The sequence below is a fragment of the Mustela lutreola genome, chromosome 15 (assembly GCF_030435805.1).
Source record: "Mustela lutreola isolate mMusLut2 chromosome 15, mMusLut2.pri, whole genome shotgun sequence".
In the NCBI taxonomy this organism is placed as follows: Eukaryota; Metazoa; Chordata; class Mammalia; order Carnivora; family Mustelidae; genus Mustela; species Mustela lutreola.
The window spans coordinates 20,920,153-20,981,100 of NC_081304.1; the positions used below are offsets into that span (position 1 = coordinate 20,920,153).

At 48.4% G+C, this 60,948-nt stretch overlaps 5 protein-coding genes across 7 annotated transcripts; all 5 read left to right on the forward strand.

Moving 5' to 3' along the window:
• Positions 1 to 9,488: 9,488 nt before the first annotated feature.
• Positions 9,489 to 10,022, forward strand: LOC131816493 (keratin-associated protein 9-8-like). The gene has a single exon (XM_059149299.1). The coding sequence runs from the start codon at positions 9,489 to 9,491 to the stop codon at positions 10,020 to 10,022; it is 534 nt and encodes a 177-aa protein (XP_059005282.1).
• A 17,949-nt stretch (positions 10,023 to 27,971) lies between these two features.
• Positions 27,972 to 28,652, forward strand: LOC131816181 (keratin-associated protein 4-12-like). Its single transcript, XM_059148641.1, has one exon. The coding sequence runs from the start codon at positions 27,972 to 27,974 to the stop codon at positions 28,650 to 28,652; it is 681 nt and encodes a 226-aa protein (XP_059004624.1).
• Positions 28,653 to 35,439: 6,787 nt separating this feature from the next.
• LOC131816138 (keratin-associated protein 4-9-like) lies at positions 35,440 to 36,345 on the forward strand. The gene has a single exon (XM_059148567.1). The coding sequence runs from the start codon at positions 35,440 to 35,442 to the stop codon at positions 36,343 to 36,345; it is 906 nt and encodes a 301-aa protein (XP_059004550.1).
• Positions 36,346 to 43,073: 6,728 nt separating this feature from the next.
• Positions 43,074 to 43,724, forward strand: LOC131816184 (keratin-associated protein 4-2-like). 3 transcript variants are annotated; one of them, XM_059148645.1, is made up of 2 exons: positions 43,074 to 43,333; positions 43,469 to 43,724. In XM_059148645.1, exons 1-2 carry the CDS (start codon positions 43,074 to 43,076, stop codon positions 43,722 to 43,724), a joined length of 516 nt encoding a protein of 171 aa, XP_059004628.1. The 3 variants fall into 3 exon arrangements, with proteins under 3 accessions (XP_059004628.1, XP_059004627.1, XP_059004626.1); XM_059148644.1 differs by having other exon boundaries at positions 43,074 to 43,198; positions 43,250 to 43,724; XM_059148643.1 differs by having other exon boundaries at positions 43,074 to 43,724.
• Positions 43,725 to 50,468: 6,744 nt separating this feature from the next.
• Positions 50,469 to 51,149, forward strand: LOC131816713 (keratin-associated protein 4-2-like). The gene is made up of 2 exons (XM_059149652.1): positions 50,469 to 50,521; positions 50,630 to 51,149. The coding sequence occupies exons 1-2, from the start codon at positions 50,469 to 50,471 to the stop codon at positions 51,147 to 51,149; spliced, it is 573 nt and encodes a 190-aa protein (XP_059005635.1).
• The last annotated feature ends 9,799 nt before the right edge of the window (positions 51,150 to 60,948 follow it).

Genomic DNA, 60,948 nt, shown 5'->3' on the forward strand with positions numbered 1-60,948 from the left:
GATGTGAGGCCGGATCCAGGCTCTGATGGGAAGGGCAGATGAAGGCCCTGGGTCACTTCCCGCGGGCAGTGGACGGACCTCTGAGGGGCTAGGACGGCTTCTGTACCGGGCACCCACCAGCCCTAGAGACCAGCTATCCAGGAGGCTCTCAACAGACTGTCAGCGCCGCACTTGCCTCTTGCTGGTTCTTAGGACTTGGGGGATTGTGAACTGTGCTGAGAAATGAGAAACGGACAGGACCTGGGCTGCTCCCTACTTGCTAAGTACCGGCCTGATGCTTCATGTACATTTTCTTGAATTCCTGAAGTAATTTTCAACTTAGGGCTCAAATTCCCGCTGCAGGGTTCAGGAACTCAAGACCGAGATGGCTGAAAGTCACGTCAGCGCCTGGTACCTCCCAGAAGAGACACTGAAGATCAGCGTCCAGGCACGTAGCTTCGCTGGGGAGGGCAGATGCCAGTGGCCGGAGGGCGGGAAAGCGACGCAGGCAAGACGCACTGTCAGTCCAGGGTCCCAGCTTGCACGGGAAGCTTATACCCGAGAGCGAGATCAGAAAGGACGTAATACACTCATTGGGATTCTCCTAATTCAGCGACAAGGGAGCTGGCATCTCTACAAACCGGCTCTCCAGAAGCACTGGTTGAGCATTTCTCTCGGTGTGGCATGCACTGGCAGCGTGCCATCCTGCTGCGCCATGAAAACGGCCACGAGGCCCAGAGATGCGGATCTGCTGGGTAGAAGTTGTCCCGAGCGCAGGAAGATGCGAGATACACGGCTGGCATATTGAAGGCGCCATCCCCAGTCTACGGGCTTCTGCTCTCAGACCCAGTATTTCCTTCTTCACCACGGTGGACAGGCACACATTTGTATAAGAAGAAGACACAGGAGGAAGAGGAAGGAAGAGCGGAGGAGGAGGGAGGCAGGGAGACAGGGAGGTAGACGGACGCAGGCAAGAAGGGAGGAAGAGAAAACGAGAACTGTATACCCACTGACGCTGGGGAACAGGCTTGGCGGGTTAACAAGGAGAGGACGAGAGTCTCCAACTCTTCCCGTTATCCCCCGAACTGCCCCACTTGTGTCTCGGCCGGTCCCACGCCGTGGAAGAGCCCTCTGCTTTGCTGCGTGACGCGGGACTGCTGTCTCTCAGGAAGTTCGGTGACTGCTGCTTGCTTCGTCTGGGTGTCCTGAGGCTGTTTCTATCGCCCTGCTTGATTCTGCCTTCACAGACGGAGGAGATGAACTCGCATATCCTGCAGCCCAGAGTCTTTGATCGCACTGGGATATGCAGCTGGGGGGTGGGGGCTCCAAGAGACAGATGCCTGTGGGAGTCTGGAATCAGGCTTGGTGGGGAAACCGACTTGGGCTCAGGCATGACTTCGGCTCATCGCTAGGCATGTTGCCACTTCGTCACGAGGCATGCCGCCAGTCTACATGCAAGCCAGGGACCAGCGCCGGGGAAGGACCGCCAAGCCGACTCGCCAACCTCTTCCCAGGCCAGTGGGACTTGTAACACACGATGAAATTCATAGAGCACGAACGCAGATGCTGATGTGGCCACCTTGTTTTCATCTGAAATGTTTCCACGAGTTATCCCCAATTAAGAAACACGTTAAGCACTTATTTGCTAAAGATTCCTAACATTAGGGGGAAAAAAACTTCCTCTTCTTCCATTCCCGCATCATCAGGAAAACGATGTCAACAATGGGCAAGGAAGTCATGCCCATTGGTCCAAATGTGGGGACCCGGTGCATAAAATCCCCACAGGAGGACGAGACAAATGAATCTGAGAAACTCACCTCGGAACAGAAGCTCCCCCTCCACCTGTGACACCATGACCGAATCGTGCTGCTCCCCTTGCTGCCAGCCAACGTGCTGCAGGACCACCTGCTGCAGGACCACCTGCTGCCAGCCCAGCTGCTGCGGGTGCGGCGGTGGCTGTGGACAAGGCGGCTGCGGGTCCAGCTGCTGTGGGTCCTGCTGCTGCCAGCCTTGCTGCTGCCGCCCAACTTGCTGCCAGACCACCTGCTGCAGGACCACCTGCTGCCGGCCCAGCTGCTGTGTGTCCAGCTGCTGTCAGCCCAGCTGCTGTGGGTCCAGCGGCTGCGGACAAACTTGCTGTGGCTCCAGCTGCTGTCAGCCAGCCTGCTGTACCCCTGTGTACTGCACGAGGACCTGCTACCACCCCACCTGTTGCTGCTTGCCTGGATGCCTCGCCCAGGGCTGTGGATCCAGCTGCTGCTAGCCTGCTTGCCAGCCAAAGCGCCGCCATAACGCCTGCTGGAGGACCACCTCAGACCCACGGCGGCCGCGGCCACCCCTGCTGCGTGTCCGGCGGCTGCCACACTTCCTCCTGACAACGGCCTCACCAACAACCCACAACGGCACACAGCACCGATTGGCCAGCGGGGAAACGGACACTGACAAACGTTGCCCAAACCCAGCATGCAGTCGCCAACATTTCCGCTACTCACCTGCCTGTTCAAAGCCTTGGGAATCGGCTGGAGGAAGTGTGGACCACTTCTCCTGATTCTCTTCTTCCTCAGGTCTTGGGAGTCCCCTGCCAGCGTCATGCATGCGGACATGGAGTCAACATCTCTGCCTTGACTCCACAGTCAAGATGGTCATCCTGCCTGACGACCTTGGAGAAATAAAGCCCCTCACACCTGGTAGAAATGCATTCTTTTGCAACTCTTGGTGTCTGCGCAAGGAGGGTTTCCTTCTCGGTGCATTCATGGTCCTTGGATGCTGATTTCTTCCTGTCGGGACCCTTCTGCATGTCTCCCTAGACACAGGGACTCTCACATGAGTGTCTTAATAAACCCAGTACCGATCTGCATACCATAACGCTGTCCGTGTCCCCGTACGGCTCGCACGACCAAACGGTTTCTGTACAGGTCAAAGCCCACATGCACTAATTACCCGTTTGGAGACTCCTAGCCTGCCCCCACAAATTCCTATCTCCATGTGAGGTGAGGGAATGTAGGGACGTTCTGTCCCAGAGCCGAGTTGACAGGGAAGCACTCAGGCGCCAGGCTACGTCTCCGGCCCTTGCTCAAGGGCGCTCACATACCCACGAGCAGGCGAGTTAGGCAACAGCCTGGGCCAGAGCACCAGCAAGATGCTGGTCCGAAGGTCTTTGAGGCCCGCGGAAGTCATCTTGTCCTGTAGATGCGGGTGATATCAGGGACAAAGTGGTAGACAGCCGAGTGCACCACGCAGGGACCTCCAGCCCAGTGTCAGGGCAGCGGCCTTGCCCTTTAGAGCTCCTGGGAACACGGGGGCACTTTCGCGGTGGTCGGGACCAGCCTGCGCAACGTGCACTCCTCCCGCTCAGAGACAGGAGAGCCTGCGGAGGGCCTCCTGGTCCTCAGGACCTCGGCGGGAGGCGGGATCGGGGGGCGGGGGTGGCAGGGCTGTGCAGAGGCCTCGGGCAGTTTTGGGACAAACACGTCATGCTCCGCAACTGGCACGCGATATGGCATCAGGATCTACAGGGCATCGAGAAAAGGAAGGACGGGCGGCGTCACGGACCGAGAGCCCCTGCGCTGGGCGTGTGGGTTGCCTTGGAGTAATCCGTGAGCTCGGAAGCGCTGAAGGGAAGCAAACAACCTCCGGCCTCTGGGGAAGGAACCGTGAAGCGCTGGAGGGAAACCAAAGGGCCTCTTCTGGGGATGGGTGGGGGTGAGACCCACGTGAGGAGGAAGAAAGAGAAAAGAGCCTGGGCCTTCACCGGAGTCCCGACAGATCCAAGGCAGGCGCCTCTGGGCCCGCACTCATGCACGACGCTGCCTCGGCGCTCAGCGATGTGAGGCCGGATCCAGGCTCTGATGGGAAGGGCAGATGAAGGCCCTGGGTCACTTCCCGCGGGCAGTGGACGGACCTCTGAGGGGCTAGGACGGCTTCTGTCCCGGGCACCCACCAGCCCTGGAGACCAGCTATCCAGGAGGCTCTCAACAGACTGCCAACGCCGCACTTGCCTCTTGATGGTCCTTAGGACTTGGGGGATTGTGAGCTGTGCTGAGAAACGGACAGGACCTGGGCTGCTCCCTACTTGCTAAGTACCGGCCTGATGCTTCATGTACATTTTCTTGAATTCCTGAAGTAATTTTCAACTTAGGGCTCAAATTCCCGCTGCAGGGTTCAGGAACTCAAGACCGAGATGGCTGAAAGTCACGTCAGCGCCTGGTACCTCCCAGAAGAGACACTGAAGATCAGCGTCCAGGCACGTAGCTTCGCTGGGGAGGGCAGATGCCAGTGGCCGGAGGGCGGGAAAGCGACGCAGGCAAGACGCACTGTCAGTCCAGGGTCCCAGCTTGCACGGGAAGCTTATACCCGAGAGCGAGATCAGAAAGGACGTAATACACTCATTGGGATTCTCCTAATTCAGCGACAAGGGAGCTGGCATCTCTACAAACCGGCTCTCCAGAAGCACTGGTTGAGCATTTCTCTCGGTGTGGCATGCACTGGCAGCGTGCCATCCTGCTGCGCCATGAAAACGGCCACGAGGCCCAGAGATGCGGATCTGCTGGGTAGAAGTTGTCCCGAGCGCAGGAAGATGCGAGATACACGGCTGGCATATTGAAGGCGCCATCCCCAGTCTACGGGCTTCTGCTCTCAGACCCAGTATTTCCTTCTTCACCACGGTGGACAGGCACACATTTGTATAAGAGGAAGACACAGGAGGAAGAGGAAGGAAGAGCGGAGGAGGAGGGAGGCAGGGAGACAGGGAGGTAGACGGACGCAGGCAAGAAGGGAGGAAGAGAAAACGAGAACTGTATACCCACTGACGCTGGGGAACAGGCTTGGCGGGTTAACAAGGAGAGGACGAGAGTCTCCAACTCTTCCCGTTATCCCCCGAACTGCCCCACTTGTGTCTCGGCCGGTCCCACGCCGTGGAAGAGCCCTCTGCTTTGCTGCGTGACGCGGGACTGCTGTCTCTCAGGAAGTTCGGTGACTGCTGCTTTCTTCGTCTGGGTGTCCTGAGGCTGTTTCTATCGCCCTGCTTGATTCTGCCTTCACAGACGGAGGAGATGAACTCGCATATCCTGCAGCCCAGAGTCTTTGATCGCACTGGGATATGCAGCTGGGGGGTGGGGGCTCCAAGAGACAGATGCCTGTGGGAGTCTGGAATCAGGCTTGGTGGGGAAACCGACTTGGGCTCAGGCATGACTTCGGCTCATCGCTAGGCATGTTGCCACTTCCTCACGAGGCATGCTGCCAGTCTACATGCAAGCCAGGGACCAGCGCCGGGGAAGGACCGCCAAGCCGACTCGCCAACCTCTTCCCAGGCCAGTGGGACTTGTAACACACGATGAAATTCATAGAGCACGAACGCAGATGCTGATGTGGCCACCTTGTTTTCATCTGAAATGTTTCCACGAGTTATCCCCAATTAAGAAACACGTTAAGCACTTATTTGCTAAAGATTCCTAACATTAGGGGGAAAAAAACTTCCTCTTCTTCCATTCCCGCATCATCAGGAAAACGATGTCAACAATGGGCAAGGAAGTCATGCCCATTGGTCCAAATGTGGGGACCCGGTGCATAAAATCCCCACAGGAGGACGAGACAAATGAATCTGAGAAACTCACCTCGGAACAGAAGCTCCCCCTCCACCTGTGACACCATGACCGAATCGTGCTGCTCCCCTTGCTGCCAGCCAACGTGCTGCAGGACCACCTGCTGCAGGACCACCTGCTGCCAGCCCAGCTGCTGCGGGTGCGGCGGTGGCTGTGGACAAGGCGGCTGCGGGTCCAGCTGCTGTGGGTCCTGCTGCTGCCAGCCTTGCTGCTGCCGCCCAACTTGCTGCCAGACCACCTGCTGCAGGACCACCTGCTGCCGGCCCAGCTGCTGTGTGTCCAGCTGCTGTCAGCCCAGCTGCTGTGGGTCCAGCGGCTGCGGACAAACTTGCTGTGGCTCCAGGTGCTGTCAGCCAGCCTGCTGTACCCCTGTGTACTGCACGAGGACCTGCTACCACCCCACCTGTTGCTGCTTGCCTGGATGCCTCGCCCAGGGCTGTGGATCCAGCTGCTGCTAGCCTGCTTGCCAGCCAAAGCGCCGCCATAACGCCTGCTGGAGGACCACCTCAGACCCACGGCGGCCGCGGCCACCCCTGCTGCGTGTCCGGCGGCTGCCACACTTCCTCCTGACAACGGCCTCACCAACAACCCACAACGGCACACAGCACCGATTGGCCAGCGGGGAAACGGACACTGACAAACGTTGCCCAAACCCAGCATGCAGTCGCCAACATTTCCGCTACTCACCTGCCTGTTCAAAGCCTTGGGAATCGGCTGGAGGAAGTGTGGACCACTTCTCCTGATTCTCTTCTTCCTCAGGTCTTGGGAGTCCCCTGCCAGCGTCATGCATGCGGACATGGAGTCAACATCTCTGCCTTGACTCCACAGTCAAGATGGTCATCCTGCCTGACGACCTTGGAGAAATAAAGCCCCTCACACCTGGTAGAAATGCATTCTTTTGCAACTCTTGGTGTCTGCGCAAGAGGGTTTCCTTCTCGGTGCATTCATGGTCCTTGGATGCTGATTTCTTCCTGTCGGGACCCTTCTGCATGTCTCCCTAGACACAGGGACTCTCACATGAGTGTCTTAATAAACCCAGTACCGATCTGCATACCATAACGCTGTCCGTGTCCCCGTACGGCACGCGCGACCAAACGGTTTCTGTACAGGTCAAAGCCCACATGCACTAATTACACGTTTGGAGACTCCTAGCCTGCCCCCACAAATTCCTATCTCCATGTGAGGTGAGGGAATCTAGGGACGTTCTGTCCCAGAGCCGAGCTGACAGGGAAGCACTCAGGCGCCAGGCTACGTCTCCGGCAATTGCTCAAGTGTGCTCACATACCCACGAGCAGGCGAGTTAGGCAACAGCCTGGGCCAGAGCACCAGCAAGTTGCTGGTCCGAGTGTCTTCGATGCCCGCGGAGGTCCTCTTGTCCTGTAGATGCGGGTGAAATCTGGGACAATGTGGTAGACAGCCGAGTGGCACCACGCAGGGACCTCCAGCCCAGTGTCAGGGCAGCGGCCTTACCCTTTAGAGCTCCTGGGAACACGGGGGCCCTTTCGCGGTGGTCGGCACCAGCCTGCGCAATGTGCACTTCTCCTGCTCAGAGACAGGGGAGCCTGCGGAGGACTCGCGCCCGTGGGCCGCGTCTGCAAATGCACATCTCCCGGGGTCATGGAAGGTCCATTCTGCTTGTGCCTTCTGGTCCTCACGACCTCGGCGGGAGGCGGGATCGGGAGGCGGGGGTGGCAGGGGTGTGCAGCGACTCGGGCAGTTTTGGGATAAACACGTCATGCTCCGCAACTGGCACGCGATATGGCCTCAGGATCTACAGGGCACCGAGAAAAGGAAGGAAGGGGGACGTCACCGACCGAGAGCCCCTGCGCTGGGCGTGTGGGTTGCCTTGGAGTAATCCGTGAGCTCGGAAGCGCTGAAGGGAAGCAAACAACCTCCGGCCTCTGGGGAAGGAACCGTGAAGCGCTGGAGGGAAACCAAAGGGCCTCTTCTGGGGATGGGTGGGGGTGAGACCCACGTGAGGAGGAAGAAAGAGAAAAGAGCCTGGGCCTTCAATGGAATCCCGACAGATCCAAGGCAGGCACCTCTGGGCCGGCACTCATGCACGACGCTGACTCGGCGCTCAGCGATGTGAGGCCGGATCCAGGCTCTGACGGGAAGGGCAGATGAAGGCCCTGGGTCACTTCCCGCGGGCAGTGGACGGACCTCTGAGGGGCTAGGACGGCTTCTGTCCCGGGCACCCACCAGCCCTGGAGACCAGCTATCCAGGAGGCTCTCAACAGACTGCCAACGCCGCACTTGCCTCTTGATGGTCCTTAGGACTTGGGGGATTGTGAGCTGTGCTGAGAAACGGACAGGACCTGGGCTGCTCCCTACTTGCTAAGTACCGGCCTGATGCTTCATGTACATTTTCTTGAATTCCTGAAGTAATTTTCAACTTAGGGCTCAAATTCCCGCTGCAGGGTTCAGGAACTCAAGACCGAGATGGCTGAAAGTCAAGTCAGCGCCTGGTACCTCCCAGAAGAGACACTGAAGATCAGCGTCCAGGCACGTAGCTTCGCTGGGGAGGGCAGATGCCAGTGGCCGGAGGGCGGGAAAGCGACGCAGGCAAGACGCACTGTCATTCCAGGGTCCCAGCTTGCACGGGAAGCTTATACCCTAGAGCGAGATCAGAAAGGACGTAATACACTCATTGGGATTCTCCTAATTCAGCGACAAGGGAGCTGGCATCTCTACAAACCGGCTCTCCAGAAGCACTGGTTGAGCATTTCTCTCGGTGTGGCATGCACTGGCAGCGTGCCATCCTGCTGCGCCATGAAAACGGCCACGAGGCCCAGAGATGCGGATCTGCTGGGTAGAAGTTGTCCCGAGCGCAGGAAGATGCGAGATACACGGCTGGCATATTGAAGGCGCCATCCCCAGTCTACGGTCTTCTGGTCTCAGACCCAGTATTTCCTTCTTCATCACGGTGGACAGGCACACATTTATATAAGAGGAAGACACAGGAGGAAGAGGAAGGAAGAGCGGAGGAGGAGGGAGGCAGGGAGACAGGGAGGTAGACGGACGCAGGCAAGAAGGGAGGAAGAGAAAACGAGAACTGTATACCCACTGACGCTGGGGAACAGGCTTGGCGGGTTAACAAGGAGAGGACGAGAGTCTCCAACTCTTCCCGTTATCCCCCGAACTGCCCCACTTGTGTCTCGGCCGGTCCCACGCCATGGAAAAGCCCTCTGCTTTGCTGCGTGACGCGGGACTGCTGTCTCTCAGGAAGTTCGGTGACTGCTGCTTGCTTCGTCTGGGTGTCCTGAGGCTGTTTCTATCGCCCCGCTTGATTCTGCCTTCACAGACGGAGGAGATGAACTCGCATATCCTGCAGCCCAGAGTCTTTGATCGCACTGGGATATGCAGCTGGGGGGTGGGGGCTCCAAGAGACAGATGCCTGTGGGAGTCTGGAATCAGGCTTGGTGGGGAAACCGACTTGGGCTCAGGCATGACTTCGGCTCATCGCTAGGCATGTTGCCACTTCCTCACGAGGCATGCCGCCAGTCTACATGCAAGCCAGGGACCAGCGCCGGGGAAGGACCGCCAAGCCGACTCGCCAACCTCTTCCCAGGCCAGTGGGACTTGTAACACACGATGAAATTCATAGAGCACGAACGCAGATGCTGATGTGGCCACCTTGTTTTCATCTGAAATGTTTCCACGAGTTATCCCCAATTAAGAAACACGTTAAGCACTTATTTGCTAAAGATTCCTAACATTACGGGGAAAAAAACTTCCTCTTCTTCCATTCCCGCATCATCAGGAAAACGATGTCAACAATGGGCAAGGAAGTCATGCCCATTGGTCCAAATGTGGGGACCCGGTGCATAAAATCCCCACAGGAGGACGAGACAAATGAATCTGAGAAACTCACCTGGGAACAGAAGCTCCCCCTCCACCTGTGACACCATGACCGAATCGTGCTGCTCCCCTTGCTGCCAGCCAACGTGCTGCAGGACCACCTGCTGCAGGACCACCTGCTGCCAGCCCAGCTGCTGCGGGTGCGGTGGTGGCTGTGGACAAGGCGGCTGCGGGTCCAGCTGCTGTGGGTCCTGCTGCTGCCAGCCTTGCTGCTGCCGCCCAACTTGCTGCCAGACCACCTGCTGCAGGACCACCTGCTGCCGGCCCAGCTGCTGCGGGTGCGGCGGCGGCTGCGGGTCCAGCTGCTGTGGGTCCTTCTGCTGCCAGCCTTGCTGCTGCCGCCCAACTTGCTGCCAGACCACCTGCTGCAGGACCACCTGCTGCCGGCCCAGCTGCTGTGTGTCCAGCTGCTGTCAGCCCAGCTGCTGTGGGTCCAGCGGCTGCGGACAAACTTGCTGTGGCTCCAGTTGCTGTCAGCCAGCCTGCTGTACTTCTGTGTACTGCACGAGGACCTGCTACCACCCCACCTGTTGCTGCTTGCCTGGATGCCTCGCCCAGGGCTGTGGATCCAGCTGCTGCTAGCCTGCTTGCCAGCCAAAGCGCCGCCATAACGCCTGCTGGAGGACCACCACAGACCCACGGTGGCTGCGGCCACCCCTGCTGCGTGTCCGGCGGCTACCACACTTCCTCCTGACAACGGCCTCACCAACAACCCACAATGGCACACAGCACCGATTGGCCAGCGGGGAAACGGACACTGACAAACGTTGCCCAAACCCAGCATGCAGTCGCCAACATTTCCGCTACTCACCTGCCTGTTCAAAGCCTTGGGAATCGGCTGGAGGAAGTGTGGACCACTTCTCCTGATTCTCTTCTTCCTCAGGTCTTGGGAGTCCCCTGCCAGCGTCATGCATGCGGACATGGAGTCAACATCTCTGCCTTGACTCCACAGTCAAGATGGTCATCCTGCCTGACGACCTTGGAGAAATAAAGCCCCTCACACCTGGTAGAAATGCATTCTTTTGCAACTCTTGGTGTCTGCGCAAGAGGGTTTCCTTCTCGGTGCATTCATGGTCCTTGGATGCTGATTTCTTCCTGTCGGGACCCTTCTGCATGTCTCCCTAGACACAGGGACTCTCACATGAGTGTCTTAATAAACCCAGTACCGATCTGCATACCATAACGCTGTCCGTGTCCCCGTACGGCATGCGCGACCTAATGGTTTCTGTACAGGTCACAGCCCACATGCTCTAATTACCCGTTTGGAGACTCCTAGCCTGCCGCCACAAATTCCTATCTCCATGTGAGGATGAGGGAATCTAGGGACGTTCTGTCCCAGAGCTGAGCTGACAGGGAAGCACTCAGGCGCCCGGCTACGTCTCCGGCCCTTGCTCAAGGGCGCTCACATACCCACGAGCAGGCGAGTTAGGCAACAGCCTAGGCCAGAGCACCAGCAAGATGCTGGTCCGAAGGTCTTTGAGGCCCGCGGAAGTCCTCTTGTCCTGTAGATGCGGGTGATATCTGGGACAAAGTGGTAGACAGCCGAGTGGCACCACGCAGGGACCTCCAGCCCAGTATCAGGGCAGCGGCCTTGCCCTTTAGAGCTCCTGGGAACACGGGGGCACTTTCGCGGTGGTCGGCACCAGCCTGCCCAACGTGCACTCCTCCCGCTCAGAGACAGGAGAGCCTGCGGAGGGCCTCCTGGTCCTCAGGACCTCGGCGGGAGGCGGGATCGGGGGGCGGGGGTGGCAGGGCTGTGCAGAGGCCTCGGGCAGTTTTGGGACAAACACGTCATGCTCCGCAACTGGCACGCGATATGGCGTCAGGATCTACAGGGCACCGAGAAAAGGAAGGACGGGCGGCGTCACGGACCGAGAGCCCCTGCGCTGGGCGTGTGGGTTGCCTTGGAGTAATCCGTGAGCTCGGAAGCGCTGAAGGGAAGCAAACAACCTCCGGCCTCTGGGGAAGGAACCGTGAAGCGCTGGAGGGAAACCAAAGGGCCTCTTCTGGGGATGGGTGGGGGTGAGACCCACGTGAGGAGGAAGAAAGAGAAAAGAGCCTGGGCCTTCACCGGAGTCCCGACAGATCCAAGGCAGGCACCTCTGGGCCGGCACTCATGCACGACGCTGACTCGGCGCTCAGCGATGTGAGGCCGGATCCAGGCTCTGACGGGAAGGGCAGATGAAGGCCCTGGGTCACTTCCCGCGGGCAGTGGACGGACCTCTGAGGGGCTAGGACGGCTTCTGTCCCGGGCACCCACCAGCCCTGGAGACCAGCTATCCAGGAGGCTCTCAACAGACTGCCAACGCCGCACTTGCCTCTTGCTGGTTCTTAGGACTTGGGGGATTGTGAGCTGTGCTGAGAAACGAGAAACGGACAGGACCTGGGCTGCTCCCTACTTGCTAAGTACCGGCCTGATGCTTCATGTACATTTTCTTGAATTCCTGAAGTAATTTTCAACTTAGGGCTCAAATTCCCGCTGCAGGGTTCAGGAACTCAAGACCGAGATGGCTGAAAGTCACGTCAGCGCCTGGTACCTCCCAGAAGAGACACTGAAGATCAGCGTCCAGGCACGTAGCTTCGCTGGGGAGGGCAGATGCCAGTGGCCGGAGGGCGGGAAAGCGACGCAGGCAAGACGCACTGTCAGTCCAGGGTCCCAGCTTGCACGGGAAGCTTATACCCGAGAGCGAGATCAGAAAGGACGTAATACACTCATTGGGATTCCCCTAATTCAGCGACAAGGGAGCTGGCATCTCTACAAACCGGCTCTCCAGAAGCACTGGTTGAGCATTTCTCTCGGTGTGGCATGCACTGGCAGCGTGCCATCCTGCTGCGCCATGAAAACGGCCACGAGGCCCAGAGATGCGGATCTGCTGGGTAGAAGTTGTCCCGAGCGCAGGAAGATGCGAGATACACGGCTGGCATATTGAAGGCGCCATCCCCAGTCTACGGGCTTCTGCTCTCAGACCCAGTATTTCCTTCTTCACCACGGTGGACAGGCACACATTTGTATAAGAGGAAGACACAGGAGGAAGAGGAAGGAAGAGCGGAGGAGGAGGGAGGAAGGGAGACAGGGAGGTAGACGGACGCAGGCAAGAAGGGAGGAAGAGAAAACGAGAACTGTATACCCACTGACGCTGGGGAACAGGCTTGGCGGGTTAACAAGGAGAGGACGAGAGTCTCCAACTCTTCCCGTTATCCCCCGAACTGCCCCAACTATACCTGCTGCAGGTATAGTTGTTGACAGCTCAGCTGCTCTGGTGCAATGGGCAAATGTGGTGTGTCTAGCTGTTGCCAGCTCTTCTTGCATCCAAGGTGCTTTTAGACCACCTCCTGTAAGACTACTTTTTGCTACCTTTGTTGTATGTCCAACTGCCACCAGTCTTTCTGCTCCTGTCTTCCTTGCCATAAACTACCCTTTTCTGCACACAACCTTTGTTAAGTAATTTTTCTTTTGGAGGAGGAATTCACTTACTGGGCTTTGCTCAAAACTAGTATATTATCACCATAGTTTCTGTTACTCATTTGTTTAAGAACTTTTCTATCAACTTGATGGCGTGCATAATACTTTCCCCTGTTCTCTTCCTCCTGTGTAGATGGTCATGTGTCACTTTGGTGCATCCTCAATATGGTTGTTAGTCTCTGCTTTGACACTGAATCATTATCTTCACCTACCTACCAGTAACTCAGGAAAACAAGTCCTCATAACTTTTCTTAGCTTTTGGTACTGATCATCATAAAAATCTTATTATTTTTAATATATTTATGATCTACATATTCTGCTTTATTCTTTCCATAATCTCTGAATTTTCTTTATCAAAGCAGGAGCTCTTACCTGTATATCTTTTTAAAATTTAATTTAATTTTTTTTTTTTAATTTTTTATTTTTTATAAACATATATTTTTTATATACATATATTTTTATCCCCAGGTCTGTGAATCACCAGGTTTACACACTTCACAGCACTCACCAAATCACATACCCTCCCCAATGTCCATAATCCCACCCCCTTCTCCCCAACCCCTTTAATTTTTTAAATTATGTTCAATTAGCCGCTGTATAGTACTTCATTAGTTTTTTGTTGTTGTTTTTTAAAATTTTTTTTTAAATATTTTTTTTATTTATTTGACAGACAGAGATCACAAGGAGGCAGAGAGGCAGACAGAGAGAGGAGGAAGCAGGCTCCCTGCTGAGCAGAGAGCCTGATGTGGGGCTCGATCCCAAGACCCTGGGATCATGACCTGAGCCGAAGGCAGAGGCTTTAAACCACTGAGCCACCCAGGCGCCCCCCTGTTGTTGTTTTTAAATTATTTATTTTTTAAAATTTCTCTTCAGTGTTCCAGAATTCATTGTTTACACACCACACCCAGTTCTCCATGCAATATGTGCCCTCCACAATACGTACCACCAGGCTCACCCAACCTCCCACCCCACTTCTCTCCAGAGTCCACAATCTCTCCCCCTCCAATTTCCCCCAACTCCCATTAGTTTTTCATGTAGTTTTAAATCCTGTGACAGTATTCATCCCACATGGTGTTTTGTTTCATTGTATAGCATTCCTGACATAGAGACCTATACACATATTGCACATCACATGCATTATCTATTGTGAGCCCTATGACAACATCCCTGAAGTCGGATTCTACATTTTCCAGATGAGAAAATCTCACTGTCTGATGTTTGTTGGTAAAAATGAACAGGCTCAGATCAAAAACTGGGTTTTTTGCTCCTGTTCAAGGACACACATATAAACATATCAAGACAAGCAGACATGAAACTTGGACTGAGTACTAAGCAAGATGCGCATTTGAATTTATCCTTAGCAAAGAAGGGATAATCCCTTAAATATGCAGGTAACATTTACTGTGTTCTTCCCATATCAGTGTCCCATACCTCAATGAGCAGCAGCTAATTCAGTCAGGGAGCAGTGGTTGCATTTAAGAGCTCTTATGAATGCAGGGAAACTTTCCTTGTCTCAGGATCTGACCAGCCCCTCGTGTAATTAATCTGCCTCAAATAATTTTGAGCATCCATTATATCTTCATGAGAGAGAGGATCATTTATCGGCATTTGTCCTTCAGTACCATGTAAATCAAATTCTTGTATGTCCTTCTTCTCCTGAGTACCTTTTTAGAGCAAAAGGGAATTAAGTAATCACCTGCAAAATATAGATGCTGTAACAAGCTTCCCAACTTTAAATCAAGTTGCTTCAATGTGGTATTATTCATTTTCAAAAGGTATGCTACCCTATTAAGGGCTTGACATAAGTCTCTGCTGCTGACAAACAGTACATTCAGCAGAGACAGCCATGGTGAGAGGAGCAAATTCTGTTGGTTCCATGCAAATCCTCTGTGTTTTGTGCCATTTGGTTCCTTTGTTCATGGTCTCCAGTGTAAATACTGGATCATCTGAGGAGAAAGATGGGGTATATTATCCCAGACTCATGTGTAACCTCTCAAGTGATACTTGAGGGAACCCTTTCTGTCTACATGCCCATTTCTATCTAAATTATTCTCTTTCAATCTTTCTGCTTTCAGATCTCAGACTAAGCAACAAAGATTTTCACCATTTGCCAACAGCCCATAAACACCATCCCCTCAGCTCATTCTCCTCCAAACAAAATGTATAGCCATGTGTGTGCTCACAGTTCTTCTCACTAGGAGCATTCCCACTTTCCACTCCCTTTGCAGACCAGAAATTTTTGATTTGTTGTAAAATTTCCATTTGTGCCATAAAAGCTGCTACTGGGGGCACTGACTGATAAAATTCAAGGCATTCCATGATCATATGTCATATGTCATTAGGTTTCTGCATTAGGTTTCCATTCAAATGGAATTAAAAACAAATAATGTATCGTTTAGTCATTTAGGTCAACACCAAACTCTGGATATGAAATCGCTTCTTAGTACCTTGGTCTGGAAGTATAATTTATAAATTTGAGGTATGTCTGAGTTTATGTTAAGTCATGAACAGAGGGGTAAACAAAAGAGGCAAAATCAAGGTTATTGAGTGGGAAAAATATCTATTCTCTACTATTAAGGATTTTTGAATAAGATTTATTTCTACTGTATTCCTCAAAAATATAAGAATTGTGATCTCCTATTGAAGGTATCTGCCTAAAGACTGTCTGATACAATAAATAAGGGGAGAAAAGAGAGAAAAAATCATTCCAGATAAATCCATGGGTGGACAAACTATTTAGGATGGAAGTGGGGAGAAAAAGATACATACAGAAGGATGGATGCTGGGGTAACTGGATGGCTCAGGTGGTTAAGTATCTAACTCTTGATTTGGAGCAGGTTCATGATCTCAGGGTCATCATATCTAGTCCTGCATCTAGCCCTACTCAGCAGGGAGCCTGCTTAAGATTCTCTTTTCTGAGGGACGAACAGGATGGCAGAGGAGTAGGAGACCTAAATTATGTCTGGTCCCAGGAATTCAGCTAGATAGTTGTCAAACCATTCTGAACACCTATAAACTCAACAGGAGATAGAAGAAAAGAATAGTAGTCATTTTATGAACAGAAAAGCAAATACTTTCTGGATGGTAGGATGTGCAGAGAAGTGAATCTGAGGTGATATTTGGGAACATAAACTGTGGGTGGGGGAGGGAGCCTCCGTTAGCTGACTACTGGCAAGTCATAGAGCAGTGGAGCACAAAATCAAAATGTTTAGAAGTCTACTCCACTGAGGGATGTTCTTCCAGTGCCTAAGCAGGGGATGGAAGCTTTGTTGGTACAGTGTGGTCTCAGGATGCTCAGGGTCAAAAAAAGACTGAAGGTGCCTGATTGTGGCAGAGCTCCCAACTATTGAATCCAGGGAGATAGCTGGAGCCAAACCTTTGGAGTATGGCAACCTCAGGGTTGCCATAAATGGTAATTAGCAGCACAGTTGGGCCACTACTCTTTGAGCAGGGACAAATGGCAGATCCAGGGAGGACCTCCCCTTCCTCCACCAGGAGAAGTGGCACAGGAGCACTCTGCAGGAGTCTGCTGAGTTTGGAAATTCCAAACAGGGTCATGTGCCAGAGATAGAAATGATCAGTCACAGGCCAGGTGAGCACAGAGTGCAACCAAAGACCAGGGAGACAGGACTGATTGACTTATTTTCTCTGAGGGCACACTGAGGAGTAGGACCCTGAGCTCTTGGCTCCTCTGGGGTCAGAAAGTGAGAGGCCACCATTTTCATTCTCATATTCTAAAGCTACACAGAAAGCTTTTATGGAACAAAAAGTACTGAGAGCAGATGCAACCAGATTACTTAGCCTGGCCCCTGGCAAGGGTGGTGCAATTCTGCACCGGGCTAAGACATTTGAGAATCACTGCAACAGGCCTGTCCCCCAGAAGATCAGTAAGAATATCAAGCCAATACCAAGTTCACCAATCATTGAGAACTGCAAAACTCTAGTGCTAGGGGAATACAGCACATGAAATTCATGGCTTATTTTCCCCATGATTATTTAGTCTTCTTTCAAATTAAATTAAAAAAAATTTTTTTCTTTTTCTATTTTTTTGAAAATTTCTTCTTTCCTATTTTTTAACCAACATCTTATCAATTCCCTTTTAAAAAATCTTTTTAAATCTTCATCTTTACAGTCATATTCCATCCCTTCATCGTATTTACCCTTATTTTTGTATATACAAATAAGTTTTCTTTCTTTAAAATTTTGGAAGGCAGTTTCTTCTAAGAGACCAAAATAAACCTAGAAGCTAGGGTGTGGCTCAATTCTATTTACCAGGCTGATCATATTCTTATTTTTTTCCCCTTTCTTTCCCCCTGGTTTCAGGTCTCTTCTGATTTATTTAATGCTTATCTTTCTGTGGTTGATGTTACCCTTCAAGCATTTTGTTCTTTCATTCATCTATTCTTTTCTGGACAAAATGACAAAATGGAAAATCTCACCTCATAAAAAAGAACAAGAGGTGGTACTGACTACCAGGGATCTAATCAATATGTCAGAACTAGAGTTCAGAATGATGATTACAAAGATAGTAGCTGGGCTTGAGAAAAGCATAGAAGATACTAGAGAATCCCTTTCTGGAGAAATAAAAGAACTAAAATCTAACCAAGTTGAAATAAAAAAGCCTTTTAATGATGTGCAATAATAAAAAAAAATGGAGGCTCTAATGGCTAGAATAAATGAGACAGAAGAGAGAATTAGTGATATAAAAGACCAAATGATGGATAATAAAGAAGCTGAGAAAAAGAGAGATAAACAGCTACTGGATCACAAGGGGGAGAACAAGAGATGAGTGATACCATAAAATGAAACAATATTAGATTAATTTGGATCCCAAAAGGAAGAAGAAAGAATGTGGGGCAGAAGGTATATTGGAGCAAATTATAGCAGAGAACTCCCCAAATTTGGGAAAGGAAACAGGCATCAAAATCTAGGATGCACAGAGAACCCCCTCAGATTCAATGAAAATAGGTCAACATCCTATCATATAATAGTAAAACTTACAAGTCTCAGAGATAAAGAAAATCCTGAAAGCTCAGGACAAGAGGTCTATAACATACAATGGTAGAAATATTAGATTGGCAGTGGACCAACCCCTAGAGATCTGGCAGGCCAGAAAGAACTGGCATGATATATTCAGAGCACTAAACAAGAAAAATATGCAGCCAAGAATACTATATCCATCTAGGTTTTCATTCAAAATAAAAGGAGAGATAAAAAGCCTCCAGGACAAACAAAAACTAAAAGAATTTACAGACACCAAACCAGCCTTACAGGAAATATTGAAAGGCCCTCTAAGCAAAGAGAGAGCCTAAAAGTAACATAGACCAGAAAGGAACAGAGACAATATATAGTAACAGTCAGCTTACATGGAATACAATAGCACTAAATTAATATCTTTCAATAGTTACCCTGAATGCAAATGGGCTAAATGCCCCAAACAAAAGACACAGGGTATCAGAATGGATGAAAAACAAGACTCATCAATATGCTATCTGGAAGAGACTCATTTTAGACCCAAAGATACCTCCAGATTTAAAGTGAGGGGGTGGAAAATAATTTACCATGCTAATGGACATCAAAGGAAAGCTGGGGTGGCAACCTTTACATCAGACAAATTAGATTTTAAAACAAAGACTATAATGAGAGTTGAGGAAGGACACTATATCATACTTAAAGTGTCTGACCAACAAGAAGATATAACAATTTAAATATGCCCCTAACATAGGAGCAGTCAATTATATGAACCAGTTAATAACAAAATCTAAGAAACACATTGACAATAACACAATAATAATAGGGGACTTTAATACCTCCCTCACTGAAATGGACAAATCATCTAAACAAAAGATCAACAAGGAAATAAAGTCTTTAAATGACACAATGGACCAGATGAACATCACAGATATATTCAGAACATTCCATCCCAAAGCAAAAGAATACACATTCTTCTCTATTGTACATGGAACATTCTCTAGAGTAGATAACATCTGGGGTCACAAATCAGGTCTCAACTGGAACCAAAAGATTGGGATCATTCCCTGAATATTTTCAGACCACAGTGCTTTGAAACTGAGCTCAGTCACAAAAGGAAAGTTGGAAACAACTCAAATATATAGAGGCTAAAGAACACCACACTAAAGAATGACTGGGGCAACCAGGAAATTAAAGAAGAATTTAAGAAACTGATGGAAACAAATGAAAACAGAAACACAATTGTTCAAAATCTTTGGGAGGCAGCAAAGGTGGTCCTAAGAGGAAAGTATATAGCAATACATGCTTTTCTCAAGAAACAATAAAGGGATAAACCCCACCTGTTCATGATGGATAATCTTTTAATGTACAGTTGGATCATATTAGCTAGGATCTTGTTGAGAATCTTGGCATCCATATTCATCAGGGATATTGGTCTGAAATTCTCCTTTTTGATGGGGTCTTTGATGGTTTGGGGATCAAGGTGATGTTGGCCTCATAGAAAGAGCCTGGAAATTTTCCTTCTGTTTCTGTTTCTTTAAACAGCTTCAGGAGAATAGGTATTATTTCTTCTTTGAATATTTGGTAGAATTCCCTAGGGAATCCATCAGGTCCTGGACTCTTGTTTTTTGGGAGGTTTTTGATCACTGCTTCAATCTCGTTACTAATTACTGGTCTATTCAGGTTGTCAATTTCTTCTTGTTTCTGTCTTGGAAGTTTATAGGATTCCGGGAATGCATCCATTTCTTATAGGTTGCTTCAGTTATTGGCATATACTATTGATAATCATTTCTGATGACTGTTTCTATTTCCTTGGTGTTAGTCATGATCCCTCCCCTTACATTCATGATTTTATTAATTTGGCTCCTTTCTCTTTTCTTTTGGACTAGCCTGGCCAGTGGTTGATTGATCTTATTAATTACTTCAAAAAGCCAGCTACAGACAAAGGGCTGATATCCAATATATATAAAGAACTTCTCAAACTCAACACCCAACAAATAAACAAATCAAAAAATGTGCAGAAGATATAAGTTGACACTTCTCCAAAAAAGACATTCAAATGGCTAACAGACACATGAAAAAGTGTTCATCATCATTACCCTCAGAGAAATTCAAATCAAAACCACATTGAGATACCATCTTACACCAGTTAGAATGGCAAAAATTAACAAGCCAAGAAACAACAAATGTTGGAGAGGATGTGGGGAAGGGGATCCCTCTTACAGTGTTGGTGGGAATGCTCGTTGGTGCGGCCACTATGGAAAACAGTGGGAGGTTCCTCAAAAAAATAGACTTTATCCAATATGAAAACCAGAGATAAAATAGAAAATAGTAACAAAACAAAAACAAAAAAACACCATAAATGGAGACACAGGGACCCGAAAGAAAATAACAAAAATATAACATTTGTATCACTACCATGCCAGAAAGAATGGAGAGGAAAACGGGACAAAAAGAGTAATTGAAGAAATAGTGGCTGAACTTTTCTTGTATTTAATGAAAGAAACAAATTGATAGATTAGAATAAGTGAAATGAAAACAGGAGAAGTCCAAAGAACTTCATGTAAAGACAAAATTGTGATTAAATTTCTGAAAATAAAAGACAAAGTAAAAACCTTAAAATAAATAAATAAAAATAGAGCTACCCTATGATCCAGCAATTGCACTAGGTCATATGTAGTGAAAAGATACAGATGTAGTGAAAAGAAGGGCCATATGCATCCCAGTGTTCATAGCAGCAATGTCCACAACAGCCAGACTGTTGAAAGAGAAGAGACACCCTTCATCAGGCAAATGGATAAAGAAGATGTGGTCTATATATGCAATGGAATATTACTCAGCCATGAGAAAAGATGAATAACCAAATTTTACATCAATATGCCTGAGACTGGAGGAGATTATGCTGAGTGAAACAGTTAAGCAGAGAAAGTCAATGATCATATGGTTTCACTTATTTGTGGAACATAATGAATAGCAAGGAGGACATTGGAAGGAAGAGGGAAATGAAGGAGGGGAAATTGGAGGAGGAGATGAACCATGAAAGACTACAAACTGTGAGAAACAAACTGAAGGTTTTAGAGGGGAGGGGGTGGAGGGATGGGTTGGCCCAGGCATGGGTATTAAGAAGAGCACGTATTGCATGCAACACTGGGTGTTATATGTAAACAATGAATCTTGGAACAATCCATCAAAAACTAATGATGTACCGTATGGTGACTTACATAACTTTTTTTTTTTTTAATCGAAAGAAACAAGAAAGGTCTCAAATACACAACCTAACCCTAAACTTAAAGGAGCTGGAGAAAGAACAGCAAAGAAAGTCTAAACCCAGAAGGAAAAGAGAAATGATAAAGATCAGAGGTGCAATCAATAAAACAGAAACCAAAATAACAGTAGAATACATCAACAGAAGTAGGAGCTGGTTCTTTTAATGAAATAATAAGATTACAAACAAACAAACAAACAAAGAATTAGTAAGACTGATAAAGCCCTGGCCAGATATATCAAAAACAAAACAGAAAGGACACAAATTAATAAAATCGTGAATGAAAGAGGCAAGATCACAATCAACACCAGAGAAATACATTGTAACAACATATTATGAGCAACCATAGGCCAGCAGATTTAACAATCTGGAAGAAATGGATGCATTCCTAGAGACCTATAAACTACCAAAACTGAACCAGGAAGAAACAGACAACCTGAACAGACCCCTAACCAGTAAGGAAATTGAAGCAGTAATCAAAAATCTCCCAACAAAAAAAGAGCCCAGCGACAGATGGCTTCCCAGGGGGAATTCTACCAAACATTTAAAGAAGAATTAATACCTATTCTCCTTAAACTGTTCCAAAATAGAAATGGAAGGAAAAATTCCAAACTCATTTTATGAGGTCAGCATTACCTTAACCCAATACCAGACAAAGACACCATCAAAAAGGACAATTTCAAACCAATATCCCTGATGAACATGGATGCAAAAACTCTCACCAAAATACTAGCCTATAGGATCCAACAGTACATTAAAAAAATATTCACCATGACCAAGTGGGATTTATTCCTGGGCTTCAAGGTTGGTTCAGTATCTGCAAATCAATCGATATGACACAATACATTAATAAAAGAACAAGAACCATACGATACTCTCAATACATACTGAAAAAGCACTTCACAAAGCACAGCATTCTTTCTTGATCAAAACTTTTCACAGTATAGGGATAAATACTGAGGATAAAAAATTGAGGGTACAGGGCGCCTGGGTGGCTCAGTGGGTTAAGCCTCTGCCTTCGGCTCAGGTCATGATCCCAGGGTCCTAGGATTGAGCCTCGCATCAGGCTCTCTGCTCAGCGGGAAGCCTGCTTCCTCCTCTCTCTCTGCCTGCCTCTCTGCCTACTTGTGATCTCTGTCTGTCAAATAAATAAATAAACTCTTTAAAAAAAAATTGAGGGTACATACCTCAATATCATAAAACCCATCTATGAAAAACCCACAGTGAATATCATTCTCAATGGGGAAAAACTGAAGGCTTTTCCCCTAAGATCAGGAACATGGCAGGGATGTCCACTATCACCACTGTTGTTCAACATAGTACTAGAAGTCCTAGCCTCAGCAATCAGACAACAAGAAGAAATTAAAAGCATCCAAATCAGCAAAGACGAAGTCAAACTCTCACTCTTTGCAGATGATATGATATTTTATGTGGAAAACCCAAAAGACTCCACCCCAAAACTTCTAGAACTCATACAGGAATTCAGTAAACTGTCAGGATATAAAATCAATGCATAGAGATCAGCTGTATTTCTACACACCAACAAGAAGACAAAAAAGCGAAATTTAGGAATTGATTCCATTTACAGCTGGAAACTATAAGATACCTAGAAACAAATCCAACCAAAGAGGCAAAGAATCTGTACTCAGAAAACTATAGAATTCTCATGAAAGAAACTGAGGAAGACACAAAGAAATGGAAAAACATTCCATGCTCATGGATTGGAAGAACAAATATTGTGAAAATGTCTATGCTACCTACAGCAATCTATACTTTTAATGCAATCCCTATCAAAATACCATCAACTTTTACCAAAAATTGGAACAAATAATCCTAAAATTTGTATGGAATGAGAAAAGACCCTGAATAGCCAGAGGAAAGTTGAAAAAGAAAACCAAAGCTGGTGGCATCACAATTCCAGACTTCAAGCTCCATTACAAAGCTGCAGTCATCAAGACAGTATGGTACTAGCATAAAAACAGACACATAGATCTATGGAACAGAATAGAGAGCCCAGAAATGGACACTCAACTCTATGGTCAACTAATCTGCAACAAAGCAGGAAAGAATGTCCAATGGAAAAAAGATAGCCTCTTCAACAAATGGTGTTGAGAAAACTGGACAGCCCCATGCAGAAGAATGAAACCGGACCATTTTCTTAACCACACAAAAACAGACTAAAAATGGATGAAGGACCTCAGTGTGAGAAAGGAATCCATCAAAATCCTTGAGGAGATCACAGGCAGCAACCTCCTCGACCTCAGCCGCAGCAACTTCTTCCTAGGAACAACACCAAAGGCAAGGGAAGCAAGGGCAAAAATGAACTATTGAGACTTGAAGAAGGTACAAGTACTGTGGTTTCATGCATAGTGTGCAAAGTGCCTGCAACAGAATAGAAAAGCTTTCAAACACTGTTTGCTAAATACATAAGTGAGTGAAAACATATAACTCCACAGGACTCTAGTTTTATGATTCTATCAAACACAACAAAGACCTTTCAAGAAGAACATTTCTAAATAACACATAGCTTGTCTGCAAACATGGGCCTGTTATTGTGATCCCAACAGTGAATCAATCACTTGGGGCTTTTCTGGCCCCAACACAATCCCCACATGATGCTGTGCATATTCTAAACATTAAAGACTGTGGTATCAGTGACTCACTTTTGCTATCAGGAAAGTAATTCTATTCTAAGGGCATTATACATTCCTGGGAGTGTCATGTATTGAGGCAATAATCCATTAGTTGGCTGACACATTATCTGAATCATTCCACCAGAAAAGGATGTCTTGAATGTCTCCTACAACCTTTAAATGTCTTGTTATGACATTCACACAATAGGATATCCTTAATTTAGACACATTCCTTCAGGGACAAGAGCAGGCCAACTTTTCCTGGCCTGTACCCACATGAAATTTGCTTGTAAGGCAAATTGAGATGGTGAATATAATTACAGAAGTTATATTTAACTCAGTGTGGACCTACTTAATGTTAATTGTTCATTGCATATCATTCTGTATATACCCCTTGAACTTATCACTTAGAAGCATTCTTTAGCTATGATTTTAATTTTATTATCTTTTAAACTATGTTCAATTAGCCAACACATAGTACATCATTAGTTTTTGATATAGTATCCAATGATTCATTAGATGCTAAGATTCTCAATTATGCTTTAAATGTATTGAAAAGAAGCTAAAAGGCAGTATTTTTAAAAGTTCTAGCCAACCAAATTAGACCAGTCTGCTTTCTTGTTTTTCAATTGGTGAAATTTCATTACATTATTTCTATGGAGACATTTTATAACTTAGTATCATAATATAATTTAAAAGATCTTAAACATTGTTCAAATGTTTCCTCAAGCTCCAAAAACTTTTATTGAGTATGTAATATGTGCTAAGGACTTTGCTAGATGTGGAGGATTCAAAGAAGAACAACACTGTTGCAGCTCCATAGTCAAGATGGGTTGTACTCTTTGGGAATATCAAGGGACTAGAGCCAAAAAAGTGTTTGAAGGAGCAAGAGAAGGTATAAGAGAGTGCATCTGAGCTATGTTATTGCTAGATAAAGAAGAGCGAGTAGGTTTTCCAGGGCATTGGATGGAACTGCAAAGGGTGGAATCTGAAAAGTGTGGACTAGGGCTTGGAGCAATGAGGAAGATAAGAGAGTGACTGGATATGGGGTTAGAAAAGTAGGTGTGTGAAGGGTGTTGATGCCATGTTAATAAGTTTGGCATGTACCAATGCACACCAGGGTGTCAATAGCCTTTTATCGTGAAGCCTCACCCCAAAAATGGAAATGTCACACAAAATCTGGCAGAGGTAATCAAAAGAAATGATAGTTCAAAAGATATGTCTCTAGGCTAAACCAAATGCCCTGTTCATTTTAAAACTTGATTTTATTTGAAACATACTAAAAAGAAGACAAAAGTATCTTTAATAATCCCAACATTCAAAAAAAAATTATAAAGTACAAAGTAAACGTCTCCCTAATGACTTCCCTCCCATCTCTAAATTAAATTGATGGCTATTGTCCCTGAACTTTTCCCATGTTGATACAAATACTTCTATGTTTATATATGTGTACAAACATACCGTGACCCCGATCCCAAGGAATCTTGTGCTAAATTCATTCATTCAATAAGTACTTATTAGAGGCTTTCTATATACCATGCACTGTTCAAGCAACTCAGCATGTAACACCAAGAGCTGACATTCTAGAAGGGCAACTAACAATTAGCAGAAGATGGAACATGGTGATTTCAAATAAAGGTAAGTGTTAGGAAGACAGTTTAAAAATAGAGTACATTACAGTAAGAGACGAAAATGTTCTTGAGATTGTGAGGTCACAGGGTGGCTTCTCTTGAGGAGGGGATGATCTGACCTGTGACGTGGATGATGCTGAGAGATACAGGTGCTAAGAAAAGGCTGCCTCAAAATGAGTCACTTTCACATGAACATCATTTTCAGTTAAAGGGAATCAGAACACAGCAAATTCCAGAAAAGTTCCTTATCTTCCCTTTAACACTGCTCGTACCAGAAAAAGAATATTAATGGTGATTCCGTTTCACTTAAGAAACTTATGTGCAAAATAAGGAAACCTATGTTTTTTAAACATCTCATCTCACCTTCCTAGGAGGTCTTCCTCCCCTTCATGTCTTCAGGCACCCACCCTCTACTTAGCTCATATAAGCAACATGTTGCCTTTGGAATTTCAATGTATCTTCAGATTGCCCATGTGTATACCATAAAAATTTATTTTCACCAGCTAATCTGCTTCATGAAAATTTGATACTTTGTGCACACACAAAGAACTCAAAGGAAGAGAAAATTTGTTATCATTGACAGCATCCATTTTGAGTTTATTGTTGTGTACTGTGTAAGAGAATGGTCAAATTTCATTATTCTACATACAGCTGCCCAGTTTTCCCAACACAATTTATTGAAAAGACTGTCTTTTTTCCACTGTAAATTTTCTGCTGTTTTGTCGAAGATTATTTGACCGTACAGTTGAGGGTCCATATCTGGGCTCTTTAATCTGTTCCACTGCTCTATGTATCTGTTTTTATGCCAGTACCATGCTGTTTTGGTGATCACATTAACAGCATCAACATTCTCTGGTATGTTCCACACAAACAAAAACATAGAGATGTGGATCTATTTGATGTTCTAGGTCAAAAGACATCTATGGTAAAAGAAAACCAACTGAAAACACAATTACATTTATGACTAAGGGGAACTTAATTAAAGAAAAGTGTAGACATTCAAGTATAATGGAAATGTTCTATCAGGACAGGTGCGGGGATTACACGGATGGGCTTCTGAGTACGAACATGCACCACTATGGATGACTACACAAAGGATTTTTTAACTTCATTCTGTGTCAAGTCCACCAAATTCAGAAAATCAATCATAAAAGGCAAACAAGAAAGAGTGACGACATTATTTCTTTGTGAATAAATCTCTGTCCTTAACAAATTGTCATCTTGCCCACTTGGCCTTCAACTTAGTTAAATGACACTACTATGGGCTCTTCTGGATCTTTGCATGGCATGTTGCAGTTGTGTGTGTGGGCGGTGGGGGGTGCTTCCTATAATCGAAAAGCAGTGGTGAGGAACCTGACAGAGGCACTTGCTCAAAGCATGAACGAACAGAATAGAGGAGTACGTCTCTAAGGATGGTCCCTGGGACTTCAACATCAACGTCATCTGGGTACTTGTCAGAAATGCCAAACCTCAGGCTCCCCATGTAATCAGAACCTGGAGGATGTGTCCCGACATATTTAACAGGCCCTTCGGATGACTGCCGCATCCCAACGTTGGACTATCGCTAAGTAGAGCAGGCGAAACAGTAACTGAACAAAGTTACCTTGGCTAACATCCATTCCGATTTCCAGTGGACACCCCCCACACCCCTACCCACCCACCCCCACACACACAAAATGTGCTGTACCTTTCCCAGGTCTGGGAATAAATTCTGAGGAGAGGCACACTCGTATTTTGCTACATTTCCTTTCCGTTCTGTTGAAGAGTATTCTTAAATACGAACGACTTAAGAATGAAGATGAGGCGACGTCTTTCAGAATCTAAAGACCATCCAGAGAAAGGCAACACAAAGATATGTGACCGCAAACTTAACGCTTCCGGAACTACGAATCAGGGCAGGGGCGGGAACCATTCAGATAGTGGCCTGCCACGGCTTTAGGGTAGACAACGTGACCCAAAGACAGAAAGACCCCCCAGAAAACCCATTCCCGTGGCAGAGGTCAACAACGTCACACACACATAGACAGCTGTCCCCTTCCTCATTGCTCAACAGTGACCCATACTACAGGGCCTTTTCCTCCTGTCTCATGCCCCTTCCCACATGCCACCCTATGCACATGGAATTTCCTCCCCACTGACCATGGGAAGAAATGCACGACCAGAGATAGGTTGGCCCCGATCCCATCCTGCTAGGGGTTACACGAGGGGAGAGGAAGAATGTAATTGCAAATGCCACCTATCAGGTAACAGCCCTCTGCAGAGGAAGAGGAGAAGACAGTGGTCCAGAAGATGCCAGTGGTGTGAGTCAGGAGGAAAAGCAGACCTGACAGAATTGATCCCATCTAGAAAAGAAAATTTGTGTCCCACGAGCTCAAACCATTACATAGGCAAACACTGCTGTGCCTCTGATAATTACTTAAATAATGGGTAAACAACAACAAGGAAGACGGGTTGACAAATCACCCGGTTTGGGCAGTATATAGAGGCCACGGCACGAGGACAGACACTTCCACACTCAAGACCTTCGCTTTCCTGGAAACCCACCCAGAACCTCCAGCCTCTGACACCATGGTCAACTCCTGTTGTGGCTCCGTCTGCTCTGACCAGGGCTGTGGCGAGGAGTCCTGCTGCCGCCCCAGCTGCTGCCAGACCACCTGCTGCAGGACCACCTGCTGCCGCCCCAGCTGCTGTGTGTCCAGCTGCTGCCAGCCCTCCTGCTGTGGCTCCAGCTGCTGCAGGCCCAGCTGCTGCACCTCTAGCTGCTGCCGCCCCACCTGCTGCCAGACCACCTGCTGCAGGACCACCTGCTGCCGCCCCAGCTGCTGTGTGTCCAGCTGCTGCCGCCCCTCCTGCTGTGGCTCCAGCTGCTGTGGTTCCAGCTGCTGCAGGCCCAGCTGCTGCATCTCTAGCTGCTGCCGCCCCTCCTGCTGTGGCTCCAGCTGCTGTGGCTCCAGCTGCTGCAGGCCCAGCTGCTGCACCTCTAGCTGCTGCCGCCCCACCTGCTGCCAGACCACCTGCTGCAGGACCACCTGCTGCCGCCCCAGCTGCTGTGTGTCCAGCTGCTGCCGCCCCTCCTGCTGCGGTTCCAGCTGCTGCAGGCCCAGCTGCTGTGGCTCCAGCTGCTGCCGCCCCACCTGCTGCCAGACCACCTGCTGCAGGACCACCTGCTGCCGCCCCAGCTGCTGTGTGTCCAGCTGCTGCCGCCCCAGCTGCTGTGTGTCCAGCTGCTGCCGCCCCAGCTGTTGCTAGACCACCTGCTGCTCCCCAACCTGCTCTAGTGGCTTCTGCTGCTGAGGATCCTGGCCGGCACCCCGCTGTCTTTCAGCAACCAATCTTCCTCAGCTAGTCCCACTGAGCGCGGAATCGTGACAGGCCAACTGTCAAACCTCAGTTCCGGCCGCCCTTTCAACCTACGTGGCCTCCAAATGTACTCCCCCACCAACAACACCCTCCTCCCCACCTCCTTCTTACTAGCTCCCTCCCAAGGGAATACGGACCTTGCATTTTCCCTGAAATCTCTCAGCCAGCGTGTCATCCCAAGCACACTCTTCTTTCCTGCCAGGTCTCCTCATACAGAGATGCTCCTATACCTCAAATAAACCTGAACGTCTCCGGGCATACAGATCAAAGGGCCTTGTGTCTCATTATTTTTCCCTCGTGAACTGTTATCCTTAGCAGGTCGGATGCATTTCTGGTGCTCCCTGCAGAAAGGGGAGTCCACCGCAGACGACTTCAGGATTTCCACCTCTATCCCCTCAGCACTCTCCATGCTGACATCGACACTGGTGGTTTATAGCAAGCCCCCGCTGCTCTCTGCTGAGCCCTTTGTCTAGATGAGGGAGGAAATTCTTGGCAGGCAGGCCACAGCTAGGGAGAGGAAGTCTCGAGGAGAAGTCCTCAACCAGTGGGCAGCACTTGGTGGATGAAGTGCTCTAGCCCCTTTAGCCCCTATCCCCTCGAGTGGGGGGTGTGAGACCGGGGGCCTCAGCCAGGACTGCACCTCAGCTACCTACAGGGCTTACCTGCTCTGGAAATCATTCTGGATTGGCTTCCATCTCTTCACGTTCCCTACGGCACTTCTTGAGATCACCTCCCAAACAAACTACTTGCTCTCAGACCTCTGTTGTTGGAGTCTGCTCCGGACATCACCCTAACGCCAGCCTTCCGGAGCTCAGGATCAGGACCTTCAAAACATCTCCATACAACAGGCTCGGTGACCGTGGTGGCAGGCCACCCCGAGCATGAATCTCCACTGAAGCACTTAATCTTTTCACTATATGCTGTTTCTTCCTACAGTACTTGCACACTTGGTCTTAGACTATTAGTCTCCAATTCCTAAAGTAACATTCTCCGCCCCTGAGGGACAGGACACTCTCCCATGAGGAACTCAGACCATCATGTTAGGAGCTGTCTCCCTAGAGGAGGCCTGCTTGAGGGGAACTGTGCCCAGCTGTGATGCTTACACCGCACTCAAAAAACCAGAGACTAAAACACGATGTGCAAGGGAGAGCTATCGGGAGAAATGCGTAAGAAACAGAGGGAGAGGGCACCTGGGTGGCTCAGTTGGCTAAGCAACTGTCTTCGGCTCAGGTCATGGTCCCGGAGTCCCGGAATCGACTCCCGCATCGGGCTCCCAGCTCCATGGGAAGTCTGCCTCTCCCTCTGAACTTCTCGCCTCTCATGCTCTCTCTCTCACTGTTTCTCCCTCCAAAAAGTAAATAAAATCATTTAAAACGAGAAAAAAGAAGAAGAAGAAGAAGAAGAAGAAGAAGGAGGAGGAGGAGGAGGAGGAGGAGGAGGAGGAGGAGGAGGAGGAGAAGGAGGAGGAGGAGGAGAAGAAGAAACAGAAACGGAGGGAGATATATTAGGTGTCTAAAAGGAACGAATGCAAAAGGTGGTTTCCGTCCAATTCCACCCCCATGTTCCGACCCCACAATGAGGGGTGTGGACTGGGGAAGTGGACTGCTCCTCTTAGAGGCAAGGGGGCTGAGCCTATGTACTCCTACATCACTTATCACTAGCCGTGGACAACCCCTGGTGCATAGAAAGAAGGGAGGGGCCAGACGTCCAGCTGTGGTCCACCCGTAGGCTGACACAATTCCCTGCACAGCAGTGTGCGCAAACAGTGTGAGCCATGCGTAGCCCATACTCTGCACTAGCATGTGGATCAGGGCATTTAAGGCAAAAGACGCCCGAATGAATATCCATATCTACCCCTGCCTCTGCTCATGTCTATGGATTGCTCTCATTAACCCTGCTCCATGGGGTCTGCCACCAATTCTAGAAAAACTTACAAGACGGAGTTAGAGGGTGGCTCCTCTGCTCCTTGAGCTGACTTGCCTGGGGGCTCTGACCTCCAACCCCATCCCTGAGAGTGCTGAGCCCATGATTCCTACGTCCCCTTCAGGCTACACTACTTGCTCATCGTCGGTTGATCCTGGGAATAGGAATATCAAGAATGCTCCTGTAGATCAGCCCAATGCTAAACACCTTCCTAATGGCTCCCAGAGATCTCTTCTGATTTCCCGACACTAGAAACCCAGAGGGATAAGGTGCCAACCCAGAGTTTTCATACAAATCACATTTGACCGCGTTCCCCTCAAGCTAGCTTTCCTCCTTTGGACACACGACCCCTAGATGCACACAGCCTACAATTAGAGGAGAAGGAGGCACAAATTCCCCCAAATGGATCACCGGGTTGAAGAAGATGTGGAAACTTCTCCTTGCACTCTAACCTCTAGATCCATGTATTCATACAGGGCCATGAAAGGTTCTGGATATCCTGCAGTCCAGTTCAACACAGATCCCATGTCCAACAGCCTGCCAACATATGAGTATTCCAGATTCCCAGGGGTCAATGGCTACAGATTCTTGGGCAAGGACTAAGGAAATTCTATGATAGACACTTCCTGGGGTCCTCCACCCAGAAAGACTGGGCTCTCCGTTGATGGGTTAATAGGTCTGAGGACAGCCTGAGGTCTTCAAACTGTGTCAGGGATCATGACCTTCCATTGGGATCAAGGACCTCGGCCTTTGTTCTTTTATTCTTAAGCTCTTTTAAAGACACACACACACACACACACACACGCCTCTGTGTGTGTGTGTGTGTGTGTGTGTTGTATGTGTGTGCACACACACAAAGGTGCACCGTATTTGGCTACCTATATCCTTGTTTGACTGTTCCAGGGGGAGAAAGAGAGACAGAGACAGAGACAGAGATGGAGAGAGACCAAGCTCAGTCAGGGTGACGGGCTGATGGAGAAGCAGACTCTCAACTGAGCAGGGAGCCCGACGCAGGACTCCATCCCAACCCTCTAGGACCATGACCTGAGCCCAAGGCAGAAGCTGAACCGACTGAGCCCCCCAGGAGCCACGTCCACCTCCCCAGCCACCGGCTGCCTATATCCTATTATGAAGGACACCATGCCCGATGATCCATATCGTTAGGCCCCTGAGGGTTTCACATCATTCTGACCCTTGGCATTCCACTCTGGTGGGCCACCACATAATAATACACACATTACTTCCTCGAGTTCAATGCTGCCATCTGGACTCGGCCATTCAGGGATATTATCCTGGGATAATAACCCTTGGATATTATTCCAAGGGAGCATATTCCTGGTCCCAGCAGCAATCCCAGCACAACCTCTCCCTTCAGAGAATAGGCAGTATTACCTCAGTGACCTGCTGACACCGATACTTGATGACTCCTGGATTTCTTCGTAAACAGAGTGCCCCCAGACCTCTCCTAGGGAATCGAGGCCATTGGACTTTCTGGCTTTAGGACTACATCAGTTTTAGCACTTCTCATTCTCTGCATGGTTCTTCATTTTTTTTTTTTGATTATTTATTTATTCATTTATTTATTTTTTAGACAGAGACAGAGACAGAGAGACAGAGAGAGATCACAAGTAGGCAGAGAACCAGGCAGAGAGAGAGGGTAGTAGGCTCCCTGCTGAGCAGAGAGCCCAATGCAGGGCTTGATCCCAGGACCCCGAGATCGTGACCTGAGCCCAAGACAGAGGCTTAATTCGCTGAGCCTCCCAGGCGCCCCTTCTCTGCACTTTGTAATTCCTCCTTTCTCACCTGTGTGTGCAGTCGTCCTAGATGAATTTGTTCTGGCTATCCATTCTTACACAGTATTACCGCAAAATTTAGCTGTTTCAAGTGACACTCATTTATGATCTCGGTTTCTGACGCTCTGATATCTCGGGAGGGACGGCCCACCTAGACCCTCCATTTCACAGGGTTTCCCAGGGCTGCACGCAAGGTGCTGCCTGGCACTGGGGTCTCAGGTGAGCGCCCCACTGGGGAAGAAGACACTTCTCACTTCACTTACATGCTCACTGGCGGGATTCAGTTCCTTGAGGGCCGCTAGAGTGGGGACCTTGCTACCTTGCTGGATGGTGAATGGAGACCGTGCTCAGTTCTCTGCTGCAAGGATCTCTCTCACATTGTACCAGCTTCATCAAGGCCAGAGAGAGAGAGAGAGAGAGAGACAGAGACAAAGAAAGGGTTGGCTTTGAGATGAAAGTCACAGTCCTTGGTAACTAAGCCCCTTGATGGTGCCATCTGCCATGGTTTAGAAGCACGTTACTTGACGGGAGAGAAATACAGGAGACCGTGAACACCAAGCGGTGGATAGCCTCTTGAAGGCCTTCATGGAGTCTGCCTACCAGAAGTCTTCCATAATACTGAGTGAAAAAAATCAAATCAGAATTCTCTGTTTAAAAATCAGAAACATATGAAAATCAAACTATGCTCTTTAGGTGTGCATACCTACCTCATTAAACCATAAGGAAAATGAATGAAAACGTTACTTGAAGAATCAGCACGGTAATCATCTGTAGCATCGAAAAAACGACTCTGGTCAACAAAGGACATATCAAGAGCCTTCTTGGTGGCAACAAAGTTCTATTCCGTGACTCAAGCTTTGGCTATACAAATATTTGCTCCATAACTGTTTTGTATCTTTTGCTCTTATAGGTCACATATTTTTCTGTCCTATGCATTTTCCATCAGATGAAAGAATTGTTTAAAAATTTAGGGTGAACTGAAACCCATACTCTATTTAAGATTTAAAATGAAAGCTTACCTTTAGGATTGGATGGCCACCCTACCATGAAATTTAAAGCTATGACTTCAAAGGAGTCTTGGAACGTCACTAGGACGGCACTGACTGAACTAGTGATACATGTGCATCAACATCAGAGATTCTTACAGGCAGAAGCCAAGTCAATGGTGCCCAACCAAAAAGAAATTCTGCAGACTATATGAAGTGTATGTACACACACACACACACACACACACACACACACACACACACACACAGGCATGCACACTAGACCTAGATGTAGTGTCTGTTTGATGTTCCAGATCAAAAGAGATCCATGGTAAAAGAAAACCTACTGAAACAGCAATCACCTCGGTGACTGAGAGGACGTTACTAAAGGGCAGGTGGGGCCCGTCCAGTATAATGGAAATGTTCTATCCCGACAGGTGCGGGGATTACACGGATGGGCTTCTGTGTATCAAAATTCACCACTATGGTTGACTACACGAAGGATTTTTTAACTTCATTCTGTGTCAAGTCCACCAAATTCAGAAAATCAATCATAAAAGGCAAACAAGAAAGAGTGACGACATTATTTCTTTGTGAATAAATCTCTGTCCTTAACAAATTGTCATCTTGCCCACTTGGCCTTCAACTTAGTTAAATGACACTACTATGGGCTCTTCTGGATCTTTGCATGGCATGTTGCAGTTGTGTGTGTGGGCGGTGGGGGGTGCTTCCTATAATCGAAAAGCAGTGGTGAGGAACCTGACAGAGGCACTTGCTCAAAGCACGAACGAACAGAATAGAGGAGTACGTCTCTAAGGATGGTCCCTGGGACTTCAACATCAACGTCATCTGGGTACTTGTCAGAAATGCCAAACCTCAGGCTCCCCATGTAATCAGAACCTGGAGGATGTGTCCCGACATATTTAACAGGCCCTTCGGATGACTGCCGCATCCCAACGTTGGACTATCGCTAAGTAGAGCAGGCGAAACAGTAACTGAACAAAGTTACCTTGGCTAACATCCATTCCGATTTCCAGTGGACACCCCCCACACCCCTACCCACCCACCCCCACACACACAAAATGTGCTGTACCTTTCCCAGGTCTGGGAATAAATTCTGAGGAGAGGCACACTCGTATTTTGCTACATTTCCTTTCCGTTCTGTTGAAGAGTATTCTTAAATACGAACGACTTAAGAATGAAGATGAGGCGACGTCTTTCAGAATCTAAAGACCATCCAGAGAAAGGCAACACAAAGATATGTGACCGCAAACTTAACGCTTCCGGAACTACGAATCAGGGCAGGGGCGGGAACCATTCAGATAGTGGCCTGCCACGGCTTTAGGGTAGACAACGTGACCCAAAGACAGAAAGACCCCCCAGAAAACCCATTCCCGTGGCAGAGGTCAACAACGTCACACACACATAGACAGCTGTCCCCTTCCTCATTGCTCAACAGTGACCCATACTACAGGGCCTTTTCCTCCTGTCTCATGCCCCTTCCCACATGCCACCCTATGCACATGGAATTTCCTCCCCACTGACCATGGGAAGAAATGCACGACCAGAGATAGGTTGGCCCCGATCCCATCCTGCTAGGGGTTACACGAGGGGAGAGGAAGAATGTAATTGCAAATGCCACCTATCAGGTAACAGCCCTCTGCAGAGGAAGAGGAGAAGACAGTGGTCCAGAAGATGCCAGTGGTGTGAGTCAGGAGGAAAAGCAGACCTGACAGAATTGATCCCATCTAGAAAAGAAAATTTGTGTCCCACGAGCTCAAACCATTACATAGGCAAACACTGCTGTGCCTCTGATAATTACTTAAATAATGGGTAAACAACAACAAGGAAGACGTGTTGACAAATCACCCGGTTTGGGCAGTATATAGAGGCCACGGCACGAGGACAGACACTTCCACACTCAAGACCTTCGCTTTCCTGGAAACCCACCCAGAACCTCCAGCCTCTGACACCATGGTCAACTCCTGTTGTGGCTCCGTCTGCTCTGACCAGGGCTGTGGCGAGGAGTCCTGCTGCCGCCCCAGCTGCTGCCAGACCACCTGCTGCAGGACCACCTGCTGCCGCCCCAGCTGCTGTGTGTCCAGCTGCTGCCAGCCCTCCTGCTGTGGCTCCAGCTGCTGCAGGCCCAGCTGCTGCACCTCTAGCTGCTGCCGCCCCACCTGCTGCCAGACCACCTGCTGCAGGACCACCTGCTGCCGCCCCAGCTGCTGTGTGTCCAGCTGCTGCCGCCCCTCCTGCTGTGGCTCCAGCTGCTGTGGCTCCAGCTGCTGCAGGCCCAGCTGCTGCATCTCTAGCTGCTGCCGCCCCTCCTGCTGTGGCTCCAGCTGCTGTGGCTCCAGCTGCTGCAGGCCCAGCTGCTGCACCTCTAGCTGCTGCCGCCCCACCTGCTGCCAGACCACCTGCTGCAGGACCACCTGCTGCCGCCCCAGCTGCTGTGTGTCCAGCTGCTGCCGCCCCTCCTGCTGTGGCTCCAGCTGCTGTGGCTCCAGCTGCTGCAGGCCCAGCTGCTGCATCTCTAGCTGCTGCCGCCCCTCCTGCTGTGGCTCCAGCTGCTGTGGCTCCAGCTGCTGCAGGCCCAGCTGCTGCACCTCTAGCTGCTGCCGCCCCACCTGCTGCCAGACCACCTGCTGCAGGACCACCTGCTGCCGCCCCAGCTGCTGTGTGTCCAGCTGCTGCCGCCCCTCCTGCTGCGATTCCAGCTGCTGCAGGCCCAGCTGCTGTGGCTCCAGCTGCTGCCGCCCCACCTGCTGCCAGACCACCTGCTGCAGGACCACCTGCTGCCGCCCCAGCTGCTGTGTGTCCAGCTGCTGCCGCCCCAGCTGCTGTGTGTCCAGCTGCTGCCGCCCCAGCTGTTGCTAGACCACCTGCTGCTCCCCAACCTGCTCTAGTGGCTTCTGCTGCTGAGGATCCTGGCCGGCACCCCGCTGTCTTTCAGCAACCAATCTTCCTCAGCTAGTCCCACTGAGCGCGGAATCGTGACAGGCCAACTGTCAAACCTCAGTTCCGGCCGCCCTTTCAACCTACGTGGCCTCCAAATGTACTCCCCCACCAACAACACCCTCCTCCCCACCTCCTTCTTACTAGCTCCCTCCCAAGGGAATACGGACCTTGCATTTTCCCTGAAATCTCTCAGCCAGCGTGTCATCCCAAGCACACTCTTCTTTCCTGCCAGGTCTCCTCATACAGAGATGCTCCTATACCTCAAATAAACCTGAACGTCTCCGGGCATACAGATCAAAGGGCCTTGTGTCTCATTATTTTTCCCTCGTGAACTGTTATCCTTAGCAGGTCGGATGCATTTCTGGTGCTCCCTGCAGAAAGGGGAGTCCACCGCAGACGACTTCAGGATTTCCACCTCTATCCCCTCAGCACTCTCCATGCTGACATCGACACTGGTGGTTTATAGCAAGCCCCCGCTGCTCTCTGCTGAGCCCTTTGTCTAGATGAGGGAGGAAATTCTTGGCAGGCAGGCCACAGCTAGGGAGAGGAAGTCTCGAGGAGAAGTCCTCAACCAGTGGGCAGCACTTGGTGGATGAAGTGCTCTAGCCCCTTTAGCCCCTATCCCCTCGAGTGGGGGGTGTGAGACCGGGGGCCTCAGCCAGGACTGCACCTCAGCTACCTACAGGGCTTACCTGCTCTGGAAATCATTCTGGATTGGCTTCCATCTCTTCACGTTCCCTACGGCACTTCTTGAGATCACCTCCCAAACAAACTACTTGCTCTCAGACCTCTGTTGTTGGAGTCTGCTCCGGACATCACCCTAACGCCAGCCTTCCGGAGCTCAGGATCAGGACCTTCAAAACATCTCCATACAACAGGCTCGGTGACCGTGGTGGCAGGCCACCCCGAGCATGAATCTCCACTGAAGCACTTAATCTTTTCACTATATGCTGTTTCTTCCTACAGTACTTGCACACTTGGTCTTAGACTATTAGTCTCCAATTCCTAAAGTAACATTCTCCGCCCCTGAGGGACAGGACACTCTCCCATGAGGAACTCAGACCATCATGTTAGGAGCTGTCTCCCTAGAGGAGGCCTGCTTGAGGGGAACTGTGCCCAGCTGTGATGCTTACACCGCACTCAAAAAACCAGAGACTAAAACACGATGTGCAAGGGAGAGCTATCGGGAGAAATGCGTAAGAAACAGAGGGAGAGGGCACCTGGGTGGCTCAGTTGGCTAAGCAACTGTCTTCGGCTCAGGTCATGGTCCCGGAGTCCCGGAATCGACTCCCGCATCGGGCTCCCAGCTCCATGGGAAGTCTGCCTCTCCCTCTGAACTTCTCGCCTCTCATGCTCTCTCTCTCACTGTTTCTCCCTCCAAAAAGTAAATAAAATCATTTAAAACGAGAAAAAAGAAGAAGAAGAAGAAGGAGGAGAAGGAGGAGGAGGAGGAGGAGGAGAAGAAGAAGAAGAAACAGAAACGGAGGGAGATATATTAGGTGTCTAAAAGGAACGAATGCAAAAGGTGGTTTCCGTCCAATTCCAGCCCCATGTTCCGACCCCACAATGAGGGGTGTGGACTGGGGAAGCGGACTGCTCCTCTTAGAGGCAAGGGGGCTGAGCCTATGTACTCCTACATCACTTATCACTAGCCGTGGACAACCCCTGGTGCATAGAAAGAAGGGAGGGGCCAGACGTCCAGCTGTGGTCCACCCGTAGGCTGACACAATTCCCTGCACAGCAGTGTGCGCAAACAGTGTGAGCCATGCGTAGCCCATACTCTGCACTAGCATGTGGATCAGGGCATTTAAGGCAAAAGACGCCCGAATGAATATCCATATCTACCCCTGCCTCTGCTCATGTCTATGGATTGCTCTCATTAACCCTGCTCCATGGGGTCTGCCACCACTTCTAGAAAAACTTACAAGACAGGGAGTTAGAGGGTGGCTCCTCTGCTCCTTGAGCTGACTTGCCTGGGGGCTCTGACCTCCAACCCCATCCCTGAGAGTGCTGAGCCCATGATTCCTACGTCCCCTTCAGGCTACACTACTTGCTCATCGTCGGTTGATCCTGGGAATAGGAATATCAAGAATGCTCCTGTAGATCAGCCCAATGCTAAACACCTTCCTAATGGCTCCCAGAGCTCTCTTCTGATTTCCCGACACTAGAAACCCAGAGGGATAAGGTGCCAGCCAGAGTTTTCATACCAATCACATTTGACCGCGTTCCCCTCAAGCTAGCTTTCCTCCTTTGGACACACGACTCCTAGATGCACACAGCCTACAATTAGAGGAGAAGGAGGCACAAATTCCCCCAAATGGATCACCGGGTTGAAGAAGATGTGGAAACTTCTCCTTGCACTCTAACCTCTAGATCCATGTATTCATACAGGGCCATGAAAGGTTCTGGATATCCTGCAGTCCAGTTCAACACAGATCCCATGTCCAACAGCCTGCCAACATATGAGTATTCCAGATTCCCAGGGGTCAATGGCTACAGATTCTTGGGCAAGGACTAAGGAAATTCTATGATAGACACTTCCTGGGGTCCTCCACCCAGAAAGACTGGGCTCTCCGTTGATGGGTTAATAGGTCTGAGGACAGCCTGAGGTCTTCAAACTGTGTCAGGGATCATGACCTTCCATTGGGATCAAGGACCTCGGCCTTTGTTCTTTTATTCTTAAGCTCTTTTAAAGACACACACACACACACACACGCCTCTGTGTGTGTATGTGTGTGTGTTGTATGTGTGTGCACACACACAAAGGTGCACCGTATTTGGCTACCTATATCCTTGTTTGACTGTTCCAGGGGGAGAAAGAGAGACAGAGACAGAGACAGAGATGGAGAGAGACCAAGCTCAGTCAGGGTGACGGGCTGATGGAGAAGCAGACTCTCAACTGAGCAGGGAGCCCGACGCAGGACTCCATCCCAACCCTCTAGGACCATGACCTGAGCCCAAGGCAGAAGCTGAACCGACTGAGCCCCCCAGGAGCCACGTCCACCTCCCCAGCCCCCGGCTGCCTATATCCTATTATGAAGGACACCATGCCCGATGATCCATATCGTTAGGCCCCTGAGGGTTTCACATCATTCTGACCCTTGGCATTCCACTCTGGTGGGCCACCACATAATAATACACACATTACTTCCTCGAGTTCAATGCTGCCATCTGGACTCGGCCATTCAGGGATATTATCCTGGGATAATAACCCTTGGATATTATTCCAAGGGAGCATATTCCTGGTCCCAGCAGCAATCCCAGCACAACCTCTCCCTTCAGAGAATAGGCAGTATTACCTCAGTGACCTGCTGACACCGATACTTGATGACTCCTGGATTTCTTCGTAAACAGAGTGCCCCCAGACCTCTCCTAGGGAATCGAGGCCATTGGACTTTCTGGCTTTAGGACTACATCAGTTTTAGCACTTCTCATTCTCTGCATGGTTCTTCATTTTTTTTTGATTATTTATTTATTCATTTATTTATTTTTTAGACAGAGACAGAGACAGAGAGACAGAGAGAGATCACAAGTAGGCAGAGAACCAGGCAGAGAGAGAGGGTAGTAGGCTCCCTGCTGAGCAGAGAGCCCAATGCAGGGCTCGATCCCAGGACCCCGAGATCGTGACCTGAGCCCAAGACAGAGGCTTAATTCGCTGAGCCTCCCAGGCACCCCTTCTCTGCACTTTGTAATTCCTCCTTTCTCACCTGTGTGTGCAGTCGTCCTAGATGAATTTGTTCTGGCTATCCATTCTTACACAGTATTACCGCAAAATTTAGCTGTTTCAAGTGACACTCATTTATGATCTCGGTTTCTGACGCTCTGATATCTCGGGAGGGACGGCCCACCTAGACCCTCCATTTCACAGGGTTTCCCAGGGCTGCACGCAAGGTGCTGCCTGGCACTGGGGTCTCAGGTGAGGGCCCCACTGGGGAAGAAGACACTTCTCACTTCACTTACATGCTCACTGGCGGGATTCAGTTCCTTGAGGGCCGCTAGAGTGGGGACCTTGCTACCTTGCTGGATGGTGAATGGAGACCGTGCTCAGTTCTCTGCTGCAAGGATCTCTCTCACATTGTACCAGCTTCATCAAGGCCAGAGAGAGAGAGAGAGAGAGACAGAGACAAAGAAAGGGTTGGCTTTGAGATGAAAGTCACAGTCCTTGGTAACTAAGCCCCTTGATGGTGCCATCTGCCATGGTTTAGAAGCACGTTACTTGACGGGAGAGAAATACAGGAGACCGTGAACACCAAGCGGTGGATAGCCTCTTGAAGGCCTTCATGGAGTCTGCCTACCAGAAGTCTTCCATAATACTGAGTGAAAAAAATCAAATCAGAATTCTCTGTTTAAAAATCAGAAACATATGAAAATCAAACTATGCTCTTTAGGTGTGCATACCTACCTCATTAAACCATAAGGAAAATGAATGAAAACGTTACTTGAAGAATCAGCACGGTAATCATCTGTAGCATCGAAAAAACGACTCTGGTCAACAAAGGACATATCAAGAGCCTTCTTGGTGGCAACAAAGTTCTATTCCGTGACTCAAGCTTTGGCTATACAAATATTTGCTCCATAACTGTTTTGTATCTTTTGCTCTTATAGGTCACATATTTTTCTGTCCTATGCATTTTCCATCAGATGAAAGAATTGTTTAAAAATTTAGGGTGAACTGAAACCCATACTCTATTTAAGATTTAAAATGAAAGCTTACCTTTAGGATTGGATGGCCACCCTACCATGAAATTTAAAGCTATGACTTCAAAGGAGTCTTGGAACGTCACTAGGACGGCACTGACTGAACTAGTGATACATGTGCATCAACATCAGAGATTCTTACAGGCAGAAGCCAAGTCAATGGTGCCCAACCAAAAAGAAATTCTGCAGACTATATGAAGTGTATGTACACACACACACACACACACACACACACACACACACAGGCATGCACACTAGACCTAGATGTAGTGTCTGTTTGATGTTCCAGATCAAAAGAGATCCATGGTAAAAGAAAACCTACTGAAACAGCAATCACCTCGGTGACTGAGAGGACGTTACTAAAGGGCAGGTGGGGCCCGTCCAGTATAATGGAAATGTTCTATCCCGACAGGTGCGGGGATTACACGGATGGGCTTCTGTGTATCAAAATTCACCACTATGGTTGACTACACGAAGGATTTTTTAACTTCATTCTGTGTCAAGTCCACCAAATTCAGAAAATCAATCATAAAAGGCAAACAAGAAAGAGTGACGACATTATTTCTTTGTGAATAAATCTCTGTCCTTAACAAATTGTCATCTTGCCCACTTGGCCTTCAACTTAGTTAAATGACACTACTATGGGCTCTTCTGGATCTTTGCATGGCATGTTGCAGTTGTGTGTGTGGGCGGTGGGGGGTGCTTCCTATAATCGAAAAGCAGTGGTGAGGAACCTGACAGAGGCACTTGCTCAAAGCACGAACGAACAGAATAGAGGAGTACGTCTCTAAGGATGGTCCCTGGGACTTCAACATCAACGTCATCTGGGTACTTGTCAGAAATGCCAAACCTCAGGCTCCCCATGTAATCAGAACCTGGAGGATGTGTCCCGACATATTTAACAGGCCCTTCGGATGACTGCCGCATCCCAACGTTGGACTATCGCTAAGTAGAGCAGGCGAAACAGTAACTGAACAAAGTTACCTTGGCTAACATCCATTCCGATTTCCAGTGGACACCCCCCACACCCCTACCCACCCACCCCCCCACACACAAAATGTGCTGTACCTTTCCCAGGTCTGGGAATAAATTCTGAGGAGAGGCACACTCGTATTTTGCTACATTTCCTTTCCGTTCTGTTGAAGAGTATTCTTAAATACGAACGACTTAAGAATGAAGATGAGGCGACGTCTTTCAGAATCTAAAGACCATCCAGAGAAAGGCAACACAAAGATATGTGACCGCAAACTTAACGCTTCCGGAACTACGAATCAGGGCAGGGGCGGGAACCATTCAGATAGTGGCCTGCCACGGCTTTAGGGTAGACAACGTGACCCAAAGACAGAAAGACCCCCCAGAAAACCCATTCCCGTGGCAGAGGTCAACAACGTCACACACACATAGACAGCTGTCCCCTTCCTCATTGCTCAACAGTGACCCATACTACAGGGCCTTTTCCTCCTGTCTCATGCCCCTTCCCACATGCCACCCTATGCACATGGAATTTCCTCCCCACTGACCATGGGAAGAAATGCACGACCAGAGATAGGTTGGCCCCGATCCCATCCTGCTAGGGGTTACACGAGGGGAGAGGAAGAATGTAATTGCAAATGCCACCTATCAGGTAACAGCCCTCTGCAGAGGAAGAGGAGAAGACAGTGGTCCAGAAGATGCCAGTGGTGTGAGTCAGGAGGAAAAGCAGACCTGACAGAATTGATCCCATCTAGAAAAGAAAATTTGTGTCCCACGAGCTCAAACCATTACATAGGCAAACACTGCTGTGCCTCTGATAATTACTTAAATAATGGGTAAACAACAACAAGGAAGACGTGTTGACAAATCACCCGGTTTGGGCAGTATATAGAGGCCACGGCACGAGGACAGACACTTCCACACTCAAGACCTTCGCTTTCCTGGAAACCCACCCAGAACCTCCAGCCTCTGACACCATGGTCAACTCCTGTTGTGGCTCCGTCTGCTCTGACCAGGGCTGTGGCGAGGAGTCCTGCTGCCGCCCCAGCTGCTGCCAGACCACCTGCTGCAGGACCACCTGCTGCCGCCCCAGCTGCTGTGTGTCCAGCTGCTGCCAGCCCTCCTGCTGTGGCTCCAGCTGCTGCAGGCCCAGCTGCTGCACCTCTAGCTGCTGCCGCCCCACCTGCTGCCAGACCACCTGCTGCAGGACCACCTGCTGCCGCCCCAGCTGCTGTGTGTCCAGCTGCTGCCGCCCCTCCTGCTGTGGCTCCAGCTGCTGTGGCTCCAGCTGCTGCAGGCCCAGCTGCTGCATCTCTAGCTGCTGCCGCCCCTCCTGCTGTGGCTCCAGCTGCTGTGGCTCCAGCTGCTGCAGGCCCAGCTGCTGCACCTCTAGCTGCTGCCGCCCCACCTGCTGCCAGACCACCTGCTGCAGGACCACCTGCTGCCGCCCCAGCTGCTGTGTGTCCAGCTGCTGCCGCCCCTCCTGCTGCGGTTCCAGCTGCTGCAGGCCCAGCTGCTGTGGCTCCAGCTGCTGCCGCCCCACCTGCTGCCAGACCACCTGCTGCAGGACCACCTGCTGCCGCCCCAGCTGCTGTGTGTCCAGCTGCTGCCGCCCCAGCTGTTGCTAGACCACCTGCTGCTCCCCAACCTGCTCTAGTGGCTTCTGCTGCTGAGGATCCTGGCCGGCACCCCGCTGTCTTTCAGCAACCAATCTTCCTCAGCTAGTCCCACTGAGCGCGGAATCGTGACAGGCCAACTGTCAAACCTCAGTTCCGGCCGCCCTTTCAACCTACGTGGCCTCCAAATGTACTCCCCCACCAACAACACCCTCCTCCCCACCTCCTTCTTACTAGCTCCCTCCCAAGGGAATACGGACCTTGCATTTTCCCTGAAATCTCTCAGCCAGCGTGTCATCCCAAGCACACTCTTCTTTCCTGCCAGGTCTCCTCATACAGAGATGCTCCTATACCTCAAATAAACCTGAACGTCTCCGGGCATACAGATCAAAGGGCCTTGTGTCTCATTATTTTTCCCTCGTGAACTGTTATCCTTAGCAGGTCGGATGCATTTCTGGTGCTCCCTGCAGAAAGGGGAGTCCACCGCAGACGACTTCAGGATTTCCACCTCTATCCCCTCAGCACTCTCCATGCTGACATCGACACTGGTGGTTTATAGCAAGCCCCCGCTGCTCTCTGCTGAGCCCTTTGTCTAGATGAGGGAGGAAATTCTTGGCAGGCAGGCCACAGCTAGGGAGAGGAAGTCTCGAGGAGAAGTCCTCAACCAGTGGGCAGCACTTGGTGGATGAAGTGCTCTAGCCCCTTTAGCCCCTATCCCCTCGAGTGGGGGGTGTGAGACCGGGGGCCTCAGCCAGGACTGCACCTCAGCTACCTACAGGGCTTACCTGCTCTGGAAATCATTCTGGATTGGCTTCCATCTCTTCACGTTCCCTACGGCACTTCTTGAGATCACCTCCCAAACAAACTACTTGCTCTCAGACCTCTGTTGTTGGAGTCTGCTCCGGACATCACCCTAACGCCAGCCTTCCGGAGCTCAGGATCAGGACCTTCAAAACATCTCCATACAACAGGCTCGGTGACCGTGGTGGCAGGCCACCCCGAGCATGAATCTCCACTGAAGCACTTAATCTTTTCACTATATGCTGTTTCTTCCTACAGTACTTGCACACTTGGTCTTAGACTATTAGTCTCCAATTCCTAAAGTAACATTCTCCGCCCCTGAGGGACAGGACACTCTCCCATGAGGAACTCAGACCATCATGTTAGGAGCTGTCTCCCTAGAGGAGGCCTGCTTGAGGGGAACTGTGCCCAGCTGTGATGCTTACACCGCACTCAAAAAACCAGAGACTAAAACATGATGTGCAAGGGAGAGCTATCGGGAGAAATGCGTAAGAAACAGAGGGAGAGGGCACCTGGGTGGCTCAGTTGGCTAAGCAACTGTCTTCGGCTCAGGTCATGGTCCCGGAGTCCCGGAATCGACTCCCGCATCGGGCTCCCAGCTCCATGGGAAGTCTGCCTCTCCCTCTGAACTTCTCGCCTCTCATGCTCTCTCTCTCACTGTTTCTCCCTCCAAAAAGTAAATAAAATCATTTAAAACGAGAAAAAAGAAGAAGAAGAAGAAGGAGGAGAAGGAGGAGGAGGAGGAGGAGGAGGAGGAGGAGGAGAAGAAGAAGAAGAAACAGAAACGGAGGGAGATATATTAGGTGTCTAAAAGGAACGAATGCAAAAGGTGGTTTCCGTCCAATTCCAGCCCCATGTTCCGACCCCACAATGAGGGGTGTGGACTGGGGAAGCGGACTGCTCCTCTTAGAGGCAAGGGGGCTGAGCCTATGTACTCCTACATCACTTATCACTAGCCGTGGACAACCCCTGGTGCATAGAAAGAAGGGAGGGGCCAGACGTCCAGCTGTGGTCCACCCGTAGGCTGACACAATTCCCTGCACAGCAGTGTGCGCAAACAGTGTGAGCCATGCGTAGCCCATACTCTGCACTAGCATGTGGATCAGGGCATTTAAGGCAAAAGACGCCCGAATGAATATCCATATCTACCCCTGCCTCTGCTCATGTCTATGGATTGCTCTCATTAACCCTGCTCCATGGGGTCTGCCACCACTTCTAGAAAAACTTACAAGACAGGGAGTTAGAGGGTGGCTCCTCTGCTCCTTGAGCTGACTTGCCTGGGGGCTCTGACCTCCAACCCCATCCCTGAGAGTGCTGAGCCCATGATTCCTACGTCCCCTTCAGGCTACACTACTTGCTCATCGTCGGTTGATCCTGGGAATAGGAATATCAAGAATGCTCCTGTAGATCAGCCCAATGCTAAACACCTTCCTAATGGCTCCCAGAGCTCTCTTCTGATTTCCCGACACTAGAAACCCAGAGGGATAAGGTGCCAGCCAGAGTTTTCATACCAATCACATTTGACCGCGTTCCCCTCAAGCTAGCTTTCCTCCTTTGGACACACGACTCCTAGATGCACACAGCCTACAATTAGAGGAGAAGGAGGCACAAATTCCCCCAAATGGATCACCGGGTTGAAGAAGATGTGGAAACTTCTCCTTGCACTCTAACCTCTAGATCCATGTATTCATACAGGGCCATGAAAGGTTCTGGATATCCTGCAGTCCAGTTCAACACAGATCCCATGTCCAACAGCCTGCCAACATATGAGTATTCCAGATTCCCAGGGGTCAATGGCTACAGATTCTTGGGCAAGGACTAAGGAAATTCTATGATAGACACTTCCTGGGGTCCTCCACCCAGAAAGACTGGGCTCTCCGTTGATGGGTTAATAGGTCTGAGGACAGCCTGAGGTCTTCAAACTGTGTCAGGGATCATGACCTTCCATTGGGATCAAGGACCTCGGCCTTTGTTCTTTTATTCTTAAGCTCTTTTAAAGACACACACACACACACACACGCCTCTGTGTGTGTATGTGTGTGTGTTGTATGTGTGTGCACACACACAAAGGTGCACCGTATTTGGCTACCTATATCCTTGTTTGACTGTTCCAGGGGGAGAAAGAGAGACAGAGACAGAGACAGAGATGGAGAGAGACCAAGCTCAGTCAGGGTGACGGGCTGATGGAGAAGCAGACTCTCAACTGAGCAGGGAGCCCGACGCAGGACTCCATCCCAACCCTCTAGGACCATGACCTGAGCCCAAGGCAGAAGCTGAACCGACTGAGCCCCCCAGGAGCCACGTCCACCTCCCCAGCCCCCGGCTGCCTATATCCTATTATGAAGGACACCATGCCCGATGATCCATATCGTTAGGCCCCTGAGGGTTTCACATCATTCTGACCCTTGGCATTCCACTCTGGTGGGCCACCACATAATAATACACACATTACTTCCTCGAGTTCAATGCTGCCATCTGGACTCGGCCATTCAGGGATATTATCCTGGGATAATAACCCTTGGATATTATTCCAAGGGAGCATATTCCTGGTCCCAGCAGCAATCCCAGCACAACCTCTCCCTTCAGAGAATAGGCAGTATTACCTCAGTGACCTGCTGACACCGATACTTGATGACTCCTGGATTTCTTCGTAAACAGAGTGCCCCCAGACCTCTCCTAGGGAATCGAGGCCATTGGACTTTCTGGCTTTAGGACTACATCAGTTTTAGCACTTCTCATTCTCTGCATGGTTCTTCATTTTTTTTTGATTATTTATTTATTCATTTATTTATTTTTTAGACAGAGACAGAGACAGAGAGACAGAGAGAGATCACAAGTAGGCAGAGAACCAGGCAGAGAGAGAGGGTAGTAGGCTCCCTGCTGAGCAGAGAGCCCAATGCAGGGCTCGATCCCAGGACCCCGAGATCGTGACCTGAGCCCAAGACAGAGGCTTAATTCGCTGAGCCTCCCAGGCACCCCTTCTCTGCACTTTGTAATTCCTCCTTTCTCACCTGTGTGTGCAGTCGTCCTAGATGAATTTGTTCTGGCTATCCATTCTTACACAGTATTACCGCAAAATTTAGCTGTTTCAAGTGACACTCATTTATGATCTCGGTTTCTGACGCTCTGATATCTCGGGAGGGACGGCCCACCTAGACCCTCCATTTCACAGGGTTTCCCAGGGCTGCACGCAAGGTGCTGCCTGGCACTGGGGTCTCAGGTGAGGGCCCCACTGGGGAAGAAGACACTTCTCACTTCACTTACATGCTCACTGGCGGGATTCAGTTCCTTGAGGGCCGCTAGAGTGGGGACCTTGCTACCTTGCTGGATGGTGAATGGAGACCGTGCTCAGTTCTCTGCTGCAAGGATCTCTCTCACATTGTACCAGCTTCATCAAGGCCAGAGAGAGAGAGAGAGAGAGACAGAGACAAAGAAAGGGTTGGCTTTGAGATGAAAGTCACAGTCCTTGGTAACTAAGCCCCTTGATGGTGCCATCTGCCATGGTTTAGAAGCACGTTACTTGACGGGAGAGAAATACAGGAGACCGTGAACACCAAGCGGTGGATAGCCTCTTGAAGGCCTTCATGGAGTCTGCCTACCAGAAGTCTTCCATAATACTGAGTGAAAAAAATCAAATCAGAATTCTCTGTTTAAAAATCAGAAACATATGAAAATCAAACTATGCTCTTTAGGTGTGCATACCTACCTCATTAAACCATAAGGAAAATGAATGAAAACGTTACTTGAAGAATCAGCACGGTAATCATCTGTAGCATCGAAAAAACGACTCTGGTCAACAAAGGACATATCAAGAGCCTTCTTGGTGGCAACAAAGTTCTATTCCGTGACTCAAGCTTTGGCTATACAAATATTTGCTCCATAACTGTTTTGTATCTTTTGCTCTTATAGGTCACATATTTTTCTGTCCTATGCATTTTCCATCAGATGAAAGAATTGTTTAAAAATTTAGGGTGAACTGAAACCCATACTCTATTTAAGATTTAAAATGAAAGCTTACCTTTAGGATTGGATGGCCACCCTACCATGAAATTTAAAGCTATGACTTCAAAGGAGTCTTGGAACGTCACTAGGACGGCACTGACTGAACTAGTGATACATGTGCATCAACATCAGAGATTCTTACAGGCAGAAGCCAAGTCAATGGTGCCCAACCAAAAAGAAATTCTGCAGACTATATGAAGTGTATGTACACACACACACACACACACACACACACACACACACACACAGGCATGCACACTAGACCTAGATGTAGTGTCTGTTTGATGTTCCAGATCAAAAGAGATCCATGGTAAAAGAAAACCTACTGAAACAGCAATCACCTCGGTGACTGAGAGGACGTTACTAAAGGGCAGGTGGGGCCCGTCCAGTATAATGGAAATGTTCTATCCCGACAGGTGCGGGGATTACACGGATGGGCTTCTGTGTATCAAAATTCACCACTATGGTTGACTACACGAAGGATTTTTTAACTTCATTCTGTGTCAAGTCCACCAAATTCAGAAAATCAATCATAAAAGGCAAACAAGAAAGAGTGACGACATTATTTCTTTGTGAATAAATCTCTGTCCTTAACAAATTGTCATCTTGCCCACTTGGCCTTCAACTTAGTTAAATGACACTACTATGGGCTCTTCTGGATCTTTGCATGGCATGTTGCAGTTGTGTGTGTGGGCGGTGGGGGGTGCTTCCTATAATCGAAAAGCAGTGGTGAGGAACCTGACAGAGGCACTTGCTCAAAGCACGAACGAACAGAATAGAGGAGTACGTCTCTAAGGATGGTCCCTGGGACTTCAACATCAACGTCATCTGGGTACTTGTCAGAAATGCCAAACCTCAGGCTCCCCATGTAATCAGAACCTGGAGGATGTGTCCCGACATATTTAACAGGCCCTTCGGATGACTGCCGCATCCCAACGTTGGACTATCGCTAAGTAGAGCAGGCGAAACAGTAACTGAACAAAGTTACCTTGGCTAACATCCATTCCGATTTCCAGTGGACACCCCCCACACCCCTACCCACCCACCCCCACACACACAAAATGTGCTGTACCTTTCCCAGGTCTGGGAATAAATTCTGAGGAGAGGCACACTCGTATTTTGCTACATTTCCTTTCCGTTCTGTTGAAGAGTATTCTTAAATACGAACGACTTAAGAATGAAGATGAGGCGACGTCTTTCAGAATCTAAAGACCATCCAGAGAAAGGCAACACAAAGATATGTGACCGCAAACTTAACGCTTCCGGAACTACGAATCAGGGCAGGGGCGGGAACCATTCAGATAGTGGCCTGCCACGGCTTTAGGGTAGACAACGTGACCCAAAGACAGAAAGACCCCCCAGAAAACCCATTCCCGTGGCAGAGGTCAACAACGTCACACACACATAGACAGCTGTCCCCTTCCTCATTGCTCAACAGTGACCCATACTACAGGGCCTTTTCCTCCTGTCTCATGCCCCTTCCCACATGCCACCCTATGCACATGGAATTTCCTCCCCACTGACCATGGGAAGAAATGCACGACCAGAGATAGGTTGGCCCCGATCCCATCCTGCTAGGGGTTACACGAGGGGAGAGGAAGAATGTAATTGCAAATGCCACCTATCAGGTAACAGCCCTCTGCAGAGGAAGAGGAGAAGACAGTGGTCCAGAAGATGCCAGTGGTGTGAGTCAGGAGGAAAAGCAGACCTGACAGAATTGATCCCATCTAGAAAAGAAAATTTGTGTCCCACGAGCTCAAACCATTACATAGGCAAACACTGCTGTGCCTCTGATAATTACTTAAATAATGGGTAAACAACAACAAGGAAGACGTGTTGACAAATCACCCGGTTTGGGCAGTATATAGAGGCCACGGCACGAGGACAGACACTTCCACACTCAAGACCTTCGCTTTCCTGGAAACCCACCCAGAACCTCCAGCCTCTGACACCATGGTCAACTCCTGTTGTGGCTCCGTCTGCTCTGACCAGGGCTGTGGCGAGGAGTCCTGCTGCCGCCCCAGCTGCTGCCAGACCACCTGCTGCAGGACCACCTGCTGCCGCCCCAGCTGCTGTGTGTCCAGCTGCTGCCAGCCCTCCTGCTGTGGCTCCAGCTGCTGCAGGCCCAGCTGCTGCACCTCTAGCTGCTGCCGCCCCACCTGCTGCCAGACCACCTGCTGCAGGACCACCTGCTGCCGCCCCAGCTGCTGTGTGTCCAGCTGCTGCCGCCCCTCCTGCTGTGGCTCCAGCTGCTGTGGCTCCAGCTGCTGCAGGCCCAGCTGCTGCATCTCTAGCTGCTGCCGCCCCTCCTGCTGTGGCTCCAGCTGCTGTGGCTCCAGCTGCTGCAGGCCCAGCTGCTGCACCTCTAGCTGCTGCCGCCCCACCTGCTGCCAGACCACCTGCTGCAGGACCACCTGCTGCCGCCCCAGCTGCTGTGTGTCCAGCTGCTGCCGCCCCTCCTGCTGCGGTTCCAGCTGCTGCAGGCCCAGCTGCTGTGGCTCCAGCTGCTGCCGCCCCACCTGCTGCCAGACCACCTGCTGCAGGACCACCTGCTGCCGCCCCAGCTGCTGTGTGTCCAGCTGCTGCCGCCCCAGCTGCTGTGTGTCCAGCTGCTGCCGCCCCAGCTGTTGCTAGACCACCTGCTGCTCCCCAACCTGCTCTAGTGGCTTCTGCTGCTGAGGATCCTGGCCGGCACCCCGCTGTCTTTCAGCAACCAATCTTCCTCAGCTAGTCCCACTGAGCGCGGAATCGTGACAGGCCAACTGTCAAACCTCAGTTCCGGCCGCCCTTTCAACCTACGTGGCCTCCAAATGTACTCCCCCACCAACAACACCCTCCTCCCCACCTCCTTCTTACTAGCTCCCTCCCAAGGGAATACGGACCTTGCATTTTCCCTGAAATCTCTCAGCCAGCGTGTCATCCCAAGCACACTCTTCTTTCCTGCCAGGTCTCCTCATACAGAGATGCTCCTATACCTCAAATAAACCTGAACGTCTCCGGGCATACAGATCAAAGGGCCTTGTGTCTCATTATTTTTCCCTCGTGAACTGTTATCCTTAGCAGGTCGGATGCATTTCTGGTGCTCCCTGCAGAAAGGGGAGTCCACCGCAGACGACTTCAGGATTTCCACCTCTATCCCCTCAGCACTCTCCATGCTGACATCGACACTGGTGGTTTATAGCAAGCCCCCGCTGCTCTCTGCTGAGCCCTTTGTCTAGATGAGGGAGGAAATTCTTGGCAGGCAGGCCACAGCTAGGGAGAGGAAGTCTCGAGGAGAAGTCCTCAACCAGTGGGCAGCACTTGGTGGATGAAGTGCTCTAGCCCCTTTAGCCCCTATCCCCTCGAGTGGGGGGTGTGAGACCGGGGGCCTCAGCCAGGACTGCACCTCAGCTACCTACAGGGCTTACCTGCTCTGGAAATCATTCTGGATTGGCTTCCATCTCTTCACGTTCCCTACGGCACTTCTTGAGATCACCTCCCAAACAAACTACTTGCTCTCAGACCTCTGTTGTTGGAGTCTGCTCCGGACATCACCCTAACGCCAGCCTTCCGGAGCTCAGGATCAGGACCTTCAAAACATCTCCATACAACAGGCTCGGTGACCGTGGTGGCAGGCCACCCCGAGCATGAATCTCCACTGAAGCACTTAATCTTTTCACTATATGCTGTTTCTTCCTACAGTACTTGCACACTTGGTCTTAGACTATTAGTCTCCAATTCCTAAAGTAACATTCTCCGCCCCTGAGGGACAGGACACTCTCCCATGAGGAACTCAGACCATCATGTTAGGAGCTGTCTCCCTAGAGGAGGCCTGCTTGAGGGGAACTGTGCCCATCTGTGATGCTTACACCGCACTCAAAAAACCAGAGACTAAAACACGATGTGCAAGGGAGAGCTATCGGGAGAAATGCGTAAGAAACAGAGGGAGAGGGCACCTGGGTGGCTCAGTTGGCTAAGCAACTGTCTTCGGCTCAGGTCATGGTCCCGGAGTCCCGGAATCGACTCCCGCATCGGGCTCCCAGCTCCATGGGAAGTCTGCCTCTCCCTCTGAACTTCTCGCCTCTCATGCTCTCTCTCTCACTGTTTCTCCCTCCAAAAAGTAAATAAAATCATTTAAAAGGAGAAAGAAGAAGAAAGAAGAAGAAAGAAGAAGAAAGAAGAAAGAAGAAGAAGAAGAAGAAAGAAGAAGAAGAAGAAGAAGAAGAAGAAGAAGAAGAATGCAAAAGGTGGTTTCCGTCCAATTCCACCCCCATTTTCCGACACCACAATGAGGGGTGTGGACTGGGGAAGCGGACTGCTCCTCTTAGAGGCAAGGGGGCTGAGCCTATGTACTCCTACATCACCTATCACTAGCCGTGGACAACCCCTGGTGCATAGAAAGAAGGGAGGGGCCAGACGTCCAGCAGTGGTCCACCCGTAGGCTGACACAATTCCCTGCACAGCAGTGTACGCAAACAGTGTGAGCCATGCGTAGCCCATACTCTGCACTAGCGTGTGGATCAGGGCATTTAAGGCAAAAGACGCCCGAATGAATATCCATATCTACCCCTGCCTCTGCTCATGTCTATGGATTGCTCTCATTAACCCTGCTCCATGGGGTCTGCCACCACTTCTAGAAAAACTTACAAGACAGGGAGTTAGAGGGTGGCTCCTCTGCTCCTTGAGCTGACTTGCCTGGGGGCTCTGACCTCCAACCCCATCCCTGAGAGTGCTGAGCCCATGATTCCTACGTCCCCTTCAGGCTACACTACTTGCTCATAGTTGGTTGATCCTGGGAATATGAATAGAAAGAATGCCTGTAGATCACCTCATTGCTAAACATCTTCCTAATGGCTCCCAGAGCTCTCTTCTGTGCTTTATACTTTCCTCCCACTAGAATCTCAAGTGAATAGTGTGCTTGCCAGTGTTTTCAAAGTAATCAGTTTACCATATTATCCTCAAGCTTGCTTTCTTCTCTCAGAGTCATGACCCCTAAATATACAGAGTGTATAATAATGGTAAAATGAGGTACCAATTCCCATAAATGGAATACTTGGAACTGAGGTCACTTGGAACTCCTATATTCCTGGAATCTGGGTTATTGTATTCTAATTTGCTATACCAGCATTTTGTAGTTATTTTTCCTGTTCATCTCATATCCCTTATTCAATTGCATGCAAATGCATGAGTACTCCAGCTTTCCCAGTAAGTATTTTCATTTGGAATGTTGTAAGGAAACTTCTAGTATACATACTTGTTGTTCCTCTTTATTCTAGATGACTAGCCTCTGGTTTGCTTGGTCCGTGGGTTCTAGTCTGAGAACTGACTCAGTCTGCATCTGTAAAATGGATCTTGAGTTTCCTTCAGATTCAGTAACCTCATCTTTTCGTTCATTTATTCCCTAACTCTACAGAGGTTAATGTACAGGTATACCTATTACCTACTTAACTGCTTATATCCTATTCTTAAGGACACCATACTCTTTACCTACAACAATTGATCCCTGAGGTTCACACCCATTCTGCCCCCCTTTGTCATTCCATGCTTGCTTGCAATCACATCATTATACCCACATTACTTCCTTGAATTAAATGTTGGCACTGGACTCTACGCTTCAGAGATATATCATCTCCATTATTCCTAGGAGGTCAGTTCTCTGATGGTATTCCCTATCACAGACTCTGAATTCAAGGAATAGGAACTATTTACTCATTGATTCTGATGACTCCCATACTTAATGATTCCTTATTACCTCAGTAAAGAGAGTGCCCCTAAGACCTACTCGGGGTCATATTCAGCCAGTTGGCCTTTCTGGACTTGTGACTATGTGTTTCCACATCTCTGCACCTTTTGAAATCTTCTCCTCAGCTGTATGTGGAGTGTGCTAAGTAAATCTGTGTTGGATATTCATCATTATGTAACATTATCTCAATATTTAGCCACCTAAAATGACATGTATTTATTACCTCACAGTTTCTGTGGATCAGGAATCCTGATGTTGTTCAGATGGGTCTCAGATGGGCATCCTCAACTAATTAGCTGGCACTAAGGTCTCAAGTGTGGTCTCGACTGGGAAAGAAGTTACTTCTCACATCACTTACACCAGCAGGAATCAGTTCCTGGAAGGCCACTAGAGTGGGGAACTTGCTTCCTTGCTGGCTGGTGAATGGAGACTGTGCTCAGTTTTCTGTCACAAAGATCTCTCCCACATTTTACCTGGCTTCATCAAAGCCAGTAAGAGAGCGAAAAGGGTTGGCTTTGAGATCAAAGGCACAGTCTTTTGTAGCTCAACCCCATGACATTGCCATCTGCTATGGTTTAGAAGCAAGTTACTCGAGCATAGGGAAATACATGAGGCCATGAACATCAAGAGGTGGAAAGCACTAGGCCTTCTTGGAGTCTGCCTCAGAATTTTTGCATAATATTGAAAGAATCAATATTCCTTTATTTAAAATTTGAAAACATGTAAAACTAAACTATATTGTTTAGGGATGTATACCCAAGGGGTAAAATCATGAAGAAAATTAACAAAAAGATAATATAAAAATCTGGTTAGCGATCACCTGTAGGGTGGAAAGATGGAGATATGGTCCAGAAAAAACATATCAAGGGCTATATTGGTGAAGGTAACATTCTATTTTATGACTTGGGCATTAGGTACAGAGGGTTTGTGTCAAAATTATTACATTGCACATGTGTATTTTATGCACTATGAAGTATATGTGTTTTTCATAAGAGTTTTTATAAATTCAGTGTGAATTGAAGTGCTTGCTCTATTTACAATTTAAGAAAGGAATACTAGAGAGGAGGAGTCAAGATGACGGAGAAGTAGCAGGCTGAGACTACTTCAGCTAGCTGGAGATCAGCTAGATAGCTTATCTAAAGATTGCAAACACCTGAAAATCCATCAGCAGATCGAAGAGAAGAAGAACAGCAATTCTGGAAACAGAAAAACAACCACTTTCTGAAAGGTAGGACTGGCAAAGAAGTGAATCCAAAGCGATGGGAAGATAGGGGGAGGGGCCGGCTCCCGGCAAGCGGCGGAGCAAGGGCGCACAAAATCAGGACTTTTAAAAGTCTGTTCCGCTGAGGGACATCACTCCAGAGGCTAAACCGGGGCCAAGCCCACGCGGGGTCAGCGTGGCCTCAGGTCCCGCAGGGTCACAGAAGGATCGGGGGTGTCTGAGTGTCGCAGAGCTTGCGGGTATTGGAACGGGAAAGCCGGCTACAGAGACAGAGCTGACAGTAAGCTCACAGCTCGGTGTTACCTTGAACCGGTCGCAGGCTCGGTGAGCTCGGAGCGCGGCCGGAGGTCAGGCAGACGGGAGTTACTGGGCACTATTCTCTGAGGGTGCACTGAGGAGTGGGGCCCCGGGCTCTCGGCTCCTACGGGCCGGAGACCAGGAGGCCGCCATTTGTATTCCTGTCCTCCGGAACTCTACGGAAAGCGCTCAGGGAACAAAAGCTCCTGAAAGCAAACCCGAGCAGACTACTCACCCCGGCCCCTGATAAGGGCGGTGCAATTCCACCTAGGGCAAAGACACTTGAGAATCACTACAACAGGCCCCTCCCCCAGAAGATCAACAAGAAATCCAGCCGAGACCAAGTTCACCTACCAAGGAGTGCGGTTCCAATACCAAGGAGAGCAGCAGAATTCCAGAGGAGTAGAAAGCAAAGCACGGAACTCATGGCTTTTTCCCTGTGATTTTTTTTAGTCTTGCAGTTAATTTAATTTTTTTCTTTTTCATTTTTTGTTTTTTTTCTCGCCTTCTAGAAAAAAAATTTTTTTAACTTTTACCTTTTTCTTTTTTAACGTTTTTTAACGAGTTTATCTAATATAAATATTTTTTATTTTTTATATTTTTCTTATTTGTTTTCTTTTTTTTTAATTCTCTTCTTTTCTTTTTTTTTTATCTTTCTTTTTTCTTTCTTCCTTTTTGAACCTCTTTTTATCCCCTTTCTCCCCCCTCACGATTTGGGATCTCTTCTAATTTGGTTAAAGCATATTTTCCAGGGGTTGTTGCCACCCTTTTAGTATTTTACTTGCTCCTTCATATACTCTTATCTGGACAAAATGACAAGACGGAAAAATTCAACACAAAAAAAAAGAACAAGAGGCAGTACCGAAGGCTAGGGACCTAATCAATACAGACATTGGTAATATGTCAGATATAGAGTTCAGAATGACAATTCTCAAGGTTCTAGCCGGGCTCGAAAAGGGCATGGAAGATATGAGAGAAACCCTCTCGAGAGATATAAAAGCCCTTTCTGGAGAAATAAAAGAACTAAAATCTAACCAAGTTGAAATCAAAAAAGCTATTAATGAGGTACAATCAAAAATGGAGGCTCTCACTGCTAGGATAAATGAGGCAGAAGAAAGAATTAGTGATATAGAAGACCAAATGACAGAGAATAAAGAAGCTGAGCAAAAGAGGGACAAACAGCTACTGGACCACGAGGGGAGAATTCGAGAGATAAGTGACACCATAAGACTAAACAACATTAGAATAAGTGGGATTCCAGAAGAAGAAGAAAGAGAGAGGGGAGCAGAAGGTATACTGGAGAGAATTATTGGGGAGAATTTCCCCAATATGGCAAAGGGAACGAGCATCAAAATTCAGGAGGTTCAGAGAACGCCCCTCAAAATCAATAAGAATAGGCCCACACCCCATTACCTAATAGTAAAATTTACAAGTCTCAGTGACAAAGAGAAAATCCTGAAAGCAGCCCGGGAAAAGAAGTCTGTAACATACAATGGTAAAAATATTAGATTGGCAGCTGACTTATCCACGGAGACCTGGCAGGCCAGAAAGAGCTGGCATGATATTTTCAGAGCACTAAACGAGAAAAACATGCAGCCAAGAATACTATATCCAGCTAGGCTATCATTGAAAATAGAAGGAGAGATTAAAAGCTTCCAGGACAAACAAAAACTGAAAGAATTTGCAAACACCAAACCAGCTCTACAGGAAATCTTGAAAGGGGTCCTCTAAGCAAAGAGAGAGCCTACAAGTGGTAGATCAGAAAGGAACAGAGACCATATACAGTAACAGTCACCTTACAGGCAATACAATGGCCCTAAATTCATATCTCTCAATAGTTACCCTGAATGTTAATGGGCTAAATGCCCCTGTCAAAAGACACAGGGGCATCTATATTTTGCCTCCAAGAAACACATTTTAAGCCCTAAGACACCTCCAGATTTAAAGTGAGGGGGTGGAAAAGAATTTACCATGCTAATGGACATCAGAAGAAAGCAGGAGTGGCAATCCTTATATCAGATCAATTAGATTTTAAGCCAAAGACTATAATAAGAGATGAGGAAGGACACTATATCATACTCAAAGGGTCTGTCCAACAAGAAGATTTAACAATTTTAAATATCTATGCCCCCAATGTGGGAGCAGCCAACTATATAAACCAATTAATAACAAAATCAAAGAAACACATCAACAATAATACAATAATAGTAGGGGACTTTAAAACTCCCCTCACTGAAATGGACAGATCATCCAAGCAAAAGATCAGCAAGGAAATAAAGGCCTTAAACGACACACTGGACCAGATGGACATCACAGATATATTCAGAACATTTTATCCCAAAGCAACAGAATACCCATTCTTCTCTAGTGCACATGGAACATTCTATAGAATAGATCACATACACAGTTTTAAAACAGGACTCAGCCGGTATCAAAAGATTGGGATCATTCCCTGCATATTTTCAGACCACAATGCTTTAAAGGTAGAACTCAACCACAAAAGGAAGTTTGGAAAGAACCCAAATACATGGAGACTAAACAGCATCCTTCTAAAGAATGAATGGGTCAACCGGGAAATTAAAGAAGAATTGAAAAAAATCATGGAAACAAATGATAATGAAAATACAATGGTTCAAAATCTGTGGGACACAACAAAGGCAGTCCTGAGAGGAAAATATATAGCGGTACAAGCCTTTCTCAAGAAACAAGAAAGGTCTCAGGTACACAACCTAACCCTACACCTAAAGGAGCTGGAGAAAGAACAAGAAAGAAACCCTAAGCCCAGCAGGAGAAGAGAAATCATAAAGATCAGAGCAGAAATCAATGAAATAGAAACCAAAAAAACAATAGAACAAATCAACGAAACTAGGAGCTGGTTCTTTGAAAGAATTAATAAAATTGATAAACCCCTGGCCAGACTTATCAAAAAAGAAAAGAGAAAGGACCCAAATAAATAAAATCATGAATGAAAGAGGAGAGATCTCAACTAACACCAAAGAAATACAAATTATTATAAGAACATACTATGAGCAACTCTGCGCCAATAAATTTGACAATCTGGAAGAAATGGATGCATTCCTAGAAACATATAAACTACCACAACTGAACCAGGAAGAAATAGAAAGCCTGAACAGACCCATAACCAGTAAGGAGATTGAAACAGTCATTAAAAATCTCCAAACAAACAAAAGCCCAGGGCCAGACGGCTTCCCGGGGGAATTCTACCAAACATTTAAAGAAGAACTAATTCCTATTCTCCTGAAACTGTTCCAAAAAATAGCAATGGAAGGAAAACTTCCAAACTCATTTTCTGAGGCCAGCATCACCTTGATCCCAAAACCAGACAAGGATCCCACCAAAAAAGAGAGCTATAGACCAATATCCTTGATGAACACAGATGCGAAAATACTCAACAAAATACTAGCCAATAGGATTCAACAGTACATTAAAAGGATTATTCACCACGACCAAGTGGGATTTATTCCAGGGCTGCAAGGTTGGTTCAACATCCACAAATCAGTCAATGTGATACAACACATCAATAAAAGAAAGAACAAGAACCATATGATACTCCTAATAGATGCTGAAAAAGCATTTGACAAAGTACAGCATCCCTTCCTGATCAAGACTCTTCAAAGTGTAGGGATAGAGGGCACATACCTCAATATTATCAAAGCAATCTATGAAAAACCCACCGCAAATATCATTCTCAATGGAGAAAAACTGAAAGCTTTTCCGCTAAGGTCAGGAACATGGCAGGGATGTTTATTATCACCACTGCTATTCAACATAGTACTAGAGGTCCTAGCCTCAGCAATCAGACAATAAAAGGAAATTAAAGGCATCCAAATTGGCAAAGAAGAAGTCAAATTATCACTCTTCGCAGATGATATGATACTATATGTGGAAACCCCAAAAGACTCCACTCCAAAACTGCTAGAACTTATACAGGAATTCAGTAAGGTGTCAGGATATAAAATCAATGCACAGAAATCAGTTGCATTTCTCTACACCAACAGCAAGACAGAAGAAAGGGAAATTAAGGAGTCAATCCCATTTACAATTGCACCCCAAACCATAAGATACCTAGGAATAAACCTAACCAAAGAGACACAGAATCTATACTCAGAAAACTATAAAGTACTCATGAAAGAAATTGAGGAAGACACAAAGAAATGGAAAAATGTTCCATGCTCCTGGATTGGAAGAATAAATATTGTGAAAATGTCTATGCTACCTAAAGCAATCTACACATTTAATGCAATTCCTATCAAAGTACCATCCATCTTTTTCAAAGAAATGGAACAAATAATTCTAAAATTTATATGGAACCAGAAAAGACCTCGAATAGCCAAAGGGATATTGAAAAAGAAAGCCAACGTTGGTGGCATAACAATTCCGGACTTCAAGCTCTATTACAAAGCTGTCATCATCAAGACAGCATGGTACTGGCACAAAAACAGACATATAGATCAATGTAACAGAATAGAGAGCCCAGAAATAGACCCTCAAATCTATGGTCAACCAATCTTCGACAAAGCAGGAAAGAATGTCCAATGGAAAAAAGACAGCCTCTTCAATAAATGGTGCTGGGAAAATTGGACAGCCACATGCAGAAAAATGAAATTGGACCATTTTCTTACACCACACACAAAAATAGACTCAAAATGGATGAAGCACCTCAATGTGCAAAAGGAATCCATCAAAATCCTTGAGGAGAACACAGGCAGCAACCTCTTCGACCTCAGCCGCAGCAACATCTTCCTAGGAACAACGCCAAAGGCAAGGGAAGCAAGGGCAAAAATGAACTATTGGGATTTCATCAAGATCAAAAGCTTTTGCACAGCAAAGGAAACAGTTAACAAAATCAAAAGACAACTGACAGAATGGGAGAAGATATTTGCAAACGACATATCAGATAAAGGACTAGTGTCCAGAATCTATAAAGAACTTAGCAAACTCAACACCCAAAGAACAAATAATCCAATCAAGAAATGGGCAGAGGACATGAACAGACATTTCTGCAAAGAAGACATCCACATGGCCAACAGACACATGAAAAAGTGCTCCATATCACTCGGCATCAGGGAAATACAAATCAAAACCACAATGAGATATCACCTCACACCAGTCAGAATGGCTAAAATAAACAAGTCAGGAAATGACAGATGCTGGCGAGGATGCGGAGAAAG

Bases quoted from the DNA above. Each gene is read 5' to 3' on its own strand.
- LOC131816493 (XM_059149299.1), top strand. From the start codon at position 9,489: ATGACCGAATCGTGCTGCTCCCCTTGCTGCCAGCCAACGTGCTGCAGG.
- LOC131816181 (XM_059148641.1), top strand. From the start codon at position 27,972: ATGGTCAACTCCTGTTGTGGCTCCGTCTGCTCTGACCAGGGCTGTGGC.
- LOC131816138 (XM_059148567.1), top strand. From the start codon at position 35,440: ATGGTCAACTCCTGTTGTGGCTCCGTCTGCTCTGACCAGGGCTGTGGC.
- LOC131816184 (XM_059148643.1), top strand. From the start codon at position 43,074: ATGGTCAACTCCTGTTGTGGCTCCGTCTGCTCTGACCAGGGCTGTGGC.
- LOC131816713 (XM_059149652.1), top strand. From the start codon at position 50,469: ATGGTCAACTCCTGTTGTGGCTCCGTCTGCTCTGACCAGGGCTGTGGC. The intron at 50,522-50,629 runs GTCCTGCTGCCG...CTGTGGCTCCAG, and splicing joins GACCAGGGCTGTGGCGAGGA to CTGCTGCAGGCCCAGCTGCT.